This window comes from Anopheles ziemanni, chromosome 3 (assembly GCF_943734765.1).
Source record: "Anopheles ziemanni chromosome 3, idAnoZiCoDA_A2_x.2, whole genome shotgun sequence".
In the NCBI taxonomy this organism is placed as follows: Eukaryota; Metazoa; Arthropoda; class Insecta; order Diptera; family Culicidae; genus Anopheles; species Anopheles ziemanni.
Genome location: NC_080706.1, coordinates 76,660,282 through 76,730,395, shown reverse-complemented (window position 1 = coordinate 76,730,395; position 70,114 = coordinate 76,660,282). Strand labels below are relative to the sequence as shown.

Sequence of the window (70,114 nt, the reverse complement as noted above, 5' to 3'; positions counted from 1 at the left end):
CGAACGGCGGGCCACCGGCACTGGTGGCGGTCGGGGCGGGTAAACCACTGCTCACCACCGCGGTTGCATCAACCCAGAAGAAGCTCACCCAAATGGCCATCGTGACGGCGAATCCCTCCGCGAAGAACGGCACAACGACCGCGGCACCGACGACGGCGACGGCAACGACAACGGCGGCGTCCATGATGATGGTTAAGGCCGGTGTCACCAACTCCGCGTCCACGGCTACCAACAGCACTAGCATCAACCCCCTGCCAACGGAGAAGGCGACCAAAATTACAGGTTACTTCAAGTCTCAAATGAAAACGACCAATACTTTTAATAATCTAAAGAAAAATATTAAAACTGTAGCGGGACGTGCGTTCACGATGCAGCAGCAGCAGCAGCAGAAGAAGCAGCTGCTGGCAAACGGTGTCAGCGAGCAAAAGCCGGACGGTACGTCACCAACACCACTACCACCACCAGCCCCACAATCGGCATGTTCATCCGGCACAGCGCCGCAACCAGCACCATTCTCCGATGCCGATGTGGAAAAGTATCTGAAGCGACTTCAGCAGCAGACGCCGCAATTGATAAAAACCAACGGTGGCAACGGAGGTGTGGCCACCAGCACGGCGAGCCCCACCACCACGGCGCTGGAAGCGGTGGCGGTGGCCACCCTGGTCGCAGCAGCATCCTCCAACGCTAACAACAGCAACAACGGCAAGAAGATTGAGCGCAAGACGGCTCGCATCGCACCGACCGTATCGGCCACACGCAAGATCAGCCACACGGTGCAGGGTGGCCTCGCGGTTGGTGCTGCTGCCACCGGGCAGGCCCAGGGAAAGAAACCGGTCTGCATTGCACCGCGGACCACCAGCAGCACCGCGACAAACACCGAGCCGAAGGTGCCAGCAAGCAGTACCGCAAGCGCTAACAACATCAACAACAGCGTGTTTGGATCCTCGAGTACGACCACGGTCAGCTTTAACCAATCGATTGTGGCGTCCACCACCTCCAGCAGCACCGGCAGCATCAATAGCAGTGTGCTTCATCAGCAAAAGACTGACCAGATGATCGGTAAAGTGCCGCAACCACCACCACCGGTTCTTCTCACTGCCATACGACAGCAACAACCGGCCACCGCCTCGATGGGGGTTGCACAGTTTAAACAGACGAAGCCAGTGCCGGCTGCACCGTCGGCCGCCGGGAAGCTAACGACGGTTGGGAACGGCGCACCCGGTGCCAGCACGCCGGTTCCAGCTGCTGCCCTGTTTCAATTTCACCACCAGCAAACGGGTCAGACGACGATTCCGATACCGAATCTGGTGCAGATCTCCAACCTGCTTCCTCTGGCGGCCCAACAACAACAACAACACCATCAACAACAGCAGCAACATCAGCAGGCGGCGATTGCAAGCAAACTGGGTATGGGAGGCGGTGTCTCGCTCGCACTGACCGCCGCTCAAACATCCTCCACCACGACCACCTCGGCCGCGGCCGCCCTTGCCTTCGCGTCCGCCCTCGGTGCAGCAACGCCATCATCCGCTGCCGCAACCGCCAACCTGCTAGTCAGTGCGAATGCACGCGCCCAACACCATCATCAGCATCATCATCTGCAAGGGTCGGTCGCGCCAGCTGGCAACGGTGTTGTCGGTGGTGTTACCACTGCCTCCACCAGCACGCCCCAACTCGTCATGAACGCCACCTTCATCAAAATCCACCAGATCCAGCAGCAACAGCAGGCAGCAGCGGCCGCGGCGCAGCAGGCGGCCCATCACCAGCAGCAGCAGCAGCAGCAAGCGGCCGCCGCCCAGCAGCAGCAGCAACTGATCGCGGCGGCCACCTCCACCACCGCGTCCCAGCAGCAAAGCTTCACCATGGAGGCGTCGGCGATGAACATGAATTTCAGTGGCATGTTCGCCAAACCGACGACGACCGTCGTGCCGTACTCGTGCCAGCCGGGTCGCGTCAATGGGACCGGGGCGGCCACCAACAATGCCACCACCACGCTCTACCCAGCGCAGCTAAGCCAGTTTGCCCAGCAACAGCAGCACCAGCAGCAGCAGCTGATCATGACCCCGACCGGGGGAATCTTTGTGAATGCGGCCGCCATTCCGGCCATGATCAGCTCGCAGCTGAGTGCCTTTACCCAGGCGACGGCAAACATCCCCGCCCTGCATCCACTGCAACCAGCTGGACCGAACATCAACAACAACAACAGCCACAATACCACACCGTCTGCCCAGAGCAACAACCCGGTCACCGCTGGACAGTTACCAAATATTACAGCTATCATCCAACAGAACGGAGGTGCCGGTTCAGGGCAACAACATCAGCAGCAGCAGCAGCAGCAACACCATCATCACCACCATCATCATCATCATACACCGCAGCACAATTCCCTGCTGGCAAACATTTCTCCTGCGATCCTCTCGAACTTGCAACAGGTAGCGGCGGCTGCAATGGCCTCATCCAATGGTGTTAGTGGAGGACCAACTGTTGTTGGTGGTGGTGGTGGTGGTGCGGGAAGTAATGGATCCGCAGGTAAGCTTGTCACGACCTCCTCCGCCTCTTCCACGCCAGCGGCGGGTCCTCAGTTTGTGCCAATCTCTGCCGCCGCACACCTCAGTAACGGTACAACGCTCTACGCGGCAACACACCAACAACCACCGGGCACGATGGGTAGCACCGCCGGTCTCCTATCGCACCACCATCATCACCATCCGATGCACCATCATCACCACCATCATGGTGCGCCGGCAACGCAATCGCTCTCTCCGCCTCCGCTCGTCGCCACGGTGCCCACCTTTACCACCACCGGGAAACCGATCATGAACGCCACCATCCCGAACGGTGTCACGGCGTCGACGATGCTACTTGCAACGACGAGCTCCTCGTCCTCAGCCGTTCAGCAGAAGCAGTCCACGCTCCTGCACGGCGGCGAACCACCGGGCTTGGTTCCGGTGCAACTTCCGAAGCAGCAGCAGCAGCAGCAGCAACCGACCAGCGTGGCGAACCTTCCAAAGCTGATCCGTTCGGCGACGACGGCCCTGGGACGCAGCAATGGATCGACGCAGACGCAACCGATTGCCGCCTCCTCACCGCCCGCACTCAACCCGCTTACACTGGACTGTGGCAGCAGCAACGACAGTGGTATCGTGGCCAACTCGAGTGACAGCGAAGATAAATCACTCACGATCGATCTCTGCTCGCCCGGATCACCGGACGATTCGTCCACCGGGGGGAAGAAAGACGACGAGGAGGCCGGAAGTAGTACCAGTGGGGCCGGCTCGAGCAAGGGTTCCGAGTCTCGCACGACCCCATCCCAATCACCACCGCTCGACGAGGATGACGACGATGACGACGATGAGGACGACGATGACGATTGTAGGGCTGGGTTGCGGGAAGTCACCACATCAACAGCGACCGCGCCCTCCATCGGCGTGGCGTCCACCGTTGCGGCCGTTTCACCGTTCCCTCCCCCGCTGCGGCTTCTCTCGGACGTGGCAGTGGCGGCGGCCGAGGTCGAGGCTGCCATCATCCACCAGCGACGCTTCCAAGCGATGGCGGCACTGACGATCCCCAGCATCGGTTCCTCGTCAAACCCGAGCCAGCAACACTCGCCGAAGAGTAAGGTTATGGAACTTATTCGCCAAAAGCACCTGCAACAGCAGCAACAGCAGAAGGAGCCCCATGGGCAGCAGCACACCTCGATGGAGTTGGACGAGGATGAAACGTGCTCTTCGGCGAAAAACAAGGATGACCAACGGAAGGCACCGCCGTCACGGTTGAATCAATCGACCTTAGATGAGCAGCAACCGCAAGAGTCGTCCATGTCGGCCGCTTCCTCCGCGACCGGTGCTTCCGATCTTCAGGAGGACTACACCACCAGCACTTCCACCCGTAGCCCATCGGATGGCCAGCAGATGGAAGCTGCCGCCAACCGTGAGCAGAAACAGTCTACCCCGTTCGAGCAGCTGAACCTTTCGCCGCCAAGCATCGAAACGGATCTGCTGGGACCGCTCGCACCGGAAGCGACGTGCGCCCGCAGTCCCATCCTCTCGCAGCCGAAAACGATTCGCTTCCCGGCACCGAACGGTACCGCGCCACATCACAACTTCGGTCGCAAAGGCTTCCGCCGGTCGGGCGATGGTAGACTGTACGGGGCCTGCTACTGGCGCGATTGCGACGCCAAGTTCGACAGCAGCACCCAGCTGCTCGACCATCTACAGATCGCGCACGTCAACACGCAGAAGGGCCCCCGGTACGCGTGTCTTTGGGATGGCTGCAAGGTGCACAACAAGGAGTGCACCAAGTTCAACTGGCTCGAAAAGCATGTGCAGTCGCACGGTTGCAGCAAACCGCACAAGTGCATCGTGGCCGGCTGCGGTATGCGATTCGCCTCGCAGGTAAGCAACGAGCCCATTGGTTGCCCCTTATCCCTGGGTGAGGCCACTTTATCACCCAACCTAACTTTCCACTGGTCTTTTTTTTTTATACAGCCCACCCTGCTCAAGCACGTCAACAGTCACTTTGCGAACGCGGACAACGCCAGCTCCAGCAAACGGTCGTCGGATCCGCCCGTGCCGAAGGTGCTCCGGAAGACGGGCAAGAAACTGCGCTACCGCCGCCAACCGTGGTCAGGTAAGAGGGCCCATTACCGTGTGTATCCCGTGTGGTCGGTTTCCAGTGAACGAATGGTGAATTGGCAGTGCAAGTGAAGGGTAGTGAGATCGCTGCAAAAAAAATAGATGCAAAATTAAAGATCATTGGGAGTCAACCCTTACCCCTCTCTCGAAGAAAGCCAACGGAACGGTTCGGAACGATCTTTCTCGTGAACTACTCCGCCTACAGTGATGTTAATAAGTTGATTATGCATGGCTTTTTGGGTAGTCCTTTTTTTAATTCCCTTCTTCCTACTACTTCTATCGATGTGTGTCGATTCTATCTTCTTAGTTGATGCTGCCTGTACAGTCACTCTATAAAGTCTTCGTACAATTCTTCGTACAATTCTTCGCACAACATCAACACATCTTTATTGACGTCTCTTTCAGTTAACAATAATCAGTTTCAAATGTATTTTTAAAACGAAGGCAGCTTTCCGATTTTGTTTTTGTTTCTATGCTCAAAAAACAACGCATATCTTCAATGCAAGACCATGTTTCATATTTTTTGTACCTCACCAAAGGTGAACTGGGGATCGGCGGACTTCCAGTAAAATATAGCGCCAGGGTTGTTCTCCCAATTATTCAAATACAGTTTTAGATCAATTTAAGAATTGAAATTAATAATTGAACAAGTTTATTCACAACATCTACCACAAGTCACATTGTTACTCCCACCTATTCACCTATTTATTCAGTAGGAACAAGTTTTCCAGGTCTCTATTTTGGGGTGAAGAACTTTCCTTGCAGCTTGCCATTTAAGTCATATGTTTTACAACATTAAAGGGAATAACTATCAGGGATCGATAAAGATTTGTAAAATATTTTATTAAATTAAACTACATGGCTACTGGTCGAAATAGATTAGAAAGAACCGTCTTCAAAGTACTTCATTACGAAGCATAATTGTACGAAAACTTTGCTGAACAGCTGTAGTCCTTGTGACACCTATTCCTTTCATCTTCTCGGTGTACTTTTATAAACTTTTATCCAATTTATCGCTGTTTTAGAACACATACGCTTTAAAATCAATGGGCGCTTTTTTGGTAGTACAGATTTCAAAAGGATGTGGGACCAAAAATGACTCCCTATGAACGATTTCCGTTCGTTTTTGTCTTCGAAAAACGGAAAATGATTATAATTGCATCACGAAGAAAGGAAGAACAATTTGTCCGTTTGTTACATTTTTTTTCTAATACCTGAAACAGGGTTCTCGCGTAGGGGCGCATTTTTGCTCCTGCGTCCTTAACCTCAACACATGAAGTTGGCACATGCTTATGATTTACCCACTATTTCTTCACCATTTCATCTATTCTCTCCTAGAGAGTCTTTCTATCAAGTAAAAAATGCTTTCTGTTCTTACTGATTCTCTTATCATTGGCAAGTGCGTTTGTAAGTTGTTGTTTCCGTTTCGTTAACCACAAGAACATTTAGAACATTTGCATGCTCTCTAACCATGGGAGAAGAGCGGCGGCAAGCGCGTGTGGAGGACGCGGCTTTACTTTGCTCCACAGATTTTTTTCGACACGAGCAAACCTGATGATGTCGAATGCACGGCCTAGCAGTTTACAGGCCCATGTTGCGATTGACTTCCTACCTTCCCCGAAAGGCAGCAGACGGCTTCAAGTCACAGTTTAAATCGAAAAAAAGCAAGCGAAACGCATGAGAAAGGGAGAGAGATTGGGAGAAAAATAATAACAAAAGACATTTACAACCTTTTTTCGTTAGAATATTGTTTACAATTTCCAATTGTACAGCTGACAGATGGGTTGCTTCGATCGTACTAATCGTTCCGTTTTGTTCAATTGTTTCCCGCTCGTTCCGACTACGTACAGCTCGCCGTTTTGATTTTTTCGACGCCGGCGTAATGGAAGGACTGCAGCATCGACTGTTGAGAATCGGAACCGTCGCCAGCGGACCCGGTGGTGCCATCGTCTTCCAGGGCAAACTGGACGCCCGCCGGCAAACACCGGGTTCTTCCGAGCCGGAAATTCTCGTCCGTTGGTGGCCAACGGATATGTAAGTATCGAAGGTGGCGTTACGATTTTTGTTGCGAATGTTTGTTTGTCATCTGTCCCATATCTCTGTGCTCTTTGTTTGTATAGATTACCAGATGAATGGGTCCCGGAGAGCACAATCAACGCATCGTCCAAGATCGAGAAACAGGTCAGCATCCATAAACTCACGATGGCACAGCGGAACGATCTGGCCGACTTCTTCCGGGAAGATAGGCTCAATCAGAAGTCGCTGCTAAAGGCGAATTCGTTTGCCGCAATACATACCTTCAGCCTCATGCTGCAGCAACAGGAGCAACAACAGCGAGCATCGATCGGCGGTTGTGGCAACAGTGGCAGCAGTTCAAACCTTAGCGCCATTAGTAGCAGCAGCAGCAGTAGCAGCAGCAGTAACAGCAGCAACAACAGTAGCAGTAGCAACAGCAACGGTGGCTGGAGTAGCTTCAACTCACCCCCTGCTCCATTCAACAGTCGAACGGCGCCGAAACAGCAGCGAAAACCACCTAAACAAAACTCGAGCACGACAACCGTCTCATCCGGATTCCAGTCGATCTCTTCGACGCCCTCGTCCTCCTCGTCACCAGCTTCGTCGGTGACGGGCGGGACTGGATTTTCGTCGATTTTCTCAACCTCCCGTACGACGACCAGTGGCAGTGTTGTCGGCGGTGGCGGCGGCGGTGGATCGTCCTGTGATGGAAGCAGTCAGGGTAGCTGTGGCGGCGGAATGTTACTGTCGTCCTCCTCTGGCTCATCGAATTCCTGCTACTCCTCCTCCTCGTCGTCTTCGTCGTCGGTGTCATCTTCATCCACGTCGTCACCTTCTGCCTCCAACTGCCCACCGAAGGCGGCCTCCTGACCTTCGGTGGCGTCACAGAAGCATCCCCCAAGAACCACCAAGCGTAACTCCTCAGCCAACATCAACAGCAACTGGCAGCATGATGGTGATCCACCAGCGTCAGCCCCGGTAAGAAGAAAAACCAATCGCAAAGAGGTGGTCAAACCGCTACAACACCCGCCATACCAACCGGATGTCAGCCCTGCACCACAGAAACGCATCGGTCGACGGAATTCCGTGATGGCCAAGAATCGGCGCCGGTAAGGTGCGACTGTCACCGGGATCTCGCGTGCAAAAGCAGTGTAAGCAAAGGAGGCACGAACAAGGAGTTGACGTGATCTACCGGAGGTAATCTAATCCTTCGGTATTTGTAAAAAGAACATCAATCAGTACTAAGAGCAATGCATAGAAAGATGGAAGGTTAGGTTTAAGTAATCTAAGACAACAATGCACACTCCCAAGAGGGGAAATCGTGGGATTAATGTTCGGGGATGCGCGCGCCCGCTCGCAAACAGTTTACCGCCTCCTCGGTAAAACGCCCGCAAACCGAAACAATCATGCATACGCATGGGAAAACAAGAATGGATAGCCCTCCCACCAAACACTACAGAAACATTCACACCCCACCACGTAACACATTTTTAGGAAAAGAAACCCCCCCGTTGCGGTGCGCCCCTCGTTTGCGAATGGCAAATGTCTCCCTCCAGTGGCCATGGAACCGATTTCGATCGGGGTGTGAATGAAATTCTAATAGTTTAATTTTTTTATCCACGATTAATTTAGAAATATTTTTCCTCAACTTGTAACATTATTTCTCCATAAGGAAAATTAGTTAAATGACCATGAAATGCGTGTGAACTATTTTTTTTTTTACATTTCATATGGTTTATTGACGTTTCATTGGAACTATCTACAATCTAGTACAACTCAACATAAAGAAGCAATGCAATGGATAGGTGTAATGAAAGGATATAGTTTATATGGACGAAACAAAACGGGGAAGAGCTGTAGTAAAGACCTTGTGTGGAAGACTAGAGATTTGTTTTTAAAATCATGAACTGAAGTGGTACTCGAAGTGAGCACACGACGTGAAAGGGTGAATAAAATCGGGTCCGCCGAAAAACATAGGGACGTGACGATACAAAATTATTTCAAAATCCGTTGATCTCAAAGTAGTACTGCGTAGGTGATAAGCGAAGGAAGCGAACAGAGAAATGGTGTAGGTAAAAGGGAGTAACAATCGAAAAAAGGTCCTTACAGGAGCTATATACCAACCACCACCCCCAAAACGCACCTGGTAGTGCGGCAAAACTGTAAAATAAAATAGTTGCGAGGAAAAGAATGGAGAAGGAGGTACGCAAACAAGTAAAACTATAGAAGGACTACCGTAGCGATAGTTGATAGAACTAGAAATAGAACTTTGTGACCATAATCAGACGTGCACGTGTGCAAGGAAAGTGTGTCTCGAAAGCGAGGGATATTTTTGCACAGATACCCTTACACAAACAAACACACAAAATGCATTCTCTAACGCATTCGATCTTCTTCTTTTCTACTCTCCACAATACACATTCACACCCCCACACACGCAAGAAAAATAGGATAATCTTATATCCTACAAGGGAACACTGCGGTGGCTAAAGACTGAAAATGTATTTTTTTATTAGACTGTGTACAGTGGAACGTATAGGGGAAAAGAAAAAGATAGGGAGAGAGTGATGAAGGAGGAAAAAGGCGCGATATAAACTCGCAACACTCGCTCGAAATGCAACAAAGTAATAATCCAAAATCGCGTATCTACTCTACGATACACGAACAGTTTGATGTGCCCGTATACTAAGCAATAAGTTAACAAAACAAACAACAAAGAATTTGTTTTCGCCAATCATGTTTGAAAATTCTTTATCTTATTTCAATCACCCCAACTCGTGATTTCCATGACTCATGGCTACTCATTACATTCGTTTATACCATAACAGGACATTTAACATTCAAACATACTAATGCATTTCATACTTTCATAAATGAGTACATGTATTTAAATGTGCATTTAAAGCGTAAAAACTGGATCATACATTGAGACCATGCATAAAGCTACAAATAACCCTGTCGAACATGTTGTAATTTAAAAAAGTTATAAAAGAACAGATCCTGTTTCATTTGGTTGCATTATCCGCGAGTTGCGAGTTTCTCCTTCATCCGGCTACTTCCGTTCCTTTCAAATGCTACACTGTGGTTTAAAATTTGGTTAAGGTCGAAGAAAAAGCCTAGGAAAATAGTTTGAAAAGCGAACGGAAACCGAGTAAGGGCGGGGGAGTGGAAGTGAGGAGTAAATAATCGCGCAAAGAAATGATCACTGCCAAAAAATGAAACAAGAAATGAAAAACTAAGCTGACTGATAACAAATCACTTTAAAAAAAACTACTGATTAAACGAAATTGGACTTATTATGCTGCGAAGAATGGGGAAACGAAATGATTGTGTCACACTAAAACGAGATGATGCGTGAGGGGGTTGATCTATGCTAAAGCGAATTCTCGAAAAAAAGAACAGAAACAGAACAGACAGAAGTTCAGAATGAATGGTTTTGGCGGAGTTTGGCGTAATTAATTAGAACGATTAGCAGGCACACACAAACACATATGTACACATACACCTAGCATCTTCCTTGAATTAGTCAAAGCAACCGGGATACAACATTAGTTAACGTACATGGATGAATCCATGTATGTATGAGCAATCAAAATTTTCAAAAAAATATTTAAATTTCCGGTACACAGAAAGTGAACATGGGGAAATTCAAGATATGTCAGCCATAAAGCTATTGCCACAGCAAACGTCAGGTTAATAGGGCACGAGAATGTTCCCATATCCTCCCATAAGGGACTAGGAAGAACTAGCCACTGCCAAATGAAACTGCCGCTTTCCTAATACATCCCTTCCCAAATGTCTGCTATTTATGTTGTTTCTTTTAATTTTTAAATCGCTATTGCTAATCAATACTTGGTTTGATGTGTTTAGTATCCAGTGTTTCTTCTTATATCTGTCGATACAAAATGGTGTAAACAATTTAACCTATTCTATATGATGTCTTGGTCCATCCACTTCCTAGCTAACTCTCCTTGCTTGGTATACCTAAAAAAATATCATTGTAAGAAAGGTTACAATGTAGTTTAAATTCATGAAAAGACTTTATTTTTGAAGATTTGAGATACTCTTCCGCAATAATGAACACATTGCCGCCCAGGACTCGCGTTCTACACCTGGGTTTGCTGGTTTGAGTTCTTACGATTAGCTGGAAACTAGCAAAATACATCATCCTGCCCCGACTGCCATCCAATTTGCGTTCAAGTACCATCCAATAACGCTTTAGTGGACGCGCGCTCCCGTTAACGAGGGTTTGTTTGTAGGGTTTAAATTCAAGTGCGTCTATTTTTTAGACTTTAAAAATAGCTCACTAACAGGGAGTGAGGGTGCTGCATACGGGAGGCGCACTTATGTTTCCTATGGAATCCCTGGTTTTTTTTTAAATATAAATGGCTGCACGTTTTGGCTGCGAATTATTTCGTATAGAAATTTACGTTTGGACTGATTTTTATAAAATATAAAACGTTTCGCATAAATTTTAAAACGCGCCCAGCCATACATTTTAGGAAAAAGCGGGGTGTGGCGGAGCAAACCATCCGATGAATGGGAGAAGTAGGACAAGAATAAATCGCTCTCTTTTTAATATAAAAAGATGGTGCAAATGAAGCGCGCGGATGTGTTCGGACGTAGGACGTTAGGTAATAAACTTATCAGACCACTTTTTAAGTGAATTTGGAAGTACACTGGAAGGCGCCACGAATAGGAAATACTTTTTTAAAAGCCCTAAACCATAGGTAATATCCTTTTTTTTACACTGCGTCTTTGTGTCAGGAAGTTAAAACGGTGCACCACACAGGAACATTGCGCTCACTGCCAACACGGATTTGTCTGAACTCCCCCGGAGGACCATCCAGGGAAGTGTTACAAATCGCGCGCACACACCGTCACTGCCAGCCCGGTAAAGGCGAGGGGGCCCCCTTCGTTTTTAAGCCTATCGTTTTTCCTCCCTAATCTGTGTGTTTTGAATTTTTGTAGTGAGATTTCTTATACGTAGAGTTTAAGTAACGTCTCGATCGTCAAACCAAGCGAAACACGAATGTGTTCATGCCCAGGCCGGCGATAGAACTCTTGTTCTTTTTTTCCCCTAGTGATAAGGTGAAAATCTGTCCAAGATTTGTGTGCTTGAAAGTGATGGCGCCACCGTGCGCACCTGTAGCATTTACGAGAAGCCAAACTTGTTCATACCAATAGAAATGGTCATTTAGGTGTTTGCTTTAAAACGATTTATAAAAACAACAACAAACAGTTAACCTACTACCAACATTACTGGAAGGAGGCACAACAACGTTGGTCGCATCGAGACACAACTGTGTTCGTTTCCATTTTCGGTGTTTCGTGTCTTAGCTTAATGTAACAAATTAAGTGGAACACAAAGCAATGACCTAAACAACTGCACTGCTAAAAGAAAGCCACAATTTGTGTTTATTTTAAAATAAATCGATGTCGCTCTTAGTCCCGAAAGCTCTCCTCTAAGTATGTGTAATTTAGTGTATAAATATTTTACCATAGTTGTCGCAACGCGCTCGATCATTAGTATAATTTTTGCTTACTGCAAACTATCAGCAAACCATCCTGGAGAGCGAGGACGAACGACCTGACGAAGTTTTTACCGGCTCGCGCCATTAAGAGTAAGAAATAACTGTCGTGTAATTATAGATTTAACTAATTTCAATTATTGTCATCAAGTGCGGTTCGCATTTTTGCTCCTTCGCATCGGAACGTGTGCCGATCTTAGTATCGTTTTAAGTTCGTTTAGTGTTAAGAGTGCAACACCACCCCCACCGTGGGACCGAGAGATCGTTGTCTTCCGCTATCCGCTGCCCGGGTGCTCGTTCGCTTCCGGCAGCTGGAAAGACAAGGAAGCGCGAAGGAATGATGGAAAACTTTTTTTTTTATTCGGAAGAAAAGAAAACCAATCCTTTGAAAAATGAAAAACCCGTTTTTTGTATTTTTTCATTTCTTCGTATCATTGCATTTACATTCGGCTGCATTTCGTCTGTTTGGTGTTTTTTATCTTTTTCGTCCATTATGCGTTTTGGTTTGATTCACTTTTCTTTTGTGGTCTGTCTGGTTTATAACTGATTTTACGTTAAGGTACGTGATTGTTATTACATTTTCTTGTCTATTTAATAGGTAATATTTTTATCCTTAGGAAATGTATTATAATATTTTATTCATGCCATTATATGGTTTTGAATTTATCTTTGTTTTCCAGAGTTTGTTTCATCAAGGTATGTTCATTGTTCTCAGTTTATATTGTTTAAACTATGTTTTATGTCGAATTTACAATTATTTATAAGTTTTCTTTCATTGTCCAATTTATTGTTTTTTTTTTCAGATTTAGTTCACTCCTACCGCTTCAGAAGGCAAACAAGTTTAAATCTCACCTGACATTGATGTATCTCAGGCTGGCAAATGTATCTGAATGTTCATTGACGGCTCTTGGTGGCATTAACTAAATTTCAATCTGCAATTTTAAAAAAGGCTGTATGTGTATGTTTGTGTGCATGTGTGCCAACTTTGCCAATACGGGAATAGGTTGCATGGGAATAGTAATGAGGGAAGGGGCAGTTCAATGAAATGATCAGCAGCATAGTGTATAAAGTCCGTGTAGGTGATACTAAGTGTAAGCATAATAATATCGGTGAGCTAGTTTATAGATGTGGGAAGAGACATTGTCAACCGTAGTTTAAATCGGAACACAATGATGAGCGAACAATTTTGGGCTAAAGAAATGGCCTTTGAGTGAAGCAAAGATGAGACGTGTAGAAACAAAAACACTTTATCTAAAATCGCTCTCTGTTTTGCACAGAGGATAGGTGTTGCGTTTTCTTTTTTATAGGAATGAAAGTAAAACAAAACCTCAGGGGTCGATTTAATGTTTATCCGATAAACTAATTCGTAACAATTTTCCTGAGTCTAATGTTTTACAGTCTCATATTTTCTCGCTACCAAATATGCATTCCTTTGCCGTTGTATCTTACCTATAAGTTTGTAGAGAAGGATAGTCAATAACAAAAAGATGGAATACAGAGATGATAAACGAAAATGAAGTCAGATCGAGATTCGCGTAAAAGCGAGGGCAAAATGAATACGAAACGGTTTCCAAACATCAGAATTCGCATGTTGCTTAATTCAAATGGAAGGAAAACGGGCTAAGCTCATAGGATGATCAATGATGGTGAAAGCGATAGAATGATGGAGTGTAAGAAAAACGCTGGTGGAGCAGTCGCATTGAAGGATGAAACGATAAGTAAAGAAGAAGATTTAGCTAAATAAATGGCGAGGAGATACGGACAACAACAAAAAAAGGCTACGGTCAAAGCTGGATTGAAACGTGCCTGCGTGGGGAAGAAAAAATATGGCGAGGGTGATGGCAGAAATCATTGAGGATTAAAGCTCGTGAAGACGTATGATTATTGACGTAAGTTGGCAGAAGACACAAAACATGAAAGAGAATACGCGAAGAGACATTCAAACGGACGAAGGCAAAGGATTCAAACGGACTAGAAGGCTAGGAAGGATAACCGATTGTAGACAGGCCAAAGATATATCACAACCGCACGGTTACCGTGTCGGTTGGTGAACTAGGAATAATTAGTTGGATTCAGTATGTATTCTTGTAGAGAGCTAGAACAAGGAAGAAAAGGATAGCTGGAAACGATTGCACAGAACCCAATTGTGTGAAGTTGGTTCAGCTTCCGATTGTGGTTGAGGAGAAGGAGATGAAAACAAAACCTTTACCTCACAGAGAAAGTGGGAGAAGAGATATGCAAGGAAAGAAGTTTAGCAAGTAGCTTATTCTATAACTTCATAAGCGTCGCTTGGTTGGATACCAGCAGAAAGCACGGCACAGGAAAATGCATTGGATGTTAGTGTTGGCAATGGTTTAGATGAAATTGTACATAGATAGAAAGCGTGGCTGTCTCTACGGGAGGAAAGCATAAGAACATGGCAACGTATTAACCGACCAATAGTTCAATCCACCTGCCTTTGTGCGATCTTTTCAAACAAATCACATGGATTTAACTATTAGCTGGAGTACATTAAAGTGTGTAGTAGATGTTATTCTGGTAAGGAAAGGAAAAAAAGCTTCAAACGTCAGAGAATTGCTAGGGAAAGTAATGTGAGTCGTACTACTGTAATTAGTAGGATTTGGAGGGGAGCTGAAAACGAACCCGCGAAATCATCATCATGACAAATGAAGAGAAGAAGGTAACAGCGTAGGTAACAGAGTAGGTAACAGAGTAGGCAACAGCGTTAAGCAAGCAGAGTTTAGTCTTACGTAGTCAAGTGTGTTTCATAAGATTGTAATACTCGCATCGGCATCTCGTACTGCTCAGTATCGCTTTTAATGTTTTTTTTTTTCATTTTTTGAAGTTTCATAATTTCTAAAAACATGCTTTTTCCGATAGAAAAACTAGTTTTGTTCGGTAAGGTTTTAAAGCTGTATCGTTACGGTATTATTTATCGATGAACAAACATACACGAGAAAGGAAGGGATGAGAGGCGTTGGAAATAAAACGGACCAGGAAAGTTAATTACGAACCTTCAGGATATACACAAACACCAGCAGGACAATGGTGAACCTAAAAAGATGAAAAAAAAATTCAAAAGAAAAGGTACTAAACATCACACAGTTCAGGTTTAGGGTAGATTTAATGATTGATAATGGTAACAAAAAAACAGCAACAAATAAAAACAGTCGAAAGCAACTTAACACACATAATTCACAGCATTATATATTCAGGCAGGACTATGAAAACAGAATCAACAACTGATACAAGTAGAAAGGACAAGGAAATCGATTCCGATTGAAGAGTAGAGAATATTTTTCAGAAACAAAAAACCAGAAAGAAACCAGAAAGTGCACCTACAACAAATTTGAGTCTCAAGGTTGGTGGTTTAGGGAGATGTAACACTGAATGAGCGAAATGAAAAAATATGAAAACAAACAAACGTAACATAAAAACCGATCGAAATAGTTTTGAAATGGTAAACAAGAAACAAAAATAAAACTACCTCATTAATGTTTAGAAAAAACGCTCCGGACAACGGGAAAGCGTAGGCGCAAAATCCGATTGTCGAAATGTTTTGAAGAAAAATATAAGGACAGCAAGCAAATCGAAACCGAAATTCAATAAGAAACAGGAGTTACAGCCGGCCCCCTTGTTTGAGCGAAAAGAATCCACAAATCTACAATAGTACCGAAAGTGCAGAGCAGCAGAGGAATCAAATTGCGGAATACGAATAACAGAAACGGAAAATTTAATTTAAAAAATGAACAGCTCATTTTTATTAACTCTACAGTTTTTCGTAATTTGTTTTTATCGTTCATTTTGTTACTGTATCAGATTTTTAGACACGCATTTGTATAAAATTTGGAAAAATGACGTACTTCGCAAGGGATACATGACCACGTATTATACGATGGTCGAATAATCTAGGTGTTTTAACCAATTTCCAAAATAAAACAGAAAAACTCTAGCCTCAAAGAATCCAAAATAATATCTAAAAAAAATCCCCATGACTCGGACTTTGTGCAGTTTCTCTCTTCCTAACCTTCTATAGATCAGCTTTAGATGGATCTTTATTTTCCCTTCGGCAACCCTTTAACGAGCTTTGGAATCGTGTTAACCTCCATTAGGGAAAATCGCTTCTGTCTCATTTTGTTTGAAAGACTTCCTTAGAGTCACCTTTCCATCATTTCACCCATTACAGTGGTTACTTTTTGAGGCGATAATAAAACAAAAGAAACAATTTATATCACAAAACGGGAGTATTGAAAACGAACAATTTAAAAATTAATGAAACCCTTATAACTAAGCCAAAAACAGGCACGTACGAGTCTTACAGCTAATTAGAACGGTTATCGGTATGAATGTACTATCAAGAAAGCATTATAAAAAAAATCAACTTAATCCTGCAGCGTAAAGGAGGTATACATATTTTGGTAGAAACGTTATAAGAATATCAAACACAATTGAATTGAACAAGGAACAATGCATAGAAGTAGAAGGAAAGTATGAATTTCAGAAATGCAATATACAACAAACTAAAACAAACTGAACGTATGACGATACACGCCGATGAAACAATTGCGCAAACAATGGAAACATACACACAAACAAACAACACTAAACGCAACACAAGCAGACCGGCTGTGCAGAACACGCCTGAGGGGAAACTGGCTGCCACCAACCGAGGACTGGACTACTAGCAGGGAAAACCGAAAGAATCCTACAATTAACAAAAACACATACACACGCGATGCATAGGAAAGGGAAGAAGTAAACGGAACAAGATGCTTATTAGAGTATAAACAGGAGAAAAAAGAAATCATTAAAAGACCCGAATCGTAATGACCGACAGAACGAACAAGATAACACATTGTATCAGTATGTTTAAACGATATGAAATTATTGAAAATATATTACCGATATGAGACAGTAAATGTAATCGTGATGAATAAGTCAAGTGGTTTTTCTCCTTCTTTTGATGATTGTAAATAGAAAAGTTTGAATTTCATTTCTGTATTTTCGTAAGACTAGCCTACTTGGTACAAATTCATGTTTTCTCCTTTTTAGGTTTGATTATTACGACCTTGTCCTCCTCAGGGATACCAGCAGCAGGCGGTATAACGACGTACTTCGCACACAGGTCGGAATGTCCCTTCATGACACCCTCCTTGATCTGTTTGATAGTGAGCGGCCTGCTTACGACCAGCCTCTTCTTTTGGCCAACCATCCGCGGAACCAGTTTCAACGATTCGGCATAGCTGCGAGAGAGAAAGGAAAGTGTAATCGTTAGTGATCGTTTTGGGTCGGCTTGTGTATCAAGTACACTTACGCTTTCAACTTGACCACCTGGTGCTTGGTGAACTGTGTGCTGAAAACCAGATCGTACAGTGCGTTCACCCCGGCGTACTGTTTCATCATCATGTAGAACGCTTCGAGCGGGATCTTAACCTTCTCCGACCGGTCGCCGTTCGGTGCGTCCTTGGTGGCGTTTTCCGTGCCCAGTCCCGATTTGCCCTTGCGCTGCTTGGCCGCGATCGGTTCGATGATACCATCCTCGTTGGCACCGAGTGCTCCACCGCTCCAGCCCTGCTTTTGCAACATCTTGAAGCCGATGTTTTCCTCCTGGATAGCCTCCGGGCCACGCTGGTTCTTCGGTGGATTCGGTGGTCGTGCATGGAAAATCTTCCTCCGTGTGTGAAAATCTTTGACGCGCTGTAAAACATTGTATAAATTTAACGAAAACCAAACAAACAGAACAAGAGTATTTGCCTACCTTCACGGTGTAGCAGTAGTAGCGAATAATCTGTACGAGCTTGTCGCGCGCCTCCGAATGGGCTTCCGCTTTCTCGCCGACTGCTTGGCAAATCTCCTTCGTGTTGACGAGAAAGCGAAACACTTTCGTCTGTTCGTTGTAGTCCGGCTCCAGCAGCATGCCGGCCTCTTCGAAACTAAGCTTCAGTGTCATCTGATCCTCGTTATAAACGTAGGCGATCAGCGGTCGGATCAGGTTTTGCAATCGCTGGGACAACTGCGGATCGGGAACGTCCGTCGGGATCGGCTCGACAACGGGCAGCTTAGGCCCTGTCTGCTCCGGTGTTGTCTCCTCCACTTCCGAATCATCCTCCTCGTCAGTGTCCTCCGTTTTCGGGGAAATAAACACAATCGGCAAACGGGGGGTATTTATACGGTCGGTTCCATTTTCCTTCTTCTTCGATGCCGCTGTTGCTGCTGCTTGCTTTTCGCTAACCACTTTTGGCTTCTCTTTCTTCTTCAAAACACTTTTAGTTTGTTTAGGCTTAATTTTCTTTATTTTTACAAAGTTTTTCTGTACTTTAGCCATTTCCTTGCCGGGCAATGCACCGCATGCACGTGTATTTTGTTTATGTTTGGAAAACAATATCCTGGGTAGGCCGGTTGACAGTTCAGAAAGTGACAAAATGTTCTTGTAATGAAAGTCAGGTCGCGTGGATGACCGCCGTCATAAAAGTACTGAAAATGGTATGAAAATTATACAAAAACCTCATTTAAGCTTAAAAAACTAAAAGGATTCATTGTCTGAACATAAAATATTGATTTAAGTTGCTTTTAATGTATACTCAAAGGTAAACAATTTGTTGTTAGAATGTCAAAATATTCTCTCCCGCAAAGTCAATCTTTCTTCGAAGGGCGGTGTGGTGTTTTTTTACAAATCCGCGTGCAGGCTAATCTGCAATCTCTGGTTAACTATTGTTTACCGTCTGTGTGTGGAACAAAATGAGCATTGTAAACGGGTTCTTTCGGGTGCAGAAGTTAATGCGCCCATCGGTTACCCTAGCCCGGTGCTTACTTCCTGCTACCGGCCATCTTTCGCATCGGACGATAAGCACACCGCCCGGTAAGCATTCCCGAATGTCCTGGAAAGTTATGCAACAGGGTCGCGGAATAGTTGTGGTTGATTATGAATATTTTTTAAGGTCTAGGCGTCGGTCATCCGCGATGGAACACATCGGTAAATCGGTCGCTTAGCACGAAGGTGGCCGAGGAGGGCTACCACTCGATCATCCGTGACGGAGAAAAGGGTGTCGGATCGAGTGATAAGCACGAGTTCCAGGCGGAAACGCGCATGCTACTAGACATCGTTGCACGGTCCCTGTACTCCGACAAGGAAGTGTTTGTCCGCGAGCTTGTTTCGAACGCTAGCGATGCGCTGGAAAAGTTCCGCTTTCTCGTGCAATCGTCACCGGAAGGGGCCAGCGAGTATGCCGAGTGCGACCGGGCGCTAGAGATACACATCGGCACCAACAAGCAGGATCGACAGCTGACACTCCAGGACACGGGTATCGGTATGACAAGGGAGGAACTGATCGCCAACCTGGGAACGATCGCGCGCTCCGGCTCGAAGCACTTCATCGAGCAGCTCAAGGAAAGCGGTCGTGGATCGCAGGAGAACGTGCAGAACATCATCGGCCAGTTCGGTGTCGGATTCTACTCCGCGTTTATGGTGGCCGACCGGGTTGATGTGTACACGCGCTCGGCTCGCACCGGTTCCCCCGGGTTGAAGTGGTCATCCGATGGGTCCGGTACGTTCGAAATTCAGGAAGCGGAAGGAGTGGCCATAGGGACGAAGATTGTGATTCACCTGAAGGCGGACTGCCGGGAGTTCGCGGATGAGGATCGAATCCGGGAGGTAATCCGGCGGTACAGCAACTTCGTCGGTAGTCCCATCTTCCTGAACGGCAAGCAGGCGAATCAGATACAACCGATCTGGCTGATGGAACCGAAGCAGGTCACTCCCGAGCAGCACAACGAATTCTACCGGTTCGTAGGCAACACGTTCGACACACCACGTTTTACGCTGCACTACAAAACCGACGTACCGTTGAGTATCCGCGCGTTGCTTTACTTCCCCGAGGGTAAACCGGGACTGTTCGAGATGTCACGGGACGCGGACGGTGGTGTGGCACTCTACACGCGCAAGGTACTGATCCAGTCGAAGACGGAAAACCTGCTGCCCAAGTGGCTTCGTTTTCTCAAGGGTGTCGTCGATTCGGAGGACATTCCGCTTAATCTGAGTCGTGAATTGCTGCAGAACAGTTCGCTCATCCGCAAGCTGCGTATTGCGCTGACGAATCGTACGCTGCGCTTTTTGCACGATCGTTCCCAGAAGGAACCGGAAAGCTACGACAAGTTCTACCGGGACTATGGACTGTTCCTCAAGGAGGGTATCGTGACCAGCCAGGAGCAGCAGGAAAAGGAGGAGATCGCCAAATTGCTACGGTTCGAGACGAGTCGCGAGCCAAACCGGACCGTTTCGTTACCCGAGTACTGCCAGGGCCAGGCGGAAGGACAAAAGGACATCTACTACTTAGCCGCACCGAACCGAACCCTCGCCGAAGCATCCCCGTACTACGAGTCACTCAAGAAGCGCGGCATCGAGGTGCTTTTCTGCTACGAGGCGTACGATGAGCTGGTTCTGATGCAGCTCGGCATGTTCCTCGGGAAGAATCTCATCTCGGTCGAGAAGGAAATGCGTCGTTCGGATGCGACCTCCACCGCCGACCAGGATGGACTGCTCGAGGGTTCGCTGCTGAAGACTCAGATCGACGAATTGCTGCCCTGGATTAAGCAGAGGCTCGCCGGCAAGGTGTCGAACGTCAAGACAACCGGCAAGCTCGATTCGCACCCGTGCGTAGTAACGGTCGAGGAGATGGCCGCCGCACGGCACTTCATCAAAACGCAAAGCCATAACATGAGCGAAGAGAATCGCTACGCACTTCTACAACCTCAGTTTGAAATCAATCCTAAGTAAGTTTCCACCAGCCGCCGGTACGTTTAAATATTACCAACATTTAATATAAACATTTCATGTACCTTTTCCAGACATCCAATTATCAAAAAGCTACACAAACTGACGACCAGCGATCCGGAGCTAGCAGAACTGCTGGCAAATCAACTCTTCTCCAACGCCATGGTCGGGGCCGGTTTAGTCGACGACCCGCGGATGCTGTTGACCAGCATGAACGATTTGCTCCAGAAGGTACTTGACAAGCACTAAAAAGGCACGCATGGGGCGGTATGCCGGACTGTTGTTTGGTTTGTTTCTTATTTTCCTTTCTACTTCTAAGCTAGGCGATATCGGATAAATAAATTAGGAATGTTTAACGCTGAACAGACGTCGGTGGGAGATGCAGTGGAATTTATTGAGAAAAAGATCCATTTACATATATCGGTGTAAGAAAGATGGGTTCGCAAAAAATTTGCAGCATTCTGTTTGGGCCTAAAATCGTGATCAGTTACGCCAAAACATTGATATGCGATAATGGTTGGAATTTAAACATAAGTCAACTCTGTGGGTAAAACTCTGGCTTAGTTTAGGCAGATAAGATTAGAATTACAGTATACAGTGTTGCTCATAAGGAAAAGCTGAATTTTGTGTTGGTTTAACATTTTCCCTCGGAATTCAATATTTTGGGATCCAAAGTCGTCTTTAAAATTGATCGTAAAAGTATGCAACCTTGTCATTTCACTTCACAAGCTTCAACATCATTCATGTGCATGCACATGTGAGTTCTTTTTCTACGCTTCTGGACAAGGCTATGTCGTTTCACAAAAATCTTCATAATTGGGTCAACTTTTGCATTAGTAATTCATCTAAATGTAATCTGATAAAAGCATATTTTTGGAAACGATAAATAACAATTAAGGATTTTACATCGAGATCAATTGATCTGAGCATTGATTCACGATGTCGATGGCCGGAGTTACACATAGCGTGAAGAAAATGAAAAATAAAAACATTTTTTATATGAACTCTGTCGCTCCTCGTGAATGCTAATGTGTGTGGAAGTAGAACGGCAACGCGTGTGACTGCTGATAAGAGCTCATCATTGCCTCGAATATCTTCCCTCGAGTATACGTCGAGGGTTTTGATAATGATAATTTTGTTTTCAAAAGCCTTGACCAACGTACTTTCCACTCACAAATGATTTGCGGAATATTTTCCGCTTCTTGTTTTATTTGATACCATTTCAAATTTTACTCATTTATCATTTTTCGATTAATTTGCGTTTATGATGAGATTCGATTATTGCTTTCTGATATTTTGTTTCATTGTAGACTTTACTGTAATTGGAGTTATATTTTATGCAATTCTTAGGCATTCAAATGAATGTACTTTTTCTTTTTACCGATAAACTTTTCCCGCAGAACAATGCATCACATGCAGTGGTTACATATTGCTGTTATCTTTTTGCTATCTGCAGATCCGTAACGTAACGTAGCCAACTGTAGATGCTAATCCATATATCTTTCAAACGGCATGCTGGGCCGGGAACGCCCTCCAACGGATCACATGGTGATTGTGGCGCTAGTTTGTATTAACTTTCTTATCTAATGGGTGTATTTATCATTTACAGACGGAATCCATCTTAAAGTAGGGTAAGAAGCACATAAAAAAGGGTCTATATTAATAAATCAACTTATCAAGTTTTCTGAAAACGTTTTCATGAGTGAAACTGTAGTAGATTGTTGGCAATCAATGTGATAAAGGTTCTTTAAAATATCACAACCAAAACAATAAAGGCTTTAATTGTCTTCACAAACAGAAGAAAAAAATAAAACGATAGCTGTATCTAATCATGCACCAAAAGCGCTGCACGGGTCATATGACGCCAAAGTCAACAGCAAAAGTGTTCTACGTAATCGCATCACACTTTGGGGGGAATCTACCGGCCGTCACATGGACAGCTGGAACGCTACGAGCGGTGGGAGCTTCCGTTTCGGGCTCCAAACGTAATCTTTCCGACCATGAGGTGGGGATGACTTGGTCGCCGGTCGAATCTATCTCTTGATAGTGGTCAAAACGTGGGAGTGATGGAAAGAAGGGGTACGCTGGACGGCCTCCATTGTGGATTGAGAAATGGGAAGGGAGGTGGTGGTCACCGGGCATTATATTCTGAACTGACGAAAGTTCCGCAACATGTGAGCAGCGATCTTCACCGATATCTCCGTGAAACATGCTAATGAAAGGTGGTTTGTACATCACATTACTACATTGTATCTGTGAAGGAAAAAATAGCTGATATAGAGCGAGTTTATGTGGAGTATGAATATGAGCCAGTTATTGAATATAATACACCATATTTCATACATCTCAATGCTCTGACCAGGCAAATGATGCTGAATCGAAAATATGCAAAAAAGTTGGGTCGGGTATGATTGTTTAGAAATTCACTATTCACAACGATGGGTCATAAAAGTATGCTCTTGCTTTAAAAAAATGCACTGAAGTGTCACTTATTGCCATTTATTAATTATCTGTTCATTTAAAAGGTTTTTCGTAAAGAAGAAAAAGCTCATTTTCATGTGTTCAATTTGTATGTAGCGAATGTTTGTTTCAAAAATGCGCCGTCCTTATTCACACTGTGCGGTTTCTTGAAAAGAAAGTCGCTTATAAAAAATAGCATGCGTTTGAATTCAGCTTGCGGTTATATTAACCGGTATAACCGGTTCAAAATCCCCGTGCGAGTGAACGGGAAAACGATACGTCTAGAGCGAGAGGGACTGACAGCCTGCTAGACGATACATATTTTTCGAACGCTGACCAATCCGCACATCAGTTTTGTACCGTGAGTGTGTCGAGTCAGTCGTGTGTCCAAGACCGTCTCCTCTTCTGCCGTTGGAACAGTTATCGTTCGGAGAAAGCTTGACCGCCCCCCAAAAAAACACCACACATCAAAAATGGCACTGCCGGAAGAGAATCCCGTGTACTCGCCCTTCTTCGGAGTGATGGGCGCTGCGGCTGCTATCATTTTCAGCGGTAAGAAAAGTTGTCCTCCCCAACACACGGTGCTGCCAGGCCCTATACAGCCCTGCTAAGATTTCCTCCCCGACACACACGCACATCTGCGAAAAGGGTTCGAAAAGAAGCCGTTTTTCCACACCATCGTAACGGAATTTCTCGGAATTCGCCGTAAAATGATTGCCCCCATGGCGTATTTTTGCTGAAAATGCGTAATCTCCTTGTTCGCCGTCATTTTCTGCCGTTCGGAACACCATCATCGTCATGTGAGCACCTCTTCGTGTCCCCGTGGTTTAGTGTGTGTATGTGTGTGTGTGTGTGGTTGGTGCGTTTCGCCTGTGTGTATGTGTATCAGCGCGCAAGTGCCCTCGTGACCACTTTTCGCTTTTCGGTTTTTTTCTCAATTTACGCGAATCTCATGTTAAGGCGCGGATCTGAAGAAGTTTCTTTGGCGAATAATGCGAATGCAGCGACCAAGCATCCTAATATTTCGTCAGCATCACTGGAAAACCCCACTTCGAAATGGAGGATAAAATTTCTGCCCGAAACTAATCTGGATGGATTCAACATATTGTGATAAAATCCTAACCACCATTGTCTACCTTGTTCCACCCGCAGTAGGAAAACTCGGTGTTTTGCGTTTGCAGACGGAGGTTTCGCATCGCTAATGATGATGAATTTCTTGCATTGTGACCGAAAACAGCACTTAGCAAGGCGGAAAGGTTGCAACGATTACAATGGCTTGTCAACGTGCGTAGGAAGGAAAATGCACTTGAAGCAAGTGCGTATGGAAAAGGAGCAACCACTTCTACCGGGAGTCGCAAAAGATAGCAGAAGGAAGAGAGGCAGAGAGTTTCTAGAGATTCCGAATTGCAAGTGTGGCAAGTAAAATGGCAAAAAATATAAGGCAGGACGACATAAGCGAGCGAGAGCGATGCGGAAAACACTATTCTTTTTTTTTTATATCGAAGGTGCGCTTTTGCTTCTGCTGCTGGAGATTTGATGCTTGATTATTATTGATTTTGGTGCCAAGGACTACTGCGATGTAGCCTGCGAGAGAAGGAAAGCTGCTTAAAAACCCCTCATTCACACACACGCATACGAGCATGCTCAGCATGGATGTTGGCGATCCTTATGCTTCCTTGAAAAAGTTTCATTAATAATGTAAACTTTGCATGCTTTTTGAAGAGAAAACAGTACTACAAAAGGATCAAAAGTGTTTAAATGTTACGTCTTATCGTAGTAGAGCAAACATAACTTCATTGTGAACACTTATCACGCGACGTGCTTGGAATTTGATGACCACATGACCCAAGAAATGTCTGCCACAGATGAGGCTCCCGTGGTAGCTTTTAACATGTGTGACCGGGACATTTATTCGTCGCAATCCCTTTCACCGATCATTTAAGGCTTTACTTTCAATATTTGCACCGACATTTATGCGGTCGATGGAAAAATAGCACCATTAAGTGTAATTTTCTGTCACATGATCCATCACTGGAGCCACATGAGCACATCTTTTCTCTACCCCCACACAATGCGATAGCACTAAACGTTTAGTGTTAAATGTTTTAGTTAGGATTTTGTACAAAATAATTTGCTTTACTATTAAGGTTTTGCTAATGCTGAGAGAGGATCCCAGAATCAGACAATTTGTGTAGGACGATGGTTATCGATTTTTCTCTCAATGAAATGATGTGCCTCACTTCGTAATGTAGTAACTCTATCGATGTTAATCTTTGATATGGACAGCATATCTTTCTTTGCACGTATAATAAGCATAAGCGAAAATCTTTCTGGTCTATTTTCCGATTTTGGAAGGAATAAAGGTTGGCCGGCGAGACGGTTGTCCGGCAGTAGGTCATGTGACGTCATAGGGTTCGATTGTCTTTTGCGATGCTGTAGTAAGGTGTTTGTATTTATGTTGGAATTTTACCCTCATTCTTTTCGGGTAATCCCGAAGAATTGAAGAAGCGTGAGTAACCCAAATCATCCCATTAGCAGATAAATACCATTTCTTACTGTTTCGACGAGGTGTCGCCAAGGGTTGTTCCGCGAATCACAATTACCTGCTGTCACATGAGAATGATCGGTCTGATGAAACGTCAAGCATGATGAGCAGAAACGCGCAGAAGTATTTTTTGAAATGCAACACCCTTGTTTCGTTGTATCGCAATACCAACTGTGTTTTTACCATGTTTTAAAACATTCTTCCATATTTTGTGCTCTAAAAAAGCGAAACATATTTGCCCCGCTGCTTGGTTGCTTCAAACTATGATTCAGCAGCCTTTTGGAGCCACACTTACATGATTCAGAAACATGGCCTGCTGGTATGTGTATTTCATCTTCCAGCAAGCGAACGCAAACATGCACAATACTCCATTTCTTATCTGTTCTCTCAACGTTTCCACGCCACAATTGACGGCCGTGTTCTCGCTCGGAAGTCATATGACCGCGATACGACGAACTTCGTCGCGTTCGCCGTCGATTTGCTGCCATTGATGATCATGTGAACGAACCGCGAACGGAACCGAACGAACGAACCCCAATTATACCACCTGTATCATCAATGACAACGCAATAGAAGTCGCGTGCACACCAGCACCAGCAAACCCATCAAGCATTTGCCGATAGTTCGCGAACCACCATGAAAACCTTTGCATTCGTGATAGTCATTTACACCAGGAGAACCATTCGCGAGGAACGATTGTTTTCGGTCTCACCTGGGGGAGCAGTGTATAGTACAGAGGCGCCCTATTGGCATTGCACTTCTACTACGGCGATCCTCACGTGATCCGTGTGCAACCCACACCACAGAACCACCTAGCGAACGTCACAGTCGCGAGCCCGCGACTTTCCGCGACGATTGTATTGTGCGCTGGAAATCAAAGTATTTTGAAGCGGCGAAGCAAATTTCGTCATGTGATCCCCCTCCCGCCCTGGCTCCGGGCACTCGACGATGTATGATCGATCTGGAAGTCAGGTAGTCATGGAATAGTTATCTCAAGTTGTTCGATTTTGTAACGCCATTTCATTCGCTGTCATATCAACTCAATTCCTCCTGATAGGCTAGAGATATATAAACTCCTTTTAAACGTCGACAACGTCATTTTTAAATGACATGGGTATTTTCATTTGGACGAGTTTGAACCATTATCTCTTTCAACGCCACAGGAGTCACAAATAATAGCAGCAACAAGTTTTCACTTTCATTTTTTTTAATTTTAAAATACTTGTACTTTTTATTACTCCAGAGATATTTGGATGTACCAGAGACATCACACCCCGAGGGAGAAACACATCGTGTTATCTATGAGTCGAGACGCTATTTTAGCAGGTTGCGAAATAGTTGATCGTTAAATTCAGAGGGATTTTAGTTACATTTATAACTGACGAAATCGTAATTCTTCCAAATTTAAACTACCTTTCAAGCGACCCGTACAAACAATTCATTATGAAACTATTAATGAGGAGAAAAATCTTGTAAAACAAATGGTTGTGTTCTAATGAAAACGAGGAACCCCATTGCATTTACATACGGTACAGTATTGCAAGCTGTTAACATATGTTTGTTGCTTTCCTCTCAAACACAACATCCTCTGGCGATTCTCTTATCACTAGTTCGTTGGCCCATATATGCTCCCTGTCACAGCTCCCTGTCTGATTTGTCTTTCACCACGTCAGCCCACGAAGATTTCTGCTGCTCTTCAGTTGCGAAAACAATACTTTCTTACAATCCTGACTTGTAAATCACTAGTTTTACTTATACTTATTACTCCATTTGATCTTATCCACAGCTCTCGGTGCTGCCTATGGAACGGCAAAGTCCGGTACCGGTATTGCCGCCATGTCGGTGATGCGTCCTGAGCTGATCATGAAGTCCATCATTCCCGTTGTCATGGCGGGTATCATTGCCATCTACGGTCTGGTCGTCGCTGTCCTCATCGCCGGTTCCCTGGATGAGCCGCTGAAGTACCCGCTGTACAAGTAAGTATTACGTTGTAAATATCATTCGTATCTCGTATCGTTCAATAATGATTCATAGGGAGGACTCCTGTAGGTCTGTTGTTGCGCAACATCACGGTCCTATCTAAATTCGTTTCTGCCCCAAATTTGCAATAGAATGGGTTGAAAGCATATTTTCAAGAGCATCCAAATATAACCAATGTGTAGGGGGGGTCATGCTTGCCACTTCTGGGGGCCCCACCTGCTTGCTGCTGCTGGATTTGTGTGGGTGATTAGTGTTGTCCATTGGGAAGAGAAGATACTTTGACGCGCTTGCTTCCAGAAATGTCCTTTTCGGTTGTTTGAGGGAGAACAAGTAAAAGGAAGCAGCGGCTGAAATGAGAGCATGCAAAATCGCTACGGAAAGAAAATGCGCTCCCCGGTATCTCGTGGGCGATATGAGTGTGCGCATTATTGACTGACTCTGGTTTTTTTTTGTGGGAGAGGCCAGAAATTTGTTCCTAGTTTATATGCCTTTTGAGTTGTCGAAACTTTCATTTAAAATTTGTTCAGGAAAAGAAAATGAACATTTTGTAGATCTTCAACAGATCGAAAAACATGCTAAATTAACATATTATTTGTGATACATAAAATATTACAATTACAACTGTTGAAATATGTGTAAAGATTTTTTTTCCCAAGCTTTTATAATTCAATTTTGTCAAACAACATATGTTTTAACACGCTTCTCTCTCTCTGTGTGTTTTGCAGGGGCTTCATCCATCTCGGTGCTGGTCTGGCCGTCGGTTTCTCGGGCTTGGCAGCTGGTTTCGCCATCGGTATCGTCGGTGACGCCGGTGTCCGTGGTACCGCCCAGCAGCCCCGACTGTTCGTCGGTATGATTCTGATCCTCATTTTCGCCGAAGTGTTGGGTCTGTACGGTCTGATCGTCGCCATCTACCTGTACACGAAATAAGCAAGCATCGTCGATGCTTTCCGCCCCCCCGACGCTGGTGCCACCCGGCGGGTGTCGCTGGATTTTGCGGCCTCTAGTAACATCAAAAGACCGGCTAACGTAATTAGAGAGGGAAAGAGAGAGAGTAAAACAACGTACTGCAAAGAACAGCGGAATTATTGCATCAAGTCTTGGAATGTAACCTTCATCAACCACCGAAAAACCGGAATAGGCAGTAAACATTCCGGAGCACACGTCGTGTTGTATACCAGCTGGAAAATGGGGCTTCGCAACATCGGATCAACAACCCCGACGTTGAAGACGTTGCAGATATAAACTCAGACACTACGCGCGTGTGTGGCAGCAATTTTGACGCACACACACACGAGAAACAACATCATCACACGGCGGCTAGTGCTTCTGGGCGTAAGAGAAGAGATCTTGAACATAACTTACATCCTTAGGGTAAACAAAAAGGCAGAAAAACAAAACAACAACATCGTAACATGTGGAACAAAGCGGTGGAGGGATTTTTGTGGGTCCCTCAGGCAGCAAGGTCCAATAATATACATCTTTGTCTCGTTATACACCATCACGAGTCGTCGACCACGAGTTTGTTGTTGCCCGGTTTTGTCCGTTGGTTGTCAAAATGGGATAAAGTTAGCATAATCCCCTTCCCCCCCTCCTGAAATTCCGGAAGTTCAGCAAAAGACTATTTGTATTTATGTAAAATAACGTGTATTTAATTGTAAACTTAATTTATGTACATGTAAATTTTCCACACCAACACACCCCCCCGAACACACGCACCCACAAACACCCTTAATGCACACATACACACCCGTAGAGAGAAAATCTAGAACTAGTAAGTGAAAACCGCAAACAATCGCAGGACATTCCGTTAGTATTGAAAAGAGGAGAGCAAGGGTTTTCCTTCTCATATAGATTCTAGTGGAATGCACAGTCGTGTGGTAGTTTTTCTGCACTGGAGAACTGCGTTGGGATAGATATCTTCAATTCCCATCAGTCTCGTTTGAAGAAAGTATCGGTTTTTATTGTTAGTTACTGCTTCCTATCTCATTGCCAGCGTGCCTCTTTGGGCACTGGTGGTTACGGTAGTGTGTGTTTGAGTGTGTATGGTGAAGCGTAGTGTTTCCGGTGTTGGGTTAAACCAAGCGAAAAGGGAATGTCTTTTTGGAGTCTGTGATAAAAGCTTCCATCACGCGAATCCATCATCACACAGCGACGACGTACGTCATTTGCACAGACGGTAGATGAAAACACATGAATGAAAATAGCACACAAAAGCAGGAGAAAAAAGAGCAAAAGGTACACACATATGCAATCTTGGGAGACACAAAACTCACCACCAAAACCGATCATCAAGAATAAAAAACCTCCTTGTGCTGGTAAATAACAAGGCGCGTTTAATGTTTTTGTTCCGGTATCCCTTGATACAAGTTTCCGTTTCAACCTCTTTTGCCCATATCCAATCGAGCGGCAAAATATGTCGAAGGAAGTATTAGAAGAAGGTCTTTTGCTGACACGTTCTGGGCGCGGGGGCGACCAATCAGGCATCGGAGACAACGAAAAACGCGGAAAACGAAAAGAAAACTATTATTGAGCTTTCAACAGCGAGCTGTACCGCTCAGAAAAACAAAATACATAACGTAAAGGGAAAAATAGAAGGGAGGACTATCTAGAAGGCTAAAGGACTAAACAACCAACCAACCTATCCTTGCCCAACTTTAGAGGAACCTATAGACAACGGAAGGGAAAATCAATCACACAACCAACACATAACAATCACATGCGTTCGTTACACATTAATGTAATATTATCGATCATTATCATCATCGTGGGGAGAGTGGAAGTAGAAAAACCAACAAGAAACACCGAGAGACGATAAACAACTATAATTAATTTAAGGGAGAGATGAACAACAAAACAGCAGAATATAAAAGAAAGGAAGATAAAAACCGATTTAACATCAAACATTCGGTTCTAGGGCGCCCCAGTGTGTGAAGATGTAGAGCAACTAACAGCCTGTTGTTCTGGTATTACATTTCTCTTCCGGGGCGCCTGTACACACTGTATGGCAGAAGGAAAAGCTAGACTTAACTAGACTGGGTTGAACGAGCATTTTTTTTTCACCACAAACCTTTGCCGACACCCGTCAGATTTCCGTCAGATGGTGGAGTCTGGCTGTGGGCCATTTGCAGAAAATCAGCAATGTCTCGGAAAATAAGGAAAACCAAGAGGAGAGAGAAGACACAAAACACACACACAAGCAATTACAATGTATGATAACAAATTACCATCGCTCGTTATCATACGGAGTTTTGCAGAAAGGCAGACAGAGGGTTATATCTTGGCAGAAAGGACACACGGATTGTTTCCCTTCCTTAACAGGGAGGCAAAAGCTAACCGTAGTCACTTTCTTGGGTCACAAAGAAGAAGATCAAGCAATTGTAAATTGTACATAAACAGAAAGTGACCATCCCGGACCAGTAGCGAAGATCATCTAGAAGGCCGGAAATTGAAGATAGATTGAGAGAGAGAGAGAGAGGAAGAAAGAGAGACACACACACCGATACAAAACGATACAAAACAAAACATTCAAAGATCAGACTATCCGTGCTTTGTGCCGCTCCTTGTTATCATCCAACATCCACCCACTTTTTTTCCACCCATACGCAAAGAGGGTAGGAGGAGGGCAGGCGCGGAGAAAGCGAGAGGGAAGCAATCGCTAGTTTTATGGAGGATATTGGTCCTAGGTAAGGGGGGGAGCGGTGAGAAAGAGCGGACGTAGCATAAGTAATGGCAAAATTGAATCCTCCACTCTTGGGAGCTCGCTCCTGTTTGGGTATGTGGTCTCTTCCGGGCGTCTAGATGCTGTGACGAACGGAAGTGGATCACGGAGGATTTAATTTTCCCTTGCATTGGTCCCATCCAACGCGCAAACAACAACACCACCCCGCATCCTTTCGAGAAAAGATCATTCCGGCACTAGTATCTCTCTTTGGCTGCGTTTGCCATTTTCCCATCTCGGTCTTGTCGTCGCACACCCCGACCACCTGGACGCTGGAAATTAGTTAATGGTTAGTAGTTAAACGAATATGCCAGCGAAAAGAAAACCGCATCCCGTTTGGCGACGACAGCGAACTACCATCATATTCGCGTACCACAGTAGAAAGGGATGTCGAATCCCCGAAAAGGGGTTTGTAAAAGCACGAAACGGAAACGTGTATTTAGATTGGTACTGTTTCGAGAAAAAAAATCCGCGTTTTTTGTTGTGAAAGTGGAAGCTTTAAGCAGGAAACAAAACGACAACGGAGAGAAAAGATTCTGCTACTAGTGCGTAATCTATCTACACACAAAAACACACGCAAATACCTACTACCTTACCGATACCATTAAATTACTTTTAACTGATAAGTTTAAAAAGGAGCAACAAACCGTTAGACACAAGTTCTGAAAGTAAGAAGGAGAGTAGAGAGAGAGAGAGAAACAAACAAAACATCAGCATTAAATCTACCCGACCCTTTCAGAGGTACGAAACAACAAAAAAAAACAACACTTCTAGAAATATGAAAGGGAAGGGAATAACCAAAAGAAAATCTACCGAAAACAAAATGACAAACGCGAACATCATGGAAGAGCAAGGGGAGAGAGAGAGAGACGAACAGGGAGAAGTAATAAATCAATGAAAAAATGTGAAAAAATAAAAAGGGAAAACAGAAGAAATGGATCTGATTCTTTTTGACTTATTTTTCAATGAGTGTGCGAAATGAATTGTGAAAGAAACTAATTTATCATTTTATGGCTGAAAAACCATGCCCAAACTCAGACTTAGTAAGCATAGCGTTTTGGACCTGGACTAAATACCAAAACATATTTATCACGAATTCAATTTTATTAGTTAAAAAGGTGCACTTATCTACGAAATGGTAGTGTATAAGTTTCACATTTAACATTGCGGAATAGTAAAGTAAGTAAGAATGAAGTAAGAATTGAACTATTATTGTGTAGTGAAGTTACTTGATGAAGTTACAGAGATTTTCAGATGATATCATAACAGCAGCAGCATTATTTCTAACTGCAGCACATGCTATTCCAACTGCATCAGGTCCGGTTGAATCCGGTTTAAATCCGGTTGAATCCGGTTGAATCCAGTTGAATCCGGTTTGAACCCGGTTGAATTCGGTTTGAATCGGGTTGAGTTCCAGTTGAATCCGGTTGATTACGGTTTAACCCAGTTGAACTCGGTTGAATCCGGTTGTAGCGCCTAAAGTTAGATAGCTAGGTAAGGTAGGTTTGAATAATTAATTATGGCATAGATAAGGTAGGTGTAAATTATGATACGGTTATGTTTTAGTGTTAGCATTAGTATAGGTAGGAGTAGGATTATTAAGATTAGGAATAGGGATAAGGACGGCCACTATAAATAAGGCGTTCTGATACGGAACGGCCTTTTTCAACTTTTTTGCTTTTATCGAAGTTATCAGTTGGAACATCATGTGCTACAACTAGAAACAATGCTGCTGCTGTTATGATATCATCTGAAAATCCCTGTATATGACGTAAGAAATCTAAAAGACGAATTATGGCAAGTATAAAACAGATCATCAAATCTCGGCGCTGAGCTCTAGTGAAGCTGTGACCATCACCCAAGCCAGACGACACCAAGAAAAAAAACCATAAACACACGTGCGTCTGCTGTCACAACAATGAGAACTGTCAAAATGTTCGCCGCATTGGTTTCCACGCGGATCAAGCATGTTTATGAATGTTCGGGGCGCAATATCATAGCCGGGAAAATAGCTACGTAAATGTGTTGTTAGATTCAGTTCGACCGTCTCAAAGGGGTAAAGTTATACGCCATGAAGTTCGCCTACAAGGTAAGTGTTATCCCCGGCGGAGCAGTGTACGAACTTTGGTTTAATTCCTATCCATGTTTCGAATTGTAGTTTAGCAACCTGCTCGGGGCGGTGTACCGAAAGGGAAATCTGTTATTCACCCCGGATGGCTACTCGGTGATAAGTCCCGTTGGGAATCGGATTACGATATTCGATTTGAAAAAGTGAGAAATAATGACAACCGAATGAGTGTTGCAACGATGGTGTAAATGTTTTCTTATTTTCCCTTCTGTGTAGCAACAAGTCCAACACGTTGAGCATCGAAAGCCAATATAACTACACCGCGATCGAGCTTTCGCCGAACGGATGTCTCCTCGTGGTGGTGAACGAGATCGGTGAGGCGCAAATGATCAGCATGATCTCGCAGACGACCATCCACCGGTACAAATTCCGCGGCGAAGTCAAGTGGTTGCGCTTCAGCCCGAACGGTCAGTATCTGGCGGCGTGCGTGGAATCGGTGGTACTGGTGTTCCTGGCTCCCGGCGAAGCATCCGGTTCGTACGGTTCATTCGTTGTGCACCGGGCGTTCGAAGTGAGCAACGACGAGACGGTGTTCCTAGATTGGGCACCCGATTCGCGCGTGCTTGCCATCGGCTCGCGGGACAACACGGTGCGCTTGCAGAACGTCACCTGGCTGCAGACGTTTCGTCCGTTTGTGCTCGGTGGACACCGCGAGCCGATCGTTGGGTGTTTTTTCGAGGCGAAAACGCTCGACGTTAACACGATCAGCAAAGACGGTCAGTTGATTCTGTGGGAGTGTGGAATGACTCTCAGTGGCCTGGACTGTACGCGTGAGGAATTGGAAAGGAAAAAACGCACGCCTACCGAAGGTGGTGAGGAATGGGAAGGAGTTGTAGCCCACGACGAGCCGGTGCCCGAAAAGAAAAAACGCACGTCCTCCGAAGGCAGTGAGGAGGAGGATGAGGAAGAGAATTTTGGCATCGAAAAAGACTACGAAAGAAGTGGCGGCACGGAGCATGAAATGGAACGACTGGTGGACTGTGAAGCGGAAGAGCGGGATAAGCAGGGAAAGTTGATCGTGCAGCAAAAACGGCACCCGTTCTACTACAAGCGTCTCGCACGTCACTTCCTCGCGGACGATGTACGCAAGGAGAACCGGAATGCGACAGTCACGGCAGCGACGTACCATCAGCAGATGCGTATGCTCGTCGTGGCCTTCTCCACCGGATCGTTCTTTCTGTACGAGCTGCCGGATGTGAACATGATCCACTCGCTGAGTATCTCCGAGGCGAGCATCTGCTCGGTGAGTTTCAACAATACCGGCGACTGGCTGGCCCTCGGTGTGTCTCAGCTGGGCCAGCTGCTCGTTTGGGAGTGGCAGAGCGAACAATACATCATGAAGCAGCAGGAACACGCACAGGGCATGTGCTGCGTGTCGTACGCGCCCGATGGCCATCAGCTGGTGACCGGCGGGCAGGACGGTAAGGTAAAGCTGTGGAACATTGCGAACGGCTTCTGTATCGTGACGTTCAGCGAGCACACGTCACCGGTGATGGCGGTCGAGTTCAGCCGGAACAAAAAGTTCCTCGTGAGCGCCTCGCTCGATGGCACGGTTCGGGCGTACGACGTCGTGCGGTATCGAAACTTCCGCACGTTCACCTCGCTCGAACCGGCCCAGTTCGGGTCGGTTGCGATCGATTACTCGGGCGAGCTGGTGGCCGCCGGCGGTCAGGACGTGTTCGAGATCTACCTCTGGTCGATGAAGCTCGGCCGGCTGCTGGAGGTTCTGAGCGGTCACGAGGCGCCTGTAGTGTCGCTGGCGTTCGCCCCGGTCGCTTCGTCGTCGGCGTTGGTATCAGGGTCGTGGGATCAAACGATACGCATCTGGGACTGTCTGGAGGTGTCGAGCTCGCAGGAGGCGGTATCGGTTGCGTCGGATGCGCTGTGCGTCGCGTTCAAGCCGGACGGTGAGGAAGTCGCCGTTTCAACACTGAATGGAACCATTATGGTGTTTCACGCTAAATCGGCCAACCAGGTGGCATCGATCGAAGGGCGGAATGATATGGAGGGAAGCGTTTCGCAGATCGATCTTAACACGGCCAAAAAGAACCTGCTCGCAAGGTAAGAAATACCTTTTGTGTGTTTACTAGCTTACTTACCCGGTTACACGGGCTGCACTGTGCATTTTCTAAGGTTTTCTAAGCTTCAGTTGGGAAGAAATTTACATTTGGTTAGCCATTAGTATCAAAACTGTCCCATAGTCAACTTTAAAATTAAAGTGGCCCGAAAAACTCTACCAAATGTTTCCTTCTGTTTCCACGTAGAGTCCAACGGAGTGAGCTCTGGATTGTGTTTTGGTTGTTTTGTGCGTCTGGTGGAAGAAGGATAGCTTATATTACGCTAAAACTAAGAAAGAAGGAGTTATCTGAAATGCAACTTTTATTTTACGTCGTAGATTTTTTTCTGCTTTCTATTTTGAGCGTGCTTCGAACTACTTGAAGCACAAAGTGTTCAGGAAACATCCAACAAAGCGTCCAGGAGAACTAACCAATTTGCAATGAAATTTGCTAGGGATTATTGATTTTATTAATCAATCTGGTTCATTAAATTTCAATCTAGTTACTTGTGGGGGAACATTTGCTATTTGAATTGATCATTTTCGTAAAAGTTCAATTTTAGATAGATTTGAATCTGGTTGAGGCAAAATTCACCCCCATTCACACCTAAGGAAGCATCAGCATCAAAGAAAGACTATAAAATTGTTTGAAATTAATAAAAATTAGAATTTTTAAATTTATTGTTCGAGTAAACTCTCCATAAACCATGAATCTTACTAACGATGTACCCTTCTTCTGGTGGAAAATTTTAGAGCTTTCACATCGATCTGTTACTCGGCGGATGGCGAGTGTTTGCTAGCCGGTGGTAGATCGAAGTACGTGTGCATCTACAACGTGAAGGAGGCGATCTTGCTGAAAAAGTTCCAAATCACACAGAACCGCAGCTTGGATGGAATGGATGTAAGTAACGGCGGACAAAAAGAGAACACGCTAGACGAGAAACGGTTGCATTTTTCTCACATTCCTTTTATTTTTCGTAGGAATATATGAATCGTCGCAATTTGACAGAATTCGGCAACATGGCACTGGTGGAAGAGCGCGAGGAGCTGGAGGGCGGGAATGTGGCGATAAAGTTGCCGGGTGTCCAAAAGGGCGAAATGGCGGCGCGTAACGTGAAACCGGAGGTGAGGGTGGATGCCGTCCGCTTCTCACCCTCGGGTCAATCGTGGGCCGCCGTCTCGACCGAGGGTCTTCTGGTGTACGCCCTGCACAAAGGCATCGTGTTCGATCCGTACCAGCTGTCGACGGAGGTAACCCCGAAGGCAACGCGCCAGCTGCTCCGGAAGGAGAAGAACTACGGCGGGGCGCTGCTGATGGCACTGAAGCTCAACGAGGCCAGTCTCATACAGGAGGTGCTCGAGAATGTGCCCTACGAGGACAGTGAGTGAAACCGTTGACATTCCTCAAGTCCAAGCCTTTTGCATTTTCCTTTTTTTTCGTCTCGATCTTTCAGTCGAGTTGGTTATCCAATCGCTACCGGATCAGTTCGCACTTCGTACGCTGCAGTTCGTGGCGAAAACCGTCGGTGGCACCCGGCACATTGAGTTTTATCTGCGCTGGTCCAACCTGCTTTTGACACGACTCGGAAACGTCGACGATCTCCTCGATACCCAGACGCTCGTAACACTGCATCAGAACATTAACCGAAAGTATGACCAGCTGAACAAGATGTGAGTATTAAAAGTTGTGTTCGTCTATCCAACAATTTATTTTATTTTAAAACATATGTTGTTTTCTTTCTAATTTACGTAGATGCGATTTCAACAAGTACACGCTGAAAGTGTTGTCAAATCTTTCCCGTACGAGTACAAAGCAATTAAAAAAATACGATGAAGGTAGCGATGAAGAAAAGAATGGGAATGATAACGGACCGCCCTCGGATGACGAGGACGAACAGAACCTGATGCTGATGAACGACACTAACGAACGTCGAAGGCAACTTGCAGAAAGCGAAAGTGATTCTGATGATGCTAATCAGATCGAGGACGACAACTAGAAGGATGAAGGGGGATAAAACACGTAGGTAAGAGAATGGGAAATATTCCCAGGATAAAATTTCGTTACGTACAATAAAATAATAACATTGTACTGGAAACGATCACCGTCGATTGCAATGAAAGAAAACTAATCATGGTGGTCGCTGTTCCCTTGAATTTGGTAAGAGAGTTTTATAGAACGTTTCTTTCAAACTTTACAACAAATTAACACAACTAACCGACACACTGCAATCGATCGTTTTGTTTTTTGCTTTAATATTTCTGCACTAGGTGTTTCGATTTTTCTCTTCTGCCCTCACTTCTTTAACCTTCAACATTTTTTCGCATTTTCAATCCTTCCACTTTTACTCGGTTAGTTTTATTTGAGTTTCACATTAAATCCTCCTGGCCATCCATAACGAATTTCAACGATCTGGAAATGATATTTGATTGATGTTGCTTGTGGTGCGAAGCCACTGGGAAGTGGATGCAGTATCGGCCGATGATCATTTCATAAAAGTAACGAAAGAGCTGTCGTTAAAAAATTGGACCAAACAGGGAAGAAATAGAATTTTGATTATAATGTAAAAATGCAGAACCAAAACCTGCAACTGCAATACAATAATAAGCCTCTTCTAACCATCGTCATCCTTCGTCTGCTAATCGGGTTTTCAAATTCAGTTGTATCTACAACTGCCTTACGCTATATTCAGTTATTTTAGTAGCACATTTGCATGTTTTGCAGCATCTTTTCTCTTATCTGAAGCTCTGACTCTAGTGTCTTTTTGTTCTTGGTTAGTTATTTAATTAAACAATTATTTACACTACAGTTTTATTCAGCACCAGCGATAAATGGCACGCCGTCGTGAGGCAGAGTCAGAGCGCAGCTGCGTTTTTGGGTTTGGTGCATGTGTCATGTTATGTTTCTCTTGGTTTATTCCAACCTTAAATTCCCTTTCCCTTTCTGTTTTTTTTCTATTGAGTTTTTCCTTTCTTGTTTTGCTTAAAACGATTCCATGTTCAATGTGCACCTGTTTTAATTTGGTGTATCCGATGTAAGAGAGGGTGTGTTAAGCCCTTTTTAAACGGTAGTAAATTTCGCTTAATGCAAACTGCGTTTTATGAAAGTTGCTAATGCTTTAAATGTACTTTCCTTTCTCATCTTCTGATAACAATCGCCAAAATAATCGATGTTGAAGTCAAGATCAACTCGTTATCATCGACTCGTTTGGGTGTTGAAATGTGTTCGAATAATAATTTTTCTTTTGTGTTCTGTTGCCTTGAAACCTCTTGCCATCAGCTAATGAATCGTTTCGGTTTTATCATCTAGGTCTCGATTTTTTTTGCCAAAAAACATACGCCAAAAGAGGGAGAAGACGTTGCGTTTCGTTAGTTATTGTTTTCGTTTCAATTTTCTTTTCTAGCTAATTTTTTTTATTATCACAATTTGATGCGATGCAACCGTTTTTCTCTCGCGAAGACTCGCAGTTGTAGTATTAGCTGTGGTAGTAGCAGCAGTAGCAGGAGGCAAAAGGACACCGTCCTTTTGAGAAGGCATTTTCTTTCGATTCCTATTTCGCAGCTTGTGTTCCCGATTGCGGTTCGAATTCGTTGTTTGTTGTAGTGGGATTTTGACGAATTGTGGTTTTGCATGCTTGGGTTTTGCTTGTATCAGTTGTTCAGTGAGCCTCTATCGTGTCCCGCGGAACCCGGAGCGCACAGTTTCCGATTTAGCTTAAGGTTCGATAATGGAATAAAGTTTTCCTTTTATTTGTTTGAAAGGCACAGCGTTTATGCTTAGGTTTAATTGTATTATCTGTTTGTTCCCCTCCTTCCAGCGTTCTAACTGATACCGCTTGTTTCGTTTTGTATGAAGTTCGCTTCCTTTTATTTGGTGGAACATTGGTATGGTCTATGATTTGTTTTTGTTTTCTGTTATCATTTGTTCTCTCTTCTATTTAACAATCCCACGTACCTTTACAACGCTTGTTATTTTAACGTGTTGTAACTTTTTACTGCATCGCTACCTTTTACCTTCTGTTAATGCACTAGTCGTTCTTAAAATATATAAGGTACTTATTGCTTTCACAGCTGCTTAAACTCTACGACTTGTATATGAACGGGTACTAATGCACTACAGTTTCTGATGCAGCTTAGCCGCGGTGCGTTTTCTATCGCAATAGTTGATTTTTCCTGCTCTTTTATCCCTGCCCCCCGCCTAGCAAAGCACGCTTGGAACTGTTTCCTCCCTTTTTTCCATTTTACTTTACATAGATTCTGCCGTTGCGAGAGAAATCGTTCAACTTTGCTAATAGAATATTGTCCATGCAGCTGCAGCGAGAGAGGAGCTAGGCGAAATTATTTGCCTTCGAATGAATGTGAGACACAAAAAGAGAACCAAATGTGTTTTCAAAAATAACTACACGCTGCATTTTATGTGTTTTTTTTTGTTTTTTGTTGATTTACTGTCTCTTTTTCTTACATACTATCTCAACTGGCTCGCGATAACGAAAACAACATGGCCCAACAGGCTCGATAATGGGAGTGTGTTACACTTTTCTGTTATCTTTCTTCCCTTTGCTCGTTTTATAAGTTTAGTAAAGCTTTCTTTTCGTTTTCTTATCCTTCCTACCTACACGTGTGGTTTACGCTGTTCTCTGTTATCTCTGGTTGCCTTATGTATATAACTTGTTGTTGCTCGTTCTTTATAAACCGAGGAAACCGGTGTCGTTTGTTCTGCTCTTCTCGATTTCCTTTGTGCAAAGTTTAGAATATTGGTTTAGTTTTATTATTGAAGCACTCCTGAGCCGTTCCGTGCGCCGTTGCTGGTGGGAATGTTGGGTAAACTTGGCCCGTCCTTAACGGCGTTACTTCCAGCGAAAGGCGGAAAGGGCTTGCGTGCGTTAAGTGGCGTAAGTGGCTTATGTGGGTGGATTTTTGGACACTTTGTTCATGTCGTTCCAGCTCTAGCGGTACCGGAAAGCGATGCCGACGGTTACCATGCCGTTGATGATGATCATAATGATGATGGTGGTAATGATGCTGATGCCGGGCTCGCAGCATTAGGAGGTCTTGAAGATTAGTATCGGCCAGTAGAGCACGACGAAGACGAGAAACAGGCCGGGAAAGACGATGCGCGACATCTTGTCGATTTCGCGCCACATGATCTTCTCGATGCCGGTGTCGGTGTCGGTCCAGGCTACGGATAGGATGCTCTGCCGGCGCGTCGGCTGCTTGGCAGGAGGAAGTGGAGGCTGTGGACCACCGTTCCCCTGTAGCGAAACCTGCCCGGGTGTGGTGGGCGTCTGGGTCGGTTTCCGGGGCCGCACGCTTACCGTTCCACCTTCCCAGTTCGCGACCGTGCCGATGCTCTGTCCCTTCTCCATCGCACTGATGCGCATCGGCAGTACCTTCGGCACCTTGTTCACCTGGTACTGGTACTGCACGTCGAGCACCTTCACGACCACGAACTCGCCGAGGGCCGAGAACACGAACAGCATGCAGCCGGCCATCCATAGGTCGAGGGCCTGTCGGGGTAAAGAAGGTGCGTGAGCATGGGTTTATTGATTTCCTGACCAAAAATGGGGTAACTTCACCTTGACATACGCCACCGGTGGAATGTCCGCCCGCATCCCGGTGAACATCGTTACGAGCGTCAGCATGCACGTTACGAGCAGCGTGACGCGTCCCGGGATCGCGTCCAGCCCGAGCCAGAAGCTAAACCAGGACAGCATCACCACGAGCGAGGACGGTGCGAACGTTTGTATGAGATGGTGCCCTATCTGTCGCTCGAACCGGAAGTACACAGCCAACCGGGAAAAATTACCTTTATAAAAAGGGGGCAAAACGCTAGAGACAAAGATACCAAGTGGATCGCGGAACGCAAGCAAACTGCTTACCATACTTCTCCGGCATGTAGCCATCCGTTTCCTCCAGCTGGAGCGGCCGGCCGAGGTTGTACTGGAGCAGCTTCAGCTCGGGGTTGATCGTCACACCGTTGTCCGCCCACTTGAGCCGGATCTTCTGGTTGTGGTAGGAGAAGCTCTCGATGTAGATCGGGCAGATCTGGATGTCCATCGGGTAGAGCTGGAACTCCATCTGGCAGGCGATGATGGCGTGCATCATGCACGCGTACCGGACGGTGGAGTTTTTGTACAGCGTCACCGAGGAGAACTTATGCGTGAGGGTGGCGATTTCTGCAACGAACGAATAGTGCCCACCAACCACCGGGATGGACCGGAGCATGTAACGAGCATGAGTAGTCGGGAGAGGTACATTAGGAATGTTGGCGCAGTTTGGCTTTGCTTGCGCGACTTGGGTGGTTAATGAAATGATCCATTTTTGGGGTTTGACACAAGGGTTGAGAGAATGTACAGAACAAAAAGAAATAATAGAGCAAAACGCAAAACAAAACAAATATCGCTTGAACATCCATTATAGCAGTCATCGGTGATATGGACACATTTATCGCTTAACCATTGTGACGCTTCTTGATTGCGTACTCGTTACAAAGCTAAACCGATGATATAACGACAATCTCATCGATTAATGGTGCTTAGGATGTGCTCAAGTAAGAAGAAAACCCGACATTCTTATACCATTTTTGAGACTCGTGGCATAACATTCTGCGCAAAGATCGTAAACTATGCAATTTGCAAACATAAAATAACTCTGGACGACACTTCACCCACCTATTTTTCACGTAAATTCATTCCCATGCGAAAAATCTATTAATTTTTTTAACAAAATTATTCATATTATTACTTTTATAATTATTCATATTAGTATTTTTATACTCGTTTTAGGTCGTCTTTCCCGGTAGCTACAATTCGATTCGGTTACTATTGAAATTGATTTTAAATTCCATTTTTTTCCATTCCATTTAAAAAATAATTCTTCATAGTCTTTTTTCCACTGAAAGGTTCTGGCTATAAATAAGCTCTGTTATGTAATCTGTTCGTAAAACATCTTTAAATCCATTGTCCTATTTAGTACTAATTTATGGCAACTTTGTAAAGACAATTGTTGGTCCGAGTACTTTCATTCCACTCACCTATTTTGGTAAAATCAATCCACATTAAAAAAAAAAACAATAATTGTTTGATGATTTTTTTTCGTATTCCTATTTTTGTCACTTTCGATTCGAATAAGAATTCGATTCCGTTACTACTGAAATTGATTTTAGATACTTTTTCAGTTACTATTCGATTTCATAAATATTGTATACAATAGTCTATTGTGTACTCTGTTCGTAAACGCATTTTCAAATCACATGTTCAATTTATTATTAATGCATGGACCACTTTCTATTGACCGTTGTTTGTCCGAGTACTTTCACTTGAGAAAATATCCCACACATTTTTGCTTACTTGTTCTGCATAGATAGTATACCCGAAGGGAACCGTTTAGTAAACCTCGTAACAACTACTAACTTATAAAACGAAGCAATTAACAGTTCACGCAAGCAGCACATTGAAACCAACAGAAAGTATCGTTACGCGTTTCGTTGAGAGAATGCAGCAAACGAACAGCAAATCTATGCGGTGCGCCTTGGCAAAGTCGGTGTGGGTCCCGAAGTGTGCGTGTGTTTTGTGGGTACGGGGTGGTCATTGAAGCGGCTATTAAGACCAGCAACGGCACAACAGCAGAATACCTTTTAAAACAGCAAAACGCAGCAACAGAATAGCAAAAAGGTACATGAAGTGAAGGAAATCGATGAAGGATGTCACTGCTTGTTGATGTGTGATTGTGGTTTCTGGTGGAGGGATTTTGGTTGAGGCTGTGATGATTACACCGGCAAGACATCTTTACAATCCTGTTCCTTATGCAACTGGCGGGAAGGGGGGGTAGCGATGGGTGTACTAATAATGTTAGTGGAGATCATTGTGGTGTTGTTGTTGCTAGTATGGATATATATGAGTGTGACATGACACTCGAGGATGCGCTAGTGGTTGTTCTTGTGTGAGGCTTCCGACTTTCGGCTTCGGCCTACACTCGCCCCTCGAAACCATCGCACTCACCTTGTTGCCGCATGGATCTCATGCAACTGAGCTTGCCACACAACACCCTATTCATACCTTCATTAATAAATGTTTGACCTGCAATGAGGTATGGCGGTGATGAGCGTTCAGAATTCAATCGACTAGTTTTAGTGTGTGTTTGGTGTATGTGTGTGTGTGTGACTCGGTTACTATTGTTTCCTTTCCCACAGCACTTGGGGAGCTGTTTGGGGGGACGGTGCTGGGATTTCGGTGTACCGGTGTGTTTTGTGTTCGTGTAGTGAGGGAAAGGACGAAACAATAGAGAAAGACAGCGGGAGCGAAAGGAAAGATAACGTGTGCACTTGTGTCTGCTGCTAGGGCTTGCTAAAAATGTGGTTTGAGTAACGAAAGTTTTGATCGGAACACGGGAGGAAGTTCCGTTTCGTTGGGTCCTTGTGTCTTCCCTGAAGCGTCGCGATGAAGGTGCTGGAAATAGGCTTGGAAATAGTTCTTTCTAATGGCTTGCTCTTGCTGTTGCTTTTATTGTTGCAGTTCGAAAAGGTGTTCACGAGGGTTATGCCTGGAGGCTGGAGTTACATGTAAGCAGTAGAAGCGATAACAGAACATCACTTAATACTGGTCCGTGGCAATATCGCTGTACCGAAGGGGAAGATATTCAGAGAGCTTCGTCCTTTGACCCAGAACTTGCTTTATCGTTGGGGTAACTATCCTCACCTCTTTCCATAATGTCATGGTACGATCATATACTTTCTTACCTGAGGGAAGATGGTGGAAAAGACCTGAGAAACCTGTCGAGTTGCACCGAAAGGTTATCGGGGGTATTTCATCGACCTCTATCGACCGTTTGCCTAACCCCCCCAAACACACATATACACACACACACACGAAGGAGTCATGAGAAATTGAAGACTTGTGGCGCGGTTTCCATCCGGTCTATTCAGTGTTCAACTTTTCGCACGGAAGCACGTGCTACCGGAAGTTTCGTCCCGAGGAACGATTGCGGGAACATGGCCATTAAAGGTAAGCAGCCATTACGCGATAACATGGGGGGAGTGGGGTGAAGTTTCTGGGGTCCTACCGGGACACAAGGTCAGTGAAAATGGCCCTGCTCAAGGATGTTTCGGTGCAGCACGGATGAAGGCTGCGCACATCTGGCATGCCAACTCCGGGCCACTAACTCCAATGATAGGCAAGGTCAGGGGGTATTTACACTAAACATGCCGCGCGAGAAAAGAGCTGTACCCTCCCCCTCTCCCTTTCCCACCCCGTCAACCCGACGGAACGTAAAGCGCAGGAAGGAAGGTCGAAATCAATCGCGATTGTAACGAGCGTAAAGCAATAATGGAGCCACGAATCGGGATGGACCCATTTTCCACCGTCTGTGGGTGATTTCCATTAAATTTTCGATAACTAGTTGCTGAAATGAACTATATTCTTTTTTCTACACTTACAGGAACCATTGAAATTATATGGAAATGCTTATAACAAACTCAGTATTTTTTCGTTTCATATGGGTCCTTTAGGAGTATTTTCATACGCGATAAACAAATAAAAGTTGGAATGAAATGGCGGCATTTTGCTGAATTAATAACTACACACAGAAAAAGCATAAGCACATAAAAATTCAATTACATTGATCGCTGACAAGAGAAAACGTCAAGAACGATAACAAAATGCACAATTTAAAAAACACCAACAAAGAAGAGAACGATACGAATATACAACACAGACAAAACGTTGGACAACCGGCGGCAGCATGCCGGTAACAGAAGTGAGGTTAGAAAGCCGGTTTCGAACATCGGTATGAAAGAAGGTAGCGCGTATTATCGGCTCATCTGCGGTTCACCTGCATTTACCTGAAATCTTCGAGTTGAGAAAGTACGGATCCGGTTGCCATAGGTTATCGAAAAACTCCGGCGGAAGTATCACGTGGTCGTCGCCGTCCTCGAAAATGTCGTCGTGCAGATCCAGCCGCGACTCGACCCACTTCTGGTGCACGAACATATCTACTCTGTGGATATGCGGCGCCCGAGGGGGTTGATGGTGATGGTGGTGGAGGTTGCAGTTGCAGTTGTGTTGTTGTTTATTTCAAAGTTGATTTGTGTTTATTTTCATCAATTTCGATTGCCGGTTTTGACGGAAGCCGTCGATTTGCGGTGGTGGGAAGAAAAGCGGGGCAGAGGAAGAAGTAGAAAGAAAAGTTGCATTATTAATCGATTATTTATTCATCCTGTATGGGGGTGGTAGAGGTGTTCGGTTTTGTTTTTGGTTGTGCCGGTAGTGTGATTGAGTGTTTCAAGATGGTGGAAAGCACTTTAATCGGAAAGAGATGGTAGCTGATCGCTTAGTATATGACAAATGCACCTAAAGCTAGGATTTCAAGCGGCAAGGAACATTTGCATACCGTATAGTATACGCTTGTGTGAGTAATGATCGTGTAAATGACACTTAAGCGTGAGTTGTAATCTAAGCGCGTTTTCGTATGAGCTGATGTCAAACGGAAAATCAGTGTAGATCAAAGCAGGCAAAGCTTAGATGGATTTGATTGCAGCATGCGCTATCTCTTTCGTTCGTACCATTATTTGATTTCCCTCATATCGCTCTTCCTCCCAAACCTTTCCCACTTCCCCCTCCAACCGTGGTTGTTCGGTAGCAGTGACAATCGAAATCGAACACCAAAAACGATGACGACAAACGAACAAATACTCCTCCTGCCTCGAGGGCGTCTAATTGAAGGACATTCGGGTTGAGGGTACCCGAATTGTGGTGCGCCATTTTGGTGCCACCATCTAACAACCTGTCTGAAACCGACCCGGGGGAGGTGTTGGGTTCGCCCGGGGTTGGGTACAAAACGCAAACTGCATCGATGACTGTCGACCGGCGATGTGGGTGCACATTGAAAGATAAAAAAGACAAACAAAATAAATGTGCATTTTATTCTCCATGGTCACTGCTGCTAAAGGTATGCAATAAGCGGAAAAGATAATGTTTTTACCATGGAGGTATGGAGTGTTCTTTTTATTTTTTATTGGCCTAAAGTGGCTTAAAAATTATTCATACCTTGGCAATATATTTATGCTTTTAACTTTAAACAGGTTTAATTAAACTGTTATTTCTACGCTTTTATAGAAATAACCAGGCGCCTCCATAATAGCATAGTCAATAGGAAAAAGCTTTGAAAATCAATAAACTTTTGTTTTCAATCTTATTCCTTCTTTAAAAACTAAATTCATTCCCATGTGAACAAAATAGATTTTTATAGGAAATACCATGCGTCCCCATCGTCAACTCTGTAGAAATCGATTTTAATGAACAACCAGGCGTCTCCATGCTTTTTTTTTATAGACTTTCCTACGACGTTTTGACAAAACTTTTTTGTTAGATTTACGAACATTATACGTTATTTTCGTAAGGTGAAAAACGAGAGCAAAGCATGAAATTATAAAGGTGCATTTGATGATTAACTGCACGAATTTTAAAATGGGTGTATATTTTATGATTGTAATGTGTGTGTGTGTGTGTTTGCTGAATGTATGTAAGGTTGATTTATTTTCCATTTGTTTTGTCATTGTTTGCTTAGCTGCTTTCGATACCTAAAGTCCATATCCTCGACATTTATGGAATTGATATCTACCACGAATATACTGAACTCTACCACGACCGGGCTGCCCTTTTCCGACGGTGGCCGAACCTCTGAAACGATAGGGGGAAACAATGGAAACGAGTAGAGACGGTGAATAAGACGATGGGCAATTAATTGGCATGTACTTTGATATGTATGAAAATGCGATGCGAAAACGAATGCCGTAGCCCATTTACGGGCCCATTAAAAACGGTGCAAGATTCTGCCATTCTTTTCGACCCCGTTCCGGTTTATTGTAGATGAACTGGTTAGTACAAGCTAAAAATAGGCACCGGACCGTGCGTACCGGAATGCGTCTGGGTTGATTTTGTTGCTGTTGGTTTCGTTTCCGCGAACGCTTCCGGTTCCGGAAGGGTCGCAACGCAACGGTCCACCAGCTAACAACCGGCGGGCCGGTTATTTACGGTTGCTGGCACGAAATTTGCATCACAAGAAGCACACTTCGAAGGCTGCGCCGTTCGGATGCCGGCATAGAAGTGGAATTCAAAAGAAAGCTAAAACATAGGCAGGCCTTGAAAACTTATTACCGATCGCCCGGTGGAAAGCTTTGAAATAGGCAAACAGGAGGGTGGTAAATCCGGGCGGCCCATTATTTAGATCCGGCCCGACGTGTTTCACTGCGTTGCAATTGCAGTTGCACTTCCGAAATCGTAAACCATTTCCGTGTGCCGATGGAATAAAGAAAGAAGGTAAAAAAGGAAAGAACCCGATCGAAAGGTGAAACGAAGTGTGAAACTTCATTTTAATGAGCCTAATTAGACTGGTAATGTTCCAATTTTATTTCACGTTCACGTGGAAACGCTCAAGAAAGGAACTATTATTTATTTGATCAAAACAATTTCCAACTACTTTTCTATTGTCATAATGAATCTTTTTTTCGGTTGTCATTATCATTGTCAGACGATTTTCTTAAAATCTCTCTTGTTTGCTGTTTACACAAAGAGGTGCGAAACATAACCTATTTTTTTTCAATGTTCAAACACGAACCATTTCCCAAAACAATCGCGCAATTGCAAACAGTAATTGCTGCAAATGGTTTCATTGTCAGGTTGCCAAAAATTTGTGTAACTAGGGGAGTAAACAGGATAATAAAGGCCGAAACGAAGGAGGACAATGAAATCTCAGTCACATTTTTATTTCTACATTTTATTCCATTATGAAATGAATCCAGACTGTCTGAGTATTTTTCATATTCCGTTCCAAAGAATGATAATATCGGTAGAATAATGTGCAGTACGAATATTCGATGTTGGTTGAATATAATCCAGTAGAGTTTAGCTAACAATCTACTTTTCCAATTTTTTTAATGTTATCAAATCAATAACCTAGCACGCATACTCTTATTCTATTCTGGTCGTGGGTTGGAATCTGGTGCTCTCGATACTTATGCAGATTGGTATCTTCCGACAAACCAAGCTTGGTCTCTTCCGACAAAATCTGTATCAAGGTGCGCGAATGTGCATAAAAGTATTTGGGATAGGGCTTTGCAGGCAGCATTGAGGTCTGTGATGGCTCGACAGTTGTCACCCTTCTTATACACAAGGTGGATGACACCCAGCGTTCAGTCCTCCGGTATCCTTTCCTGCTCCCTAATTTTTACGATTAATTGGTTCATGCTGACTGCAAGCTCTACCAACGCCATCCTGAATAGTTCTGCCACCAGCCCATCGCTGTCAGCTGCTTTTTTCTGTTACAGCTGCTTGTGGCACCCGTGACTTTGTTCAAGGACAGTTGGAGCACATCATCAGCTACCTCCTGGCTAATGTGTTGCTTGATTCTGGCTGCGCTGCTGCTGGACTCCCCTAGTTCTGCTCCGTTCAGGTGCCCGTCGAAGTAGTACTTCCACCTTTCAATGCCCTCCTCGTATTGACACATTGCGACATTTGGTGTAAACTTCAGTCCTCAGTCCTTAGTCGTCTGTAGTGTTCCACGTTCTGACGGGTCTCGCTCTGCATTCTTCTTGTATAGTGCCCGTCTGAACTCGTCATCGAACTACTTTGTTTGCGCGATGCTTGGCCTATTGTCTGCTCAGCTGTGCTGCTGATGATTTCTCGTTCCGCCATACGCCAGTGGTCATCGTGGGACATTGTGCCGGTCGTGTTGTTTAGTCGTGGGGTTGGCCGGTGACGCAGTGTGTTGACAGGGAAGAGATTCTGTCGTAGCTTCACCATAACTAGGAAGTGGTCCAAGCCGACGTTTGCGCCCCTGTTGGTTTGTACGTCGATGATGTCCGAGAAGTGCCTTCCGTTTATAAGAACGTAGTCTATTTGGGAATATGTCTATTGTGGTGATCTCCAGGTGTAGCTGAAACGAGGTTTGTGCTGGAAGTAGGTGCCTCGGGGATGCGAAGTTTATGAGCCGGAGGTCTCCGATGACGATCTTTACATCATGTTGTGGGTAGCGGTAGTACTTCCTCACGAGCTGCGTAAAGAGAGCGTCCTTGTCTTTATCACTGCTCCCAAGGTGCACATTTATAATGCTCAGGTTGAAGAAACGACCACGTATCCTCAGCCTTAATATCCTGTCGTTGATCCGCGGAGCAGACGCTTCGGACTCCCTTCCGTCGGACCTTTTGAAGAGCTACTATTTTGAAGCCGCGGACTCTCACTTCGTCAGCACGCGATTGTTTTTTTTTTTAGTTTTTTATAGCTGCAACGTCAGTCATTGTCCGTTTTGGACGCAACATCGGACGCCAATAGTTTTTTCGTGTTGTCGATATATGCTTTTTGCGCTTGTTGCATTTTTTATCAGGCCCATCAGCCGTGTTGTTTAACTAATTGTCAGCTAATTTGACGGGTAGCATTTGGATCAATTTACGATTTTATTTATTTGGTGATTGAAGCTTTTGGTCTGTATAGCGATTCCAAATGTTCGTATCCAATTATTTAATTGATTTAGGACTGTTGGAGTTTGAATACAATTCTTCTTGTATTTGAAGATATAATTATAAGTCTATAAAATATCTATTGTCAAACCGAATAAAGTATGAAATGGCAGAAATAAACCATATAATCAAAGTCTTTTTTCTGTCCTTTAATTATTTAATTATAGAATAATGCTTTTATTATTCTATTATAAGCATTTTTGGTTTTGTTATTTTACAGCAACACCGAACTAATGGTTGATATTTCCCATCATACATGCCGCATTTATTTGCTGTTCGATGGGGAAATCCGCGCCATAAAAAGGAGTTTTCTTCCAACACGCGATGCTTTTACCTACCGCGGGGTCATTCGGGGGTTTTCCCTCAGAGATGAAACAACTCCACCGCAGCACCGGTAGCTTTTCGTGTGGTGTAAGTATTGTTCAGGCGCTTGGCGAAGGACTTGGCAAAATTTCCCACCAAAATGAGTCAGGTGCCCTCTCACCCAACATTCCTAGGACGTTTGATTAATAAATGATGCAATGCAGACGAATGGATTATTGCGCTGTTGGTGTAACTGCTGTCCGGTCGGTGGATTGTAGGTGTCTGTTGGAAAGTTCACCCTTGTAGGTTTATTTTCCAGAATGGAGGAAAAGGGTGTTTCCTCCATTCGCCAGCTTATTTGTCGACGCGGAGGTCAACTACCCAAGGTTAGGGTGGGGAAAATCGGTCGAGCCTTGTGGTTTCGGAGTGTTTGATTATGAAAATGTATTTCACCGCCCGTAAGGATAATCGCCTTAGACGAGATGGACATGTTTGCGCCAAAAAGGCGAATCGGTACAAAAGCGTTTAATCCTTCGATCATTTTGCGAGCAAATTTGTGAAAAAGGTGTATTTCTTGCTAATTTCATGGACAATGGATGCTTGTTACTAAAAACATGGCATTTAATAGGGGAAAAGGTACTTTTCTATTTTATTCTAGTAAAATTATGATAGAATAATTTAATTTTAATTATTTGAAGCGCAAAATTTTTCAGTTGGGTAGTTTTATACAACCTTTTAAAAATTCTACGATTGCATACATTTAGGCGCCACGCACATCCGTGTTTTGTTTATTTTCTACACCGTGTTGCTTTTTGTTTTGTTTTTACATACCGCAGCAAGCGATGAAGTACTTTCCAGTTTTTGGTGGAAATCAAAGGAAGTGGATTGTCGAAGCAAAACCTTCGCTTCGTTGATAAGAGTTCGATGCAAAAGGAAACGGTAGATAGAACCAAGCCGACCGCCAGAATTCCCCAACAGATCAGCAGATCATGCAGAGTGAAGGTGCGTGCCTCGTCTTCTTGTGAGACTGGCTTGGGGCCAGGTCCCGCAACATCCTCCTCCCGGTAGAACGAGTGTCGCACGTTCCAGTACCGGAAGAGGTCACCCTCGATGAATGCCGTCCAGTGGAAGTCGAGCATTTCGTCGAACGGCGAATAGTAGAACAGAACGAACGTATCCTGAAACGGGGCAAGCCGTTCCGGGACGAGATGTACCGCATCCCAGCGTGTACGACTCCAACGTTCGGCGATGTCACACGGTAGGACCTGAGCATACTGTCCCGGGTTGGCGTCGGGCGAACTTACGTCGATCTCGCGCTGGAACTGAATGTGGCTTATCTGCTTGATGTACTCCTGGATGAGGACTGGCATACCGGACCGGTTGACCTCTTCAACAGTACGGAACTCGGGTAGGAACTGTGTTTGCGCGAGACGTGCTGTTAAAACCGACTGATACACGGTGAGCAGGATTAAGCTGACGTAAACGTACGCGGTTAGCAGGCAGTTTCCGGCGCCCGTATCGAGTACGGATCGTGCGGGACCGTTGATAAACGTCTGAAAGATGCCAAAGTGTACTGTCATCAGGGTCGGACGACGATGTTCGAAATACCCTAAGCGCCACAGAAGGATACTTGTCACTGCCGAGGTAAGGAGAAGGGCAAGCCACAACGTCCAGTGAAACGGATCGAGTAGCAGACGAATGAAAGGCACACGACCGCTCCGTGGCACAAGGACGCAGTGATAGCTGAACTGCTTTAGTGGAATTCGCTTGATTGGATGAGGTTGGAATGTGTCATAGACGATACCAAAATCCATCTGGTTGTGCTGACGCCAACTGCGCACATCTGTTGTGTGGATACGGTACCGGGCGTTTACCCGGCGCGCCATTATATCTATGAAGTACGCGTATCGGTTCGTCGGTAACACCCGGGATCGCTGATCACCTCGAGTGAAGTAAACGGTAAGCTCGTAACCATGAAGATCTCGATACTGCCTGCGGAAAAGTTCCTCCAATGATCCGAACGAGGCCCGCTCTGGTTGATGCATAATAATAGCCGGAATGAACGGCTCCAGTGAGATACAGTCAAAGTGGCCGCGAAGGTCGTAAAACAGGACGAAGATGTTAAACGCTTGGTTATACTTTTCGAAACGAAACATCTGAAAAGCATTAATGTTCGGGTATAACAGCAGCACAACTACGACGAATCGGGCACTTCCAAATCGATGGATCTTCGAGGCAAGGAACGAAGGAAACGTCTGGAAACCCTGGAGAGGTACAGACAATGTCTCACTTAGTGCGCTCGAATGCTGGTAGAAACAAACTCACATTCGGCGAATTGTTGGTGAAAATGATGAAGTACTTCTTGGATGTCATGAACTGTTGCAGTGCGTCGTCCTCCATTGTGATCTGCCGTGCACAGGATGGCCCATGCAGCGCGGTCAACACCGAACCCAGGATGTCGTTTGCTTGCGGATCTTCCCCGTGGCGCAAGAACTTAAGCTGGTACACTTCATCATGCCGACAAATCGGTTGCAGTAGTTTCAACAGATAATGAGCCACGGGAGCGTCGCTGTGCAGGTAAGTCCTACTCCAGACAGGAAGGAATAGCTCTTCCTTGTAACCGTACGACCGATGACACCAAAGATATGTTAGAACTATAGAGCTAAACCGAAACCAACTTCTTTGGCAAGTCATTGCTTAGCGAATGGAGCTTTTCGCTTCATGCTGGTCATGATCCCGTCACTTCCCAACTGCACAAAAGCAAATGTTTAAAGTGTGACAAGATCTGCAAGGTGCACTCTAGGAAATGAAATGTGCTCTTGAATAATGTAATGTATACTGTATTATTCAATTCATTATAGAGAAAAGCATCGCCACACTGCTTTGATTAGATTCAAACATTAACAATGGTATCATAGTTTTAAACGTTCGCTATTTTAAAACTGTCTCAAGATCATAAACATATAACTCGTAACGTCATTGATCGTATAATTACCTACCTTTCACATAGTCTTCTGGCAGTACTACTCGTGGTTTGAGCGTATAATTTTTGGCCGCCAGTACCTCCTTCAGAATGCTGCAATGGAAAACAGAGAAGAACCAACAAGCAGATGTTAGTAAATCCACTGCGAGAAACGATCGGTGGGAAAAAGCAGCACAATCGGATAACGAAATGCAGGAAGTTTCATTACTAATGGCGTTAATCTATTATTATGTCGAAGCGGTGGTAAGGGCGCTCTCTCCGGGGAGTAAGCTTGCAGGGAGTGTTTGATCAAATGTATTTCTGTGTCCACATGCGTTTTCCCCCGATCGGGGTTCGGGTGCGGTTGGTGCGGTTATGGGAGTGGATATTTTTAGAGAACTGCTGATACCCGATGGTACGCCTTCCATTTTTATCCGGCTCAAGTCCCACTGACAGCTCATGTCAGGATGAAGGATTAAGGGAAATAGCCTCATGATCGACCGGGAGGGTGTGTGTACCTTTGCGTCCCGGTTCCCTGCGGGAAAGCGCTTCGGCGTCATGTTCCGATGGGAAATGAATTAGCATATACAGCGATGATACGGGAGCATGGCAATGAAACGTTCATGTTTGCGTATTTTCGCAGCGTGAGCCACGTGGAGTTGAATCGAGCACGCTTCTAGTCGTATGTAGCCTTTGCGAAATAGAAACGTTGAGTAAAAACTTGTAGATGTTTGGGAAAGTGGCAAACTATAATTGTTCGGTTAAAGCAGCTTGTGAGAAAAAATGTTCAACTTATAACATAGATTAACAAACCGATCCATCACTTTACCTCAATTGCAAACTTGATAGGCGGTTCTATAAAAGCAATTTCAATAAATATTTTTCATGACATAATTTAAATAAGATGTACAACTTAAGCTCCATTAGAATCTCCTCTGCAAGATTATTGGAGCAGAAAACGAGTTCAAACACACCAATTTGTTAGAAACCGATGGAAAAAGGATCATAGTCTGTTTTGTACAGCAGAAAATCAGGAGACATGCAATGGTGATGAATAAACATTAGCATTGCTAACGATTGCTTGGCCCTACACAACCCAAATGAACTACCCACGGGAAGGTGTACATAAATGACCATAATCGCTCCATCGGCGGTAAAAATGGTGACGGAGAAGGGACAACTACTAAAGCAAAAATTGGAAACGGCTGGATATTCAAATCCAACTATAATAGGTCGTCATGACTGGCGTTTGGTGAATTTCGCCGCGATGACCAACCGGATGGATGATGAATCGTAAACAGGGAAATAGTTTTTTTTGTGGATTTTCCTTCCTTCCGTCGAACAGGTTGGTTTGCTAAAGCTTAGGTTATTCAAACAGAGATGAATCGATTAGATAACGACGGGTATCACAAGAAAGGCTGGAGGGGAATGAAATATCGCATTTATTTTCCCATTTCACTATGCTTCAATTAGATTTATAATTTTTATTAGTACATTTGTGAAGGGCGCTGATATGTAAGTGGATTAAGTTTATTAAAATTGCTCAAAGCTTTTAACTAGATGTTTGGTAAAATGGTCTAAAAATATGTTATAGTAAGTATCTGTAGAATTATGTGCAAGTTTATCTAAATAGAATTTGATATTTTACATTGCTTTCGGAAAAATGATTCCCCTCCGTTCCAAGCATGTCGTACAGTAAACAAACTGCACGCGATCGGCCACGGCCAAGGCAAACACTGTTAGCCCGACCCAGGCCTAACCAATGCTCATCGAGTGTTAAAAGGGCTGTGTGATGGTTTTAATCAAAATAAATTGTATTATCAGATGTAGAAATCTATTTCATTTCGTTTGCGCATTTGCGAAAGGCAAGGCAGGGTCCCATGGTGGCGTGTATTTTGCGCAGAGGGAGTGTCAAGAGCAACCCGGTTCGATTCGAGTACTAGCCAATAAACCTAAACTATAAAATATGGGAGCAAAAACCCTACCACGCACGACGCGAACGACTGCAAACCAATGTCAACTAGCTGAACGCAACCGGGGTGAACTAATCTGCACGGGGGAACTAGGCAGGGTGAGCAGAGAACAAAATAGACATAGAGAGACATAGGAAAACGGTGTAGTTTATGTGTTTTAGGCTAGGGAATGCGCCACCACGAGGCGACACGCGACTTTTGCGCGAAACAGATCGCCGGCACGAGAACGCCAGCGTTGATGTGCGGCGATAACAAATGGATCCGTTTTTTCCGTATTTCCCACATCAACGCCACATGAGTGTGCAAGTGTGTATAAGGATCGGGGGGAGGGAGGGAACACTCGAGACCGACGCCAAGTGGCAAGATGAGTTGGGCATGATAAGTGCACCCGATACGCACAGAATCGTCTCCGGAATAATTATTCCACGCCCGGAAGCTATGTTGCATGTGTCGTACTTCGTTGGAAGCAATCGGTTGCAATTAAGCTACTCTGTGAACATCGGGAGAAGTGTTTTGATTTCTCTACATTGTGTGGGCCTTAGATTTTGTGCAGTTATTTTACAAATTAGCATTCGGGAAGCTTCAACAACGATGTAGCGCAATGCGTTTCGATTACGAAGGAAACGCCTGAAGCTATGCAATCGCAATGTGTCAATGCCAATCGTTGCATTCAATCTGCACTTGTCGACTCGTGTGTAAACTAGCATTTTGGAAATCTGTAATGTTATTTTTTCTCGTTAAAATCAAATGAAATGAAAGGAAATAAGATAAATTTTGTAATATTCATTTTACACAAAATGTACGTTATTACCATCAACGGAGTTAGTATATACCAGGCGTCGACAAAGTCCGGCCCGCCAGCTGATTTTATCCGACCCGTAATAACATTTTAGTGCTTCATACAAAAAAACCCATCTCAATTTCTCAAATTGTTTTTTTTTTTCTCAAAATAGAGATTAAAATTGTTGAACGAGTTGTTCATTACAAGGTGGTTTTCTCTTATACTTTTTGTTAGACTTTTTCTTTCGTATATGCATTATTGATCTTATGCCACAACTCGTTTAGTATGCATCCAAAATAGCTACATTTAAGGAATAAAGTTATTTTACCCATTACGAACTAAAATAAGGCTTGCAATATTGAAGAATTTTCGAAGCTGAGTTATTTTAGATATGACATTTTTATGAATAATTTGTGGATAGGATTAACTTCATGTACAATTTCAAAAAACAGCAACGAACAGTATAATAAACCAAAAATTATATATTAATCGAAATTCAACGTAAATAAGTATGAAAACGTTTAAACATTCCAACGATAAAATTTCAAACCTACATAAAAAGTCATATAAGCTCCAATATGTTAGCTTCATTTTTACTATTTAGAAAGTTAATACTCTATTCAAAAGGATATAGTTTTACTTTGAAATCATTAAATCATCGTTTAAGGTATCGGGCCTGCGCTTTTGGTTTCTCTTTTAATCATCCGGCTTTTTTTGGAAATAGTGTGCCGACTCCTGGTATATACCGTTGAGATTTCACCATAATTTTTCAAATTTCCTTTCTATTTATCTACCTTTTCTTTTCATTGCTGCCATAATTGTGGCCGCTTTATGGACGCTTTCCTGCCACTTTCGGTCGCCTAGTATTCGTTTAAATTGCACACTGCCGCAATAAATAACACCTAGCGCAGCGCAGCGATCGTCCTGAGAGGTGAAACTTCGACCGTTCACGACAGCAGCGTGTGTACGATTTCACCAAAAAACATCTTTATTATCACACAACCGAAAGGGAACCGAGCAAGAGAAATAGAGACTCTTACCACTTCTTTTGGATAGTAAAACTCCGAGGTAACCATCGATCGCGTGCATCGGTTCATTTTTTTTTGTTGTTGTTGTTTCGGCGAGCTTTATGTTTTTCGCTCGCCCGAAAGACCGGGAGGTTTTTCGTTAGGGAAGTAAAACTCAAAACTACACCGCCAGTCACCGGACTGTCAGGTTTGGGGTTGACTTTAATTTCGTCAAATTTCTGCCACGGAATCGTTTATAGGCCGCCGGTCGGGAATGCGCTTGTCGTTGGGAAACTTTTGCCGGCAGCCAGCGATGCTATTTTTCCTTGCCCAGCACACAAACCAGTACCGCGGACACATATGGGTGTGTGGGAATGCTGGGGGGAAGTTGTTGGGCGGTAGTTTAAAATAATTGTCCCTCGGCACGAGACCTCGGCATTGTGTCTTCCGTAGCCTTTTATGGATCACTTTCTTTACGGGGTCGTCTTCGTGCAATTTATGATTTGACTCGCAGTCGCCATTACGTTTTCAGCTAACCATGTTTAGTTTATGTGATAATGTGAATGTGTATGTTACGGGTTAGTGTTTGCGCATTGGTTGAACTTATTCTTTTTAGCAACTTTTTTTATTTCATTATTTATTATCGTCTATTTGTCTAAATCAATGCTACAGGTTATGTTATAATTTAAAAAGCTGAACATTATTTAAACTCAGCTATTGCATGACTTGAGTGAAAACAACCTTCCAAACAAACCCCTCACATTAAAAATCGTTCAACAATCAGTTCCTCAGTTCCCACAGCAATGTGCTGTAAATTGGTCCCCCGAAAAATCATTTAAACCACCACCATTTCGGTGCACGAACACAGGAAATGATCCTTCTTTTCCCGTCGAGGAAAAACCGCCGACAATTATGCTTCCTTTTTTTCTTTTCTTTACCTCATTCCCCAATGCTTGCCCTTGCTTCGGAAGGGACCTTCGGCAGAAAGCAACCGAAAAGTGAGGCCGTATTCGGCTCCACAGCAAGGAATACGTCTTGTTCGCTTGTGTCTTTTATATACCGGCTCTTTGTAGTTTGTAATTTGCAGCCCCGAATCTACAACGGGCGATCGGAATTCGAGCGAATCGAGTAAGATGGAAGGAAAACTCATCCTACAACGTCCCGGATGGACGGCTACATGATGTATGTTTCCTTTGCATGCACTCGAGGTTGGTATCGGAAGATAAGCCTTCCAACTTGTACCGGTTTTGTTGTAGATCGTTCCAAGACGCGCAACGGAGAGGCTAAATGACTCGGCTTGAAGCCATAAATTAGCACCACGGGGCTCGTAGCGAAAGTGGTATCGCTTTTGCTTGGTGCAGTTGAAAATAATTTCCACTTGGTGGAATGCTGTTGGTTCCCTGTTTATCTTCGAATGCACTGCAAGCTAGCAAAAAATAAACTTTTAAAGTTTACGTTTCCTTCTTGGAAACTCTTTAATCTGGAATAATTCTAGCAAACCACGGTCTGTTGACATAAATAACTTTTGCACGGGTTTTGTGGAGGCGCAACATTGACGTGTATTTCCTCGTAAGGGTAAAGGTTGAACCATTTTGTTCGTGAGCTATTGCGTTACAAACCTCTTCTTGAGGACTGTTTTTGATTTCACGCCGGAACGAAAGGGATGTCAATCGTGTTGCAACCTCCGCTATTTTGCTATGATTATCCACCTTCGATGCTTGGTTGAATATCCAAGCAAGTATCTTGATTCCGTTTCGGGTGTTGACTTATTTACGTTTATTGATGTAAAGGTCCCACGTGTCCCCCAAAACGTCATTAACAATTTACAGAATTAACAAACACAGAAGTTAAAAAACAGCGAAAACATACATCCTTTGTCACGTTATGAACGGTAGTTTACGGGGATTATGCTCTGATTTGATTATTCCTACGGTTGTATCCGTTTCTTAATTGCTTGTTTTCGTGTTAAAAATCCGGGCCGGTTGATAGAAGACCATCGACGTTGTTTTCGACATCTTTCCCAACACCTCCTTAGTACTTTTCTCTAGTTCTTAAACAGCGTGAAACCAGAACCATGTATGAAACTCTCGGGCGAGAGCGTTTTAAACATTGTTGTTTTTTTTTAAATTTTCCCATGTTTCAATCTACAATTTCCTGTTTTTTTGGGCATAAAAAACCTCTTGAGTTTTTTTTAATTCAATACCAAGAAGCGTCAAATTTCAAGTGATGGTCAGATTGCCAAAAATATGTCACAATACCATTTGGCTCACCTTTCTGCACACTGTGATACGAAAACTAAAATAAAAATAAATAACTTAACGGGTGCCAGAAAACGTACGTCCCTTTTTCTGAGTGCGTTAGGAGCTCTTCTATGTCTACGGAAAACATATGTCTACGGAATGGCAAGTTCCATGGGGTTTTATTTTATTTTATTTGTGAACATTCTCACCGGCTTTTAAATAAGACAACGGCTTTTGAAAGCAGAAACACTCCAACACCAACTGCGAAAAAAATGGCCAGAAAGGATATTTCACCGTTAGGTTTTGAAAAAAAAACATGTCTATTTTTCTTCCTCGTTCTCTCTCTCGTCATCTGCGTCCTTTTATTATTGCAATCCAATATAACATTGACCGCTGGAATGGACGAAAAGGCGCCGGTGAGTTAAATTTGGCACCGAAAGTCAAATTTGTGGCCGAAGACTTTCGCTCCGTGACTTGAATTATGCAGCCAAGAGGGAAAGGAAGGGAAATTTGGAAGCTCTAAAACTTCCTCTATAAAACCCGGAGAGGACCATTGTTCGGCCGTTGGCAAATGTCCTAAAATAGATCAACCGGTGGGATAATGGGTCGGGCGGTGGGATAGAAGGTGCTTGCTGCTTTCTTGGCCACCGGATGTGCGGAGGTCGCAAGAAACGCACTTAATCTCGCCGGTTGATTGAATCCGATGGCTTGATGGCTTGCAAAAGAACCGCAGTGCCAGCCCGACTTCAGTGCAACACTGGCGACATCAGACAGAGCTTTTCCGCCTTCTTTCGATTTCCCTTTCCTCCTTTGCCACCCCGTGCGTCCGTTTAATGGGTTGTTTTATATTTATATCACCATTTATTGGGCTCGGCGTTGGCGAAAACGGCAGCGGAAAGGGAATGCTTCCTGCGACGAACTACGCATTCTGGTAGGTCATGGTTCCGCTGTGAAAACATGTGGAAAAACAATCACACCCACCACCCTACTTCGTCAATGAACTCTGAGCTCTGAGCTCTCCACAGTCCCCGTCTCCCACGAATAAAACACGGGACGAACTTCCGGGAACTTCCGGCATTCTGGGCCACAACAAAGCGAACTGAAGAATTTAACATAATCCAATAGCCGGGCACCACCGCATGCAGAAAACGTCAAACTTTTCAACACAACCACTTAAACCCACACACACACATATGTGCGCGCGAACTAGGACGAGCTTCTGGTACTTCTGGTGGCTGACCTAACCTCAAAAGGTACAAACAAAAAATAGTTCACCTTCGCTTCAGTGGTTCAAATAAGGAGTCTTGGGAAGTGCTGCACCCTTTGCAAGTTGAGAAACAAAACAAAAAAGGGAATGGACACAAAAAAAAAAATAAAACAACGGTAGGGAACTCGCTCCGAATATATGCTCATGAATTATTTATAATGAGAACATTTAATTCTCCTTTGCCTCCGCCACCTGTGTTGGTGCGTGTGTTCCGTAATAGTGCAGTAGTGTTACACGTTACTTTCTTCCGTTACATTCGTTCCCGGCCGCCTTCCGGTGGGGGATTCCTATTCCGTTTCCTACTCGTGAAGTGAGTGACTGCCAGCCGTTTGTTTATGGAATGCGTCGTCGTCGGCATTGGGAGTTAAGGGCATTAGTAAATGTTTGTTTCTCCATACACCACTCAAGCATCATCCTGCTCCGAGCCTATGGCCGAGCTTCCTTCTATGCAGGATGTTTTGCGCTAAAGTCCTCGTCAGCGTTTTATCGGTTATTAACACCCTCTCTTTAGGCAGGCGCATGTTTTTCAAATGGGACCTCTCACAGATCTAAAATTAGGATTCTTTTACTTTCCCACTAATGTGTTTAGTAGCTCGAATATGCGGAATGCACAAATTTAAATTAAACTCTGTGTCCTTATGACAGGATAAAGTTATTTGTTATTTGTTGTATTATAAGAAAAAAAAGTTACTTGGACAGACAGTTTAGAACAAACAAACAAACCAATATACATAAAAAATCGTAATTAATCCCAATAGAATGTAATCTCCAAGTGTGAAATATAATGAAAAACCTATTCTCATGTGTAACGAACATGTGTGTAAATTTTACACTGTAAAGTATGATTAAAAATGGTTCTATTGTTTAGGAGGAGAATATCCCGAATCTATAATTTTCTTAAAATATGCATGGTTTAATTTAAAAAAGAAACCCGGGGGCTGAATTTATCGAATCTGTTCAATAGCATTGGCGGAACAGTATATTCATGTAAAACGGGTACTGAGAAAGAGAACAAACAAAAGTGATAGGTAAACAAAAAAAACTAATTTTTCTACAACTATGACATAAACAATACTTTAAAACTAAGTAAATTTAGTAGGTTGAAAAACAATATAAAAAAACTGTCATATAGGTGAAAATATGCTCGTTACATAAGTGAAAATGTTCAAATTGTTATATTCTTGTGCCTCAACATGCTTTATCATCTCCTGTCTAATCGGTTTTTAAATTCATTACAATCCACTTGGTCATCTTCATCTCAAGTTATTCACCGTTCTTTGTTTTACTTCTTCCTCAAATCACTTCCAAAGGCAATTCTTTTATCATAAAAAGATTGTAGCTGAAAAAAGGATCCATTTACACTCTTTCAAAAATGTCGATATGAATTATTCGTTTCCTTTTTCTAACTCGCCCCGTTAACTGCCTTTCGCCGAAACGGGGTCATAAATTTGCCTAAAACACTTCGGCGTGAAACCGCTAGATCACTTCGGTGGTGGGTCGCTTCTTGGAACCGATTTGCACCGAATCAGGCCGCACCCACTTCGCTCCGAGCGGCGTTCATAATTTCTACCCACAACCGGCGTCCAACCGATCCCCGCCCCACCTACTTCCGTTTGAAGTGTTCGAAAATTGACAGAAAATCAATGACCTCAACCAACCCATTCCGCGGATTGTGCAGTGTACGGAAGCAGCAGCAGTGGAGCATTCCTCCAAGTCTGGACGTGGTGCCCGGTTTCTTATCTGGGTCCTTGTATCACTCGAGACATCGCAAATCGTTACCACTTCGACCACTCTTGGGCTTCTGCTCTCTCTCTCTCATCGGCTAAAGTGGCCGAATTTTCCGGCCAAACACCAAGCACTCAGACTAATCACGTCGGCTCGTACCCGTGTCGGAGGGGGTTGAACATGGATGGAACGAGGGGGGCAATTTTGGACACGGGACATCAAATCGGCCAATCGAGCGGAAGCCCTCAAGGCGGTGTGGTTTTCTTTCGGTTGTGGAAGCCCGAGGCTTCGCGCCATCAGCATATAAGAGCCCGCACTCGATGGTCCGATGGGTTGATAATCGCAACATCAAAACCGATTTCGATCCGACCCGCGAAACACAGGATGTCCTATCCTCTTCCCGTTATTTCCCGCTTGCCGTCTTTCCGCAACATGACACATTCGATGCTCGTTGGCATTGTTTTGGGGGACGGTTTGTAGATTTCTCGGGGAGTTTTCCGTGAGCCTCCACCTCCTCCAACATCGTCAAGGTCAGTTCGCCGCCAATCGTCCGGATCGTAGCCTTTACCGTGACCGACCGGAGATCGATACCCATTCTAATCAAACGAAACAAAGCTATTGATTTGCATTGTAAGGCATTTGCATTCCCCAGCGATGCGGAAAAGTAAGCTCAAGCCTCAAACCTCCACCTCAACCAAGGTGGAAATTGTGTTTGTTTTAAAAGTTTTCCCTTTTCGGCACGCCATCTCGAATGTTGGTGATTTTTCAGCTGCAGCTGCATTTAGTAGCACTTCGGTAGTGAAAAATGTCGGAAAAGCAAGAATGTTGGGATGACGGGTCCAAAATGAGGGTGGAAATTGATGTTTAATCCTTCTTCCGTGCGTTCTAGAGGTATTTTGTTGCTCTTTTACAAACTTATTTAAGGGTTTATTCTTCAAGTTTTTTTTTATTGCGAAAAGGTAGTTGATATTTCACTATTTCTTTTCGTAGTATGTAAACTGGTTGTAGTTACGTTTATGATATTACTAAGAGCTACTTAAGTGGGCTTAAATATTCCCCAAAAACCGCTCCTACGAACCAGAAATTTGTGTCTTTTGATCCAATACAATAAATTTAGAAAACCTTCAGTGTTAACAGCTTGTTCTACGCCAAGGCATAGGCTTTGAGTTTTTAGTCGAATTAATGTTGTACGCAATGTACATAATCGAACAATATAATATCTTTTATGTTCGTAAAAGTGGAATTGTGAATGAAACTATGCATTTTGTAATTCTTGTAATTCATTTGTAATTCTCGTAAAAAGCTATTTTATGGCACATCTGACCAAACGTGATTATATTTCAGTGTGTTTGAGTTAAATTGAAGGGAAATAGGTACACATGGTGTTTCGCATTTAAAAACGCAGCGTCAACACACTTAAAATCTTGATGTAGGGCTTCAGATTATCAAACAGAGTGATAAAAATTTATTGTAAGTTCATGCTTTTATACCATTTGCCACAAAAAGAAAGTACATCAGTAAAATAGGAATATATTTCAGAATTTCAAAAGTCTTTTATATAGGTTTGTGAGTCGTATTGAAAAATACTCATTATTATCACCTGGTCATGTGAAAGATAAACTTTTTTTTAATGTGAAGGAAAATTCAAAACTGTCACTATGATTGTAAAATAACATAAATGCAATCAGCTAGGATCCGATATCAAAATTCAATTAATGTCTGTAATGAAACATTCGCATTTTCTTGCTCTCATAGACGAACTGTGGAAAACCATGAGAAGCGATAAAAAGCAGCTTTGAGTTCGAAAACAAAACAAACACGAACCCGCCGAATGAAGTCTCAATAAATAATCAGCCCATTTCTCGCACCTCCCGACCCAATCAGCCTCCCGGCCCCTCATCGTTGGTATATTTTTCCGAAAGGTTAGGATTTTCATGACTTTACGTTTTATGGCCGTAGCGGGCCGGCTTTGTCCGCGTTTGCATCACGCCACAATGCGCCACACGAATGGGAGGTTTGTTGTTTTATGAACCACCTTTGCAGGTCGTTAAAAAAGAAGGGATTGCGAGTTGACAGTCCCCCCGACGCACAAGGTGAAGGTGTGTAATTGATTTTCGTTTTTCGGGATGGGATTTGGAGATTGAGTGAATCATTCGAGCTGATGATGGCATCTGCATATTGGTAACATATTGGACTGACATTAAGCGCTGAAGAGGCCCTGAAGAGGACGTCTTCCGACTTCTACACTCACCATACAACAAGCAGCAGCACCGCGAACACGATCGATGTACTCCGGGCCATGGTTCTGGCCACACCGGGCGCCATTTTGGTGTCCAGCTTCGGGCACCAGTACCCTGCGCTGCGAAGGCGACCTTCTTCGGCGCCTCCGCCGCCGCCGCCGTCGCCGCCCGCGCCCTCGTCGTCCGAGCGGTTGTCCTGGTCCTGGGGTTCCGGGGTTCCGATGGCAGGGGTTTATAATCATTTCATGGTTGTTTAGAGATTGGCACGCAGCGCCACGTCTGCGCTAGCCGCCCTGAGGATTGCGTGTAGCGATGACTACACCGGGTCTCCTTCCCTCCTTCGACCACTCCAACACACTCCTCCGCAGTCGTCGCAATTGTTGTTTTGCCTTTTCTGTTTGATATTTCACCTCACTTCACCATCACCCCCGACGTTTCGTGGTGGTTTTAATTTCTATTAGGATCAGCGAACCGAAGAGATGGAACTGAACCGAACACTGAACACACCGTACAGCTGCAGCGAGTTCGCTAGAGAACCTTCCAATCATCCGTTCCACACTCACCGATTCTTCGCCAACCCAAACACACACTTAAACGGTGCTTCCGCTCCGGAGATCCTACTCGGAGACGCGCGAGTTCGTAGCACGTGTCGGAAGTGAACTAATCATGTCGCGTACTGTAGTCTTCTCGCCGATGCCCATTGCACTGAAGTTTGCCGCCATCTCGGCAGATCGCTTTAATTGACTGATGATCTGCTTGCTACAACTGGAAACACACACACACACAGACACAGACACACAGCCGTTTGTCTGGAACTGGAAGAAGGTAGTCTGATTTGCATCAGCTGCAAAGCACTCGAGCGCAAGCAGCAGCAAGAGAGCAGTCTCCCCAAACATTTGATGAAGGTTGATAGGTTGACATGACATCTGTTAAGGGGGAGGGCACACACATGCACACACATACACACAGGCACTCAGTTTGAGGTGCTGACTTCAGGGTTCGGATTCGGTTTTCGGTGGCTTCTCTGGCCGTTTCGTAACAGGTGAAGAGTCTCTTATGGTGGAAGGCAGGACGGGCGATAGGTCGGGAGGGGTTGGCAGATTTGCATAATTTATCGTCTAGCTAGACAGCAAATAATAGCAATAATAATCGAGGATGTCTTCCCCCCGGGGAGACACTATTGCGCAAAAATGCGTCCCCGCCATCGAGTCCGAGTCCGAGGTTCCCGGCCAAATAAAGCCGGGTGGAAGTTATAGACCATTGGGCGCGACACCTACCGAGATGTCCTTCCCCCGATTACAACGGGTGACTGTTTATGATCTCCCGAACGTTAGATGCAACAGGTGAACTTGCAGTTTTAGCAACGGACCGAAAACGTATCCAGCGCACAGAAGCAAGGGATGTCAGGGCGTCTGACTTGTCGTACGTGCTCTGACGTTTCTGACGTTTGTATGCCAGGGCAGGGAATGCAACCCGAACGAGCAAGGGTGAACATTGATTAATTTATTAATTATTTGGAATTTATTGTCCGGGCGTCGCGTGCGACGAAGCGCTGGTGGGTCATGGTCTACCAGATGGCTGCACGAAACGTCCGACACCCTCGAATGGGATTTGAAGCAGACGAAGAACTCGATTAGATCGCCTCATGTTCGTTTGCTTCGTGGGTCAAACAAGGGAAGGTTATTGCTGGTACGTATAATTTAATTCATTGGCGTTCACCTAAAGCTTTCTACTTTTGTGAGTTTACGATAAAACCAGGGTTATTTTCATGTTTGTATCTAAGATGACATCACTTCGTAGAAAGTTCCAAGCCTTGTTCTTCAACGGTATCCTTGAGTGAAATTCCATTCAAGGAACGGGACTCTTATGTAGGTGCTCCCACGACTGCACAGGAGCGTACAAATATGTCTGCGAACCTCGAAGAAAATCAACACATGGCTGGAGCCAGGGATCGATTCGACGATCCGAACACGGGTGGGACGACACGCCCCGACATCTTTCCGTGACCGGACCGGCCGTGGGTGGAACATGTGTTTTCGGTGCCATTTGCCGGACAGCAGTGGGTGGTAAATGCTTAATAAATGAAAAGGGCGAACGGCCGGTTCGGTTTGGTTCGGGGTCGATTTTGAGCAGCAACAACGAAAAAGCCTGGTGGGCTTTACGTCATTGTGAAATGGCATCGAATTGGATCAAACTCGCAACGGTTCTTTATAAACTTACACTAAATCAATTTTCCCCGGTGTTTGTTTATCCTTTTGTTTAAGTTAATGCCATGAAAATATGCTGTAGAGTTACTAGCACACAAGATTCACTCATATTGAACTTTGGGTGTGTTTTAATTTTTCCGTAACATAGGATTTACAATTTTATTATTTTCACGTCGGTTTCTTTTTTATGTTTCAGTTCGGCTTTAAATCATGTATGTTGCTTAGTGTTGCAAAGCGCGTCATGATACGTTGTTTTGTATTTTAATGTTTTCCTTGGAAGCAAAAATTTGTATTTTCTTCAGTTTTTTAATTATTAGATTTGAAAATGTTTTCTAAACACTCCATTTATATTAACTTCTAACGAATTTGGACTATTGCGCGGTATTTTCTTTCTTTGTTCTTATTCAATCTGTTGTTCAATAGTTAATGTGTTCCTTTTGAGACAATTAAAACTTCTGGTACAATTGCATTGCAACATCAAGTTTGAGACAGGTTTATAATAGCAAAATTTGGATGCCAATTTGTGAAATCAATCTTTCCTCAATTAATCGAAATATTTATGTTTTGGTGTTTTGGTTTTGTTAGTTCTCTTGAACTTAATTTAGTATTGGGTAGTAGTCAAACAAACTTTAAAAACTCTTCTATGTAAGTAATAATGGAAACAAAAAACATCGGAAGATAGAGCCATTTTAATAATTATCTGTAAGCTTTATGTTTGTGCTAAGACTTCATTTTTCTACCTATAACGTTTTTAGGTTAACTTTAAGTTTGATTACTGTCTTATGGAGTAGACTGTGTTATTTTAATTCACTATATTTTTGATGGTCTCAAATGTTATATACCAAAGTATTTTGCGTACGCGACTTGCTTAAAACCATCTTTGTGTATAAACAAACCACCGTGACACTGTTTTTGATTTGTCTAATGCTTCTCCAATCTTAAACCAACTCTTTATATTGTTTTCGCTGACCACAGTTTCCCATCTCCCCCATTGGATCAAACTCTCAACTTCCGGTCACTCGCTCCGCAAGTCGAGTAGTCGAGTGTGCTTCTACAGTTTCCGGCTAATTATGTCCCGCGGGAGATTGTATTTACCAGCCTGCGGAAGCTGTAGTGGAGCACAAAACCGAGCCCTCGAGAATCCGAGTCGCGAACCCCGCTACTCCGCGCCTTCCTCTCGTCTCTTAGCGCACCAGGGACACCTAGGGTTGATGCCGTCGCTTCCATCCATCCGAAAGTGGTTCAATATTTCAACGCCGCCATGAATCAACGCAATGGGGAGCCATCGATTGCGCGAACGAGCGTTTAAGTGCCACCGAACATGGAACGGGATTTTCTTTTCTTGTTTTTTGCGCTTCGATTGGATTGTTGAGGGTTTTTCAAAGTCCGTCCGCACGATTCAACGCATCCAGCTACGGTGGTTGCATATGGGAAAAAGGAATGTAATATGATATTTGTCTGCATCATAACAGCGCCATCGAAACATGTGCTCGATGTGTGTCGAAATTTTTACAGTGATTTGCTAAAAAAATAGTTTTCAATAGCAAAACTTTACTGCCTTCAATATCTTCCCCTCGTTACCGAAGCTCGTTTAAACCCGTCCGGAAGAAATGGCGTCACGATGTCGGTTTTGGGCTGTGCGGGCAGCGCATAGGTTCCCTATTTTTAGTGCCCCACCAATCAATACTTATTATATCAAATGGAGCTCCGGTGGTTGCGTTTGATGCACCGTTTCGTTGCCCAATTGGTTTGCAGCTGCATGCGGTTTCGATGCACTTCCTACAAACGCAAGCTCTCTCACGCTGTTTTTTGCTTGTTTTTAACGGTTAGTTTAAAGTGAAAAAATTGTAGGAAACGTTTGTGAAGAACTACCATTGGCTTAAGAAATTATATCTTCCACTCGTCGGGGAGCACGATTTCTTAACTTTTGTTTTTTGTTGGCTACTCGCATAATGGAACCTATTTCGTAACTAAGTGATACAGTGAATTACATCGATGTCCCGATAGCGCCTCTCATTATCCTCATCAAAACATTCGCTGACCGCCGTTTTGATGTCGCACAAGCTTTATGCGCCCGTTTCCTTCCGCTTTCTTATCGTCAAATCCCATCATTTCAGCACCAGCAGCCGGAAGTAGGTTTCGCGCCCCGCACGGCGGGTTAGCAGCACGTTTGGGACCACGATGATTTCCCTGATTTAAGCGGCCAGTGTCAAGAAAATATTCCAATCCACCAATCAAAGACCCCACGAGGAGGGCCACTTTTGTTTGCTTTCTACACCTTTCGGGGTGTTTTTCCTACCCCACCCTGTTTTCTTCCCCGCACATGGTCTGTTTTATGGCACACTCATTGGCTTCACCTCATTAATCGTCGCGTTAAAGAAAAGGCACTCGGGTTTTGGGTGGGGGAGGGCGGACGGAAGGTGACCGGAAGTGGTGAATGCGGCCACCGAACACGCACATCTCACCGCACGCAGAAGCTTTGCACCAATCACACACACACACACACGCACTCGCATACACATGCTTACGTCAGGCACCAGGCGCCTCCATCGTGGAAAAGCCGTTTTTCAGCTTTTCGAATAGACAGGTGCCAACAACGGGACAGGGAGAAGGGGTTTGAGCATCCGGGTATGATAGTATTTAATTACCATCGACCAACGGTTCGGTTCACCCTTAAACAAAACCCACACTTGCACCGGAAACCGGGAAAATACCCGTGAAAATTCAAACGCCAAAATCTACTCCACGTGGCGTCAAATGGGTGGGTTTTTCTTTGAACACTTTCTCTCACTCATCGTTCACTCACTCACTCCTCCTTTTCCACTCTTCTTCACCGCTTGTCACAACACATACACACACACATACACTTTGCGTGGTGGGTTTTTCCCTGGTTGGGTTTTCCGTGTCCGTGGTCCTTCGGGCGAACGCGTGCGAACGTCTCGGCGGGCAACTAGCAACTGACGGCTGACGTTCGCGGATGCACTTTTTTCCCTCCCAAGCGGGACCGCGAGCAGCAAGAAAGGAAAACAAACACACACACACACACACTGCTTCGCATCGGCGGC

The 70,114-nt window shown here is 44.4% G+C and overlaps 6 protein-coding genes across 8 annotated transcripts in view; 4 read left to right on the top strand and 2 right to left on the bottom strand.

The window, feature by feature from the left end:
- Positions 1-7,517, top strand: part of LOC131285519 (zinc finger protein jing homolog) — an 8,312-nt gene extending 795 nt beyond the window's left edge. Inside the window, exons 1-5 of the mRNA XM_058314377.1 lie at positions 1-1,307; positions 1,371-4,391; positions 4,485-4,626; positions 6,482-6,665; positions 6,752-7,517. The exon at positions 1-1,307 is cut by the window's left edge and continues 795 nt beyond it. Coding sequence (XP_058170360.1) covers positions 1-1,307; positions 1,371-4,391; positions 4,485-4,626; positions 6,482-6,665; positions 6,752-7,517 — 5,420 coding nt within the window. The remainder of the gene's footprint in view (positions 1,308-1,370; positions 4,392-4,484; positions 4,627-6,481; positions 6,666-6,751) is intronic.
- Positions 7,518-17,153: 9,636 nt separating this feature from the next.
- LOC131287468 (NF-kappa-B-repressing factor-like) lies at positions 17,154-18,535 on the bottom strand. Its single transcript, XM_058316517.1, has 3 exons — positions 17,937-18,535; positions 17,493-17,875; positions 17,154-17,421 (listed from the first exon to the last, which is right to left on the bottom strand). Exons 1-3 carry the CDS (start codon positions 18,501-18,503, stop codon positions 17,211-17,213), a joined length of 1,161 nt encoding a protein of 386 aa, XP_058172500.1. The 5' UTR covers positions 18,504-18,535; the 3' UTR covers positions 17,154-17,210.
- A 310-nt stretch (positions 18,536-18,845) lies between these two features.
- Positions 18,846-21,250, top strand: LOC131289499 (heat shock protein 75 kDa, mitochondrial). Of its 2 annotated transcripts, none has more exons than XM_058318775.1 (3): positions 18,846-19,037; positions 19,123-20,947; positions 21,023-21,250. In XM_058318775.1, exons 1-3 carry the CDS (start codon positions 18,917-18,919, stop codon positions 21,195-21,197), a joined length of 2,121 nt encoding a protein of 706 aa, XP_058174758.1. In that variant the 5' UTR covers positions 18,846-18,916; the 3' UTR covers positions 21,198-21,250. The 2 variants fall into 2 exon arrangements, with proteins under 2 accessions (XP_058174758.1, XP_058174757.1); XM_058318774.1 differs by having other exon boundaries at positions 19,117-20,947.
- Positions 21,251-23,773: 2,523 nt separating this feature from the next.
- LOC131289249 (V-type proton ATPase 16 kDa proteolipid subunit c) lies at positions 23,774-29,434 on the top strand. The gene is made up of 3 exons (XM_058318465.1): positions 23,774-23,960; positions 27,740-27,929; positions 28,659-29,434. The coding sequence occupies exons 1-3, from the start codon at positions 23,882-23,884 to the stop codon at positions 28,861-28,863; spliced, it is 474 nt and encodes a 157-aa protein (XP_058174448.1). The 5' UTR covers positions 23,774-23,881; the 3' UTR covers positions 28,864-29,434.
- Positions 29,435-33,643: 4,209 nt separating this feature from the next.
- LOC131286244 (periodic tryptophan protein 2 homolog) lies at positions 33,644-37,898 on the top strand. Of its 2 annotated transcripts, XM_058315174.1 has the most exons (8): positions 33,644-33,743; positions 33,813-33,925; positions 33,999-34,546; positions 34,592-35,843; positions 36,592-36,739; positions 36,820-37,219; positions 37,293-37,509; positions 37,592-37,898. In XM_058315174.1, exons 1-8 carry the CDS (start codon positions 33,726-33,728, stop codon positions 37,833-37,835), a joined length of 2,940 nt encoding a protein of 979 aa, XP_058171157.1. In that variant the 5' UTR covers positions 33,644-33,725; the 3' UTR covers positions 37,836-37,898. The 2 variants fall into 2 exon arrangements, with proteins under 2 accessions (XP_058171157.1, XP_058171156.1); XM_058315173.1 differs by having other exon boundaries at positions 33,999-35,843.
- Positions 37,899-40,877: 2,979 nt separating this feature from the next.
- Positions 40,878-65,564, bottom strand: LOC131285518 (glycine receptor subunit alpha-4). Its single transcript, XM_058314376.1, has 9 exons — positions 65,520-65,564; positions 64,854-65,044; positions 53,647-53,723; positions 47,411-47,510; positions 45,674-45,828; positions 43,836-43,913; positions 41,715-42,011; positions 41,412-41,641; positions 40,878-41,342 (listed from the first exon to the last, which is right to left on the bottom strand). Exons 1-9 carry the CDS (start codon positions 65,562-65,564, stop codon positions 40,878-40,880), a joined length of 1,638 nt encoding a protein of 545 aa, XP_058170359.1.
- Positions 65,565-70,114: the final 4,550 nt, after the last annotated feature.

Bases quoted from the DNA above. Each gene is read 5' to 3' on its own strand.
- LOC131287468 (XM_058316517.1), bottom strand. From the start codon at position 18,503: ATGGCTAAAGTACAGAAAAACTTTGTAAAAATAAAGAAAATTAAGCCT. The intron at 17,876-17,936 runs GTAGGCAAATAC...AATGTTTTACAG, and splicing joins ACTACTGCTACACCGTGAAG to CGCGTCAAAGATTTTCACAC. The intron at 17,422-17,492 runs GTAAGTGTACTT...TCTCTCTCGCAG, and splicing joins CAGGTGGTCAAGTTGAAAGC to CTATGCCGAATCGTTGAAAC.
- LOC131289499 (XM_058318774.1), top strand. From the start codon at position 18,917: ATGAGCATTGTAAACGGGTTCTTTCGGGTGCAGAAGTTAATGCGCCCA. The intron at 19,038-19,116 runs GTAAGCATTCCC...ATATTTTTTAAG, and splicing joins GACGATAAGCACACCGCCCG to GTCTAGGCGTCGGTCATCCG. The intron at 20,948-21,022 runs GTAAGTTTCCAC...TACCTTTTCCAG, and splicing joins CAGTTTGAAATCAATCCTAA to ACATCCAATTATCAAAAAGC.
- LOC131289249 (XM_058318465.1), top strand. From the start codon at position 23,882: ATGGCACTGCCGGAAGAGAATCCCGTGTACTCGCCCTTCTTCGGAGTG. The intron at 23,961-27,739 runs GTAAGAAAAGTT...TCTTATCCACAG, and splicing joins GGCTGCTATCATTTTCAGCG to CTCTCGGTGCTGCCTATGGA. The intron at 27,930-28,658 runs GTAAGTATTACG...TGTGTTTTGCAG, and splicing joins CTGAAGTACCCGCTGTACAA to GGGCTTCATCCATCTCGGTG.
- LOC131286244 (XM_058315173.1), top strand. The intron at 33,926-33,998 runs GTGAGAAATAAT...CCTTCTGTGTAG, and splicing joins ACGATATTCGATTTGAAAAA to CAACAAGTCCAACACGTTGA. The intron at 37,220-37,292 runs GTGAGTGAAACC...TCGATCTTTCAG, and splicing joins GAATGTGCCCTACGAGGACA to TCGAGTTGGTTATCCAATCG.
- LOC131285518 (XM_058314376.1), bottom strand. From the start codon at position 65,564: ATGGCGGCAAACTTCAGTGCAATGGGCATCGGCGAGAAGACTACA. The intron at 41,642-41,714 runs GTAAGCAGTTTG...CTTTTTATAAAG, and splicing joins CTACATGCCGGAGAAGTATG to GTAATTTTTCCCGGTTGGCT. The intron at 41,343-41,411 runs GTGAAGTTACCC...TTACCCCGACAG, and splicing joins CACCGGTGGCGTATGTCAAG to GCCCTCGACCTATGGATGGC.